General features: G+C 46.1%; 3 long non-coding RNA genes across 5 annotated transcripts; 2 read left to right on the top strand and 1 right to left on the bottom strand.

The window, feature by feature from the left end:
• Positions 1 to 15,112: 15,112 nt before the first annotated feature.
• LOC136305292 (uncharacterized) lies at positions 15,113 to 47,089 on the bottom strand. Of its 3 annotated transcripts, none has more exons than XR_010725226.1 (3): positions 46,803 to 47,086; positions 22,231 to 22,338; positions 15,113 to 15,466 (listed from the first exon to the last, which is right to left on the bottom strand). It is a non-coding gene; the product is annotated as an uncharacterized lncRNA (long non-coding RNA). The 3 variants fall into 3 exon arrangements; XR_010725225.1 differs by lacking the exon at positions 15,113 to 15,466 and adding an exon at positions 20,836 to 21,260 and having other exon boundaries at positions 46,803 to 47,089; XR_010725224.1 differs by lacking the exon at positions 15,113 to 15,466 and adding an exon at positions 20,836 to 21,195 and having other exon boundaries at positions 46,803 to 47,080.
• Positions 47,090 to 48,151: 1,062 nt separating this feature from the next.
• Positions 48,152 to 56,353, top strand: LOC136305293 (uncharacterized). The gene is made up of 3 exons (XR_010725227.1): positions 48,152 to 48,296; positions 55,341 to 55,563; positions 55,731 to 56,353. It is a non-coding gene; the product is annotated as an uncharacterized lncRNA (long non-coding RNA).
• A 1,698-nt stretch (positions 56,354 to 58,051) lies between these two features.
• Positions 58,052 to 59,389, top strand: LOC136305291 (uncharacterized). The gene is made up of 3 exons (XR_010725223.1): positions 58,052 to 58,195; positions 58,620 to 58,725; positions 59,258 to 59,389. It is a non-coding gene; the product is annotated as an uncharacterized lncRNA (long non-coding RNA).
• Positions 59,390 to 72,089: the final 12,700 nt, after the last annotated feature.

The following is a 72,089-nucleotide window of genomic DNA, read 5'->3' as shown; positions in this document are numbered from 1 at the left end:
CCAGATGCAAGCTGCCTTAATGTGGAAGCCTGGCTTCGAGTGGTCGGCCAAAGGCCTCCTACAAACTGACATCAGGTACCGGGGCAGCTGACTTTACTTTCCCGTGGAAGGAAGCAATCCTTTGTCCCCAACTCCCTCTGCCGGCCATTCGGCCTCGGCCACCCACAATCCCGAACGGAACAGGATTTCTTCCAGATGTAAGCTGCCACAAGCTGGAAGACTACTTTCCCTTGGAGGGCCAAAGGCCTCCTACATACTGACATCAGGCACCTGTGCAGCTGACTTTACTTACCCTAGGAAACAGGCAATCCTTTGTGCCCAACTCCCTCGGCCAGGCACCCGGCCTCGAGCACCTACAATCCCGAACGGAACAGGATTTCTTCCAGATGCAAGCTGCTTCAAACAGGAAGCCCGGCTTCCCTTGTAGAGCCAAAGGCCTCCTACAAACTGACATTAGGCACCTGGGCAGCTGACTATACTTACCCCTGGAAAAAGGCGATCTTTTGTGCCCAACTCCGTGTGGCGGGAACCCTGCCTAGGAGACCTACAATCCCGAACGGAACAGCATTTCTTCCAGATGCAAGCTGCCACAAACTAGATAATTAGCTTCCCTTGGAGGGCCAAAGGCCTCCTACAAACTGACATCAGGTACTTGGGCAGCTGACTTTACTTAACCCTGGAAACAGGCCATCCTTTGGGCCCAACTCCCTCTGCCGGGCACCCGGCCTCGGCCACCTACTATCCCGAACGGAACAGGATTTCTTCCAGATGCAAGCTGCCACAAGCTGGAAGGCTGGCTTCTCTTGGAAGACCAAAGCCTCCTCCAAACTGACATCAGGCACCTGGGTATGTTACTTTACTTACCCTTGGAAGCAGGCAATCCTTTGTGCCCAACTTCCTCTGCCGGGCACCCGGCCTCGGCCACTTACAATCCTAAAATGAAAACGATTTCTTCCAGATGCAAGCTGCCAAATGCTCGAAGGCTGCATTCCCGTGGAGGGCCAAAAGCCTCCTACAAACTGACATAATGTATCGGGCTAGGTGACTTTACTTACCCCTGGAAGCAGGCAATCCTTTGTGCCCAACACCCTCTGCTGGGCACCCGGTCTCGGCCACGTACAATCCCGAACGGAACAGGATTTCTTCCAGATGCAAGCTGCCACAAGCTGGAAGCCTGGCTTCGAGTTGTCGGCCAAAGGCCTCCTACAAACTGACTTCAGGCGCCTGGGCATGTGACTTTACTTACCCCTGGAAGCAAGCAATCCTTTGTGCCTTACCCCCTCTGCCGGGCACCAGGCCTCGGCCACCTACAATCCCAAACGGAACAGGATTTCTTCCAGATGCAAGCTGCCACAAACTGGAAGGCTGGCGTCCCTTGGAGGGTCAAAGGCCTCCTACAAACTGACACCAGGCACCTGGGCAGCTGACTTTACTTAGCCCTGGAAAAAGGCCATCCTTTGTTCCCAACTCCGTGTGGCAGGAACCCAGCCTAGGACACCTACAATCCCGATCGGAACAGCATTTCTTCCAGATGCAAGCTGCCACAAACTGGAAGACTAGCTTCCGTTGGAGGGACAAAGGCCTCCTACAAACTGACACCAGGCACCTGGGCAGCTGACTTTACTTACCCCTGGAAACAGGCCATCCTTTGTTCCCAACTCCCTCTGCCGGGCACCAGGCCTCGGCCACCTACAATCCCGAACGGAACAGCATTTCTTCCAGATGCAAGCTGCCACAAACTGGAAGACTAGCTTCCCTAGGAGGGCCAAAGGCCTCCTACAAACTGACATCAGGCACCTGGGCAGCTGACTTTACTTACCCCTGGAAACACACCATCCTTTGTACCCAACTCCCTCTGCCGGGCACCTGGCCTCGGCCACCTACAATCCCGAACGAAGCAGGATTTCTTCCAGATGCAAGCTGCCACAAGCTGGAAGCCTGGCTTCCCATGGAGGACCAATAGCCACCTGCTAAAAACTGACATCAGGCACCAGGGCAGCTGACTTTACTTACCCCTGGAAACAGGCCATCCTTTGTGTCCAACTCCCTCTGCCGGGCACCCAGCTTCGGCCACCTACAATCTAGAACGGAACAGGATTGCTTCCTGATGCCAGCTGCCAAAATCTGGAAGCCTGGCTTCCCTTTGGAGGGCCAAAAGCTTCATAGAAACTGACATCAGGCACCTGAGAAGGTGACTTTACTTCTCGCTAGAAAAAGACCATCCTTTGTGCTGAACGCCCTGTGCCGGGCACTCGGCCTCGGCCACCTACAATCCCGAACAGAACAGGATTACTTCCAGATGCAAGCTGCCACAACCTGGAAGCCTGGCTTCCCTTGGAGGGCCAAAGGCCTCCTACAGTTGGACATCAGGCACCTCGGCAGCTGACTTTACTTACCTTTGGAAACAGGCCATCCTTTGGGCCCAACTCCCTCTGCCGGGCACCTGGTTCTGGCCACCTACAATCCCGAACGGAACAGGATTTCTTCCAGATGCAAGCAGTCTGGATCAGGAAGACTAGCTTCCTCTTAAAGGGCCAAAGGCCTCTTACAAACTGACATCACGCATCTGGGCAGCTGACTTTACTAACCCTTGGAAACAGGCCATCCTTTGTGCCCAACTCCCTCTGCCGGGCGCCCGGGCTCGGCCACCAACAATCCCGAACGAATAAGGATTTCTTCCAGATGCAAGCTGCAACAAGCTGGGTACCTGGCTTAACTTGGAGGGCCAAAAGCCTCCTACAAACTGACATCAGGCACCTGGGCAGCTGACTTTACTTACTTAGGGAATCAGACCATCCTTTGTGCCCAACTCCCTCTGCTGGGCACTCTGCCTCGGCCACCTACAATCCCGAACGAATCAAGATTTCTTCCAGATGCAAGCTGCCACAAGCTGGAAGCCTGGCTTCACTTGGAGGGCAAAAGGCCTCCTACAAACTGACATCAGGCACCTGGGCAGCTGACTTTACTCACCCCTAGAAACAGGCCATCCTTTGTGCCCAACTCCCTCTGCTGGGCCACCGGCCTCGGCCACCTACAACCCCGAAAGGAACAGGATTTCTTCCAGATACAAGCTGCGACAAGCTGGAAGCTTGGCTTCCCTGGGAGGGCAAAAGGCCTCCTACAAACTGACATCACGCACCTGGGCAGGTGACTTTACTTAACCCTGGAAACAGGCCATCCTTTGGGCCCAACTCCCTCTGCCGGGCACCAGGCCTCGGCCACCTACTATCCCGAACGGAACAGGATTTCTTCCAGATGCAAGCTGCCACAAGCTGGAAGGCTGGCTTCTCTTGGAAGACCAAAGGCCTCCTCCAAACTGAAATCAGGCACCTGGGTATGTTACTTTACTTACCCTTGGAAGCAGGCAATCCTTTGTGCCCAACTCCCTCTGCCGGGCACCCGGCCTCGGCCACTTACAATCCTAAAATGAAAACGATTTCTTCCAGATGCAACCTGCCAAATGCTCGAAGGCTGCATTCCCGTGGAGGGCCAAAAGCCTCCTACAAACTGACATAATGTATCTGGCTAGGTGACTTTACTTACCTCTGGAAGCAGGCAATCCTTTGTGCCCAACACCCTCTGCCGGGCACCCGGCCTCGGCCACCTACAATCCCGAACGGAACAGGATTTCTTCCAGATGCAAGCTGCCACAAGCTGGAAGCCTGGCTTCGAGTGGTCAGGCAAAGGCCTCCTACAAACTGACTTCAGGCACCTGGGCATGTGACTTTACTTACCCCTGGAAGCAAGCAATCCTTTGTGCCTTACCCCCTCTGCCGGGCACCAGGCCTCGGCCACCTACAATCCCAAACGGAACAGGATTTCTTCCAGATGCAAGCTGCCACAAACTGGAAGGCTGGCGTCCCTTGGAGGGTCAAAGGCCTCCTACAAACTGACACCAGGCACCTGGGCAGCTGACTTTACTTAGCCCTGGAAAAAGGCCATCCTTTGTTCCCAACTCCGTGTGGCAGGAACCCAGCCTAGGACACCTACAATCCCGATCGGAACAGCATTTCTTCCAGATGCAAGCTGCCACAAACTGGAAGACTAGCTTCCGTTGGAGGGACAAAGGCCTCCTACAAACTGACACCAGGCACCTGGGCAGCTGACTTTACTTACCCCTGGAAACAGGCCATCCTTTGTGCCCAACTCCCTCTGCCGGGCACCAGGCCTCGGCCACCTACAATCCCGAACGGAACAGCATTTCTTCCAGATGCAAGCTGCCACAAACTGGAAGACTAGCTTCCCTAGGAGGGCCAAAGGCCTCCTACAAACTGACATCAGGCACCTGGGCAGCTGACTTTACTTACCCCTGGAAACACACCATCCTTTGTACCCAACTCCCTCTGCCGGGCACCTGGCCTCGGCCACCTACAATCCCGAACGAAGCAGGATTTCTTCCAGATGCAAGCTGCCACAAGCTGGAAGCCTGGCATCCCATGGAGGAACAATAGCCACCTGCTAAAAACTGACGTCAGGCACCAGGGCAGCTGACTTTACTTACCCCTGGAAACAGGCCATCCTTTGTGTCCAACTCCCTCTGCCGGGCACCCAGCTTCGGCCACCTACAATCTAGAACGGAACAGGATTGCTTCCTGATGCCAGCTGCCAAAATCTGGAAGCCTGGCTTCCCTTTGGAGGGCCAAAAGCTTCATAGAAACTGACATCAGGCACCTGAGAAGGTGACTTTACTTCTCGCTAGAAAAAGGCCATCCTTTGTGCTGAACGCCCTGTGCCGGGCACTCGGCCTCGGCCACCTACAATCCCGAACAGAACAGGATTACTTCCAGATGCAAGCTGCCACAACCTGGAAGCCTGGCTTCCCTTGGAGGGCCAAAGGCCTCCTACAGTTGGACATCAGGCACCTCGGCAGCTGACTTTACTTACCTTTGGAAACAGGCCATCCTTTGGGCCCAACTCCCTCTGCCGGGCACCTGGTTCTGGCCACCTACAATCCCGAACGGAACAGGATTTCTTCCAGATGCAAGCAGTCTGGATCAGGAAGACTAGCTTCCTCTTAAAGGGCCAAAGGCCTCTTACAAACTGACATCACGCATCTGGGCAGCTGACTTTACTAACCCTTGGAAACAGGCCATCCTTTTGCCCAACTCCCTCTGCCGGGCGCCCGGGCTCGGCCACCAACAATCCCGAACGAATAAGGATTTCTTCCAGATGCAAGCTGCAACAAGCTGGGTACCTGGCTTAACTTGGAGGGCCAAAAGCCTCCTACAAACTGACATCAGGCACCTGGGCAGCTGACTTTACTTACTTAGGGAATCAGACCATCCTTTGTGCCCAACTCCCTCTGCTGGGCACTCTGCCTCGGCCACCTACAATCCCGAACGAATCAAGATTTCTTCCAGATGCAAGCTGCCACAAGCTGGAAGCCTGGCTTCCCTTGGAGGGCCAAAGGCCTCCTACAAACTGACATCAGGCACCTGGGCAGCTGACTTTACTCACCCCTAGAAACAGGCCATCCTTTGTGCCCAACTCCCTCTGCTGGGCCACCGGCCTCGGCCACCTACAACCCCGAAAGGAACAGGATTTCTTCCAGATACAAGCTGCGACAAGCTGGAAGCTTGGCTTCCCTGGGAGGGCAAAAGGCCTCCTACAAACTGACATCACGCACCTGGGCAGGTGACTTTACTTAACCCTGGAAACAGGCCATCCTTTGGGCCCAACTCCCTCTGCCGGGCACCAGGCCTCGGCCACCTACTATCCCGAACGGAACAGGATTTCTTCCAGATGCAAGCTGCCACAAGCTGGAAGGCTGGCTTCTCTTGGAAGACCAAAGGCCTCCTCCAAACTGAAATCAGGCACCTGGGTATGTTACTTTACTTACCCTTGGAAGCAGGCAATCCTTTGTGCCCAACTCCCTCTGCCGGGCACCCGGCCTCGGCCACTTACAATCCTAAAATGAAAACGATTTCTTCCAGATGCAAGCTGCCAAATGCTCGAAGGCTGCATTCCCGTGGAGGGCCAAAAGCCTCCTACAAACTGACATAATGTATCTGGCTAGGTGACTTTACTTACCCCTGGAAGCAGGCAATCCTTTGTGCCCAACACCCTCTGCCGGGCACCCGGCCTCGGCCACCTACAATCCCGAACGGAACAGGATTTCTTCCAGATGCAAGCTGCCACAAGCTGGAAGCCTGGCTTCGAGTGGTCAGGCAAAGGCCTCCTACAAACTGACTTCAGGCGCCTGGGCATGTGACTTTACTTACCCCTGGAAGCAAGCAATCCTTTGTGCCTTACCCCCTCTGCCGGGCACCAGGCCTCGGCCACCTACAATCCCAAACGGAACAGGATTTCTTCCAGATGCAAGCTGCCACAAACTGGAAGGCTGGCGTCCCTTGGAGGGTCAAAGGCCTCCTACAAACTGACATCAGGCACCTGGGCAGCTGACTTTACTTAGCCCTGGAAAAAGGCCATCCTTTGTGCCCAACTCCGTGTGGCAGGAACCCAGCCTAGGACACCTACAATCCCGAACGGAACAGCATTTCTTCCAGATGCAAGCTGCCACAAACTGGAAGACTAGCTTCCGTTTGAGGGCCAAAGGCCTCCTACAAACTGACACCAGGCACCTGGGCAGCTGACTTTACTTACCCCTGGAAACAGGCCATCCTTTGTGCCCAACTCCCTCTGCCGGGCACCAGGCCTCGGCCACCTACAATCCCGAACGGAACAGCATTTCTTCCAGATGCAAGCTGCCACAAACTGGAAGACTAGCTTCCCTTGGAGGGCCAAAGGCCTCCTACAAACTGACATCACGCACCTGGGCAGCTGACTTTACTTACCCCTGGAAACACACCATCCTTTGTACCCAACTCCCTCTGCCGGGCACCTAGGCTCGGACACCTACAATCCCGAACGAATCAGGATTTCTTCCAGATGCAAGCTGCCACAAGCTGGAAGCCTGGCTTCCCATGGAGGACCAATAGCCACCTGCTAAAAACTGACATCAGGCACCAGGGCAGCTGACTTTACTTACCCCTGGAAACAGGCCATCCTTTGTGCCCAACTCCCTCTGCCGGGCACCCAGCTTCGGCCACCTACAATCTAGAACGGAACAGGATTGCTTCCTGATGCCAGCTGCCAAAATCTGGAAGCCTGCCTTCCCCTTGGAGGGCCAAAAGCTTCATAGAACCTGACATCAGGCACCTGAGAAGGTGACTTTACTTCTCGTTAGAAAAAGGCCATCCTTTGTGCTGAACGCCCTGTGCCGGGCACTCGGCCTCGGCCACCTACAATCCCGAACAGAACAGGATTACTTCCAGATGCAAGCTGCAACAAGCTGGAAGCCTGGCTTCCCTTGGAGGGCCAAAGGCCTCCTACAATTGGACATCAGGCACCTCGGCAGCTGACTTTACTTACCTTTGGAAACAGGCCATCCTTTGGGCCCAACTCCCTCTGCCGGGCACCTGGTTCTGGCCACCTACAATCCCGAACGGAACAGGATTCCTTCCAGATGCAAGGAGTCTGGATCAGGAAGACTAGCTTCCTCTTAAAGGGCCAAAGGCGTCTTACAAACTGACATCACGCACTTGGGCAGCTGACTTTACTAACCCTTGGAAACAGGCCATCCTTTGTGCCCAACTCCCTCTGCCGGGCGCCCGGGCTCGGCCACCAACAATCCCGAACAGAACAGCATTTCTTCCAGATGCAAGCTGCCGCAAGCTGGAAGCCTGGCTTCCCTTGGAGGGCCAAAGGCCTCCTACAAACTGACATCAGGCACCTGGGCAGCTGACTTTACTTACCCTTGGAAACAGGCCATCCTTTGTGCCCAACTCCCTCTGCTGGGCCACCGGCCTCGGCAACCTACAACCCAAAAAGGAACAGGATTTCTTCCAGATACAAGCTGCCACAAGCTGGAGGCTTGGCTTCCCTGGGAGGGCAAAAGGCCTCCCACAAACTGACATCATGCACCTGGGCAGGTGACTTTACTTACCCCCGGAAACAGACTATCGTTTTTGCCGAACTCCCTCTGCCGGGCACCCGGCCTCGGCCACCTACAATCTCGAACGAATCAAGATTACATCCAGATGCAAGCAGCCACAAACTGGAAGCCTGGCTTCCTTTGGAGGGCCAAAGGCCTCCTACAAACTGACATCAGGCACCTGGGCAGCTGACATTACTTTCATCTGGAAACAGGCCATCCTTTGTGCCCAACTTCCTCTGCCGGGCACCCGGCTTCGGCCACGTATAATCCCTAACAGAACAGCATTTTTTCCAGATGCAAGCAGTCTGGATCAGGAAGACTAGCTTCCTCTTAAAGGGCCAAAGGCGTCTTACAAACTGACATCACGCACCTGGGCAGCTGACTTTACTAACCCTTGGAAACAGGCCATCCTTTGTGCCCAACTCCCTCTGCCGGGCGCCCGGGCTCGGCCACCAACAATCCCGAACGAATAAGGATTTCTTCCAGATGCAAGCTGCAACAAGCTGGGTACCTGGCTTCCCATGGAGGGCCAAAAGCCTCCTACAAACTGACATCAGGCACCTGGGCAGCTGACTTTACTTACTCCGGGAATCAGACCATCCTTTGTGCCCAACTCCCTCTGCCGGGCACTCTGCCTCGGCCACCTACAATCCCGAACGGATCAGGATTTCTTCCAGATGCAAGCTGCCACAAGCCGGAAGCCTGGCTTCCGTTGGAGGGCCAAAGGCCTCCTACAAACTGGCATCAGGCACCTGGGCAGCTGACTTTACTCACCCCTAGAAACAGGCCATCCTTTGTGCCCAACTCCCTCTGCTGGGCCACCGGCCTCGGCCACCTACAACCCCGAAAGGAACAGGATTTCTTCCAGATACAAGCTGCCACAAGCTGGAAGCTTGGCTTCCCTGGGAGGGCAAAAGGCCTCCTACAAACTGACATCACGCACCTGGGCAGGTGACTTTACTTACCCCCGGAAACAGGCTATCGTTTTTGCCGAACTCCCTCTGCCGGGCACCCGGCCTCGGCCACCTACAATCTCGAACGAATCAAGATTACATCCAGATGCAAGCAGCCACAAACTGGAAGCCTGGCTTCCCTTGGACGGCCAAAGGCCTCCTACAAACTGACATCAGGCACCTGGGCAGCTGACATTACTTTCATCTGGAAACAGGCCATCCTTTGTGCCCAACTTCCTCTGCCGGGCACCCGGCTTCGGCCACGTATAATCCCTAACAGAACAGCATTTCTTCCAGATGCAAGCAGTCTGGATCAGGAAGACTAGCTTCCTATTAAAGCGCCAAAGGCGTCTTACAAACTGACATCACGCACCTGGGCAGCTGACTTTACTAACCCTTGGAAACAGGCCATCCTTTGTGCCCAACACCTTAGGCCGGGCACCCGGCCTCGGCCACCTACAATCCCCAACGGAACAGGATTTCTTCTAGATTCAAGCTCCCACGAACTGGAAGCCTGGCTTCCCTTGGAGGGCCAAAGCCCTCCTACAGTCTGACACCAGGCACCTGGGCAGCTGACTTTACTTTCATCTGGAACAGGCCATCATTTGTGCCCAACTCCCTCTGCTGGGCACCCGGCTTCGGCCACCTACAATCCCGAACGGAACAGGATTTCTTCCAGATGCAAGCTGCCACAAGCTGGAAGCCTGGCTTCCCTTGGAGGGCCAAAGGCCTCCTACAAACTGACATCAGGCACCTGGGCAGCTGAATTTACTTAAACCCCTGGAAACAGGCCATCCTTTGTGCCCAACTCCTTCTGCCGGGCACCCGGCCTCGGCCACCTACAATCCCGAACAGAACAGGATTACTTCCAGATGCAAGCTGCAACAAGCTGGAAGCTTGGCTTCCCTTGGAGGGCCAAAGGCCTCCTACAATTGGACATCAGGCACCTCGGCAGCTGACTTTACTTACCTTTGGAAACAGGCCATCCTTTGGGCCCAACTCCCTCTGCCGGGCACCTGGTTCTGGCCACCTACAATCCCGAACGGAACAGGATTTCTTCCAGATGCAAGGAGTCTGGATCAGGAAGACTAGCTTCCTCTTAAAGGGCCAAAGGCGTCTTACAAACTGACATCACGCACTTGGGCAGCTGACTTTACTAACCCTTGGAAACAGGCCATCCTTTGTGCCCAACTCCCTCTGCCGGGCGCCCGGGCTCGGCCACCAACAATCCCGAACAGAACAGCATTTCTTCCAGATGCAAGCTGCCACAAGCTGGAAGCCTGGCTTCCCTTGGAGGGCCAAAGGCCTCCTACAAACTGACATCATGCACCTGGGCAGGTGACTTTACTTACCCCCGGAAACAGACTATCGTTTTTGCCGAACTCCCTCTGCCGGGCACCCGGCCTCGGCCACCTACAATCTCGAACGAATCAAGATTACATCCAGATGCAAGCTGCCACAAACTGGAAGCCTGGCTTCCTTTGGAGGGCCAAAGGCCTCCTACAAACTGACATCAGGCACCTGGGCAGCTGACATTACTTTCATCTGGAAACAGGCCATCCTTTGTGCCCAACTTCCTCTGCCGGGCACCCGGCTTCGGCCACGTATAATCCCTAACAGAACAGCATTTTTTCCAGATGCAAGCAGTCTGGATCAGGAAGACTAGCTTCCTCTTAAAGGGCCAAAGGCGTCTTACAAACTGACATCACGCACCTGGGCAGCTGACTTTACTAACCCTTGGAAACAGGCCATCCTTTGTGCCCAACTCCCTCTGCCGGGCGCCCGGGCTCGGCCACCAACAATCCCGAACGAATAAGGATTTCTTCCAGATGCAAGCTGCAACAAGCTGGGTACCTGGCTTCCCATGGAGGGCCAAAAGCCTCCTACAAACTGACATCAGGCACCTGGGCAGCTGACTTTACTTACTCCGGGAATCAGACCATCCTTTGTGCCCAACTCCCTCTGCCGGGCACTCTGCCTCGGCCACCTACAATCCCGAACGGATCAGGATTTCTTCCAGATGCAAGCTGCCACAAGCCGGAAGCCTGGCTTTCGTTGGAGGGCCAAAGGCCTCCTACAAACTGGCATCAGGCACCTGGGCAGCTGACTTTACTCACCCCTAGAAACAGGCCATCCTTTGTGCCCAACTCCCTCTGCTGGGCCACCGGCCTCGGCCACCTACAACCCCGAAAGGAACAGGATTTCTTCCAGATACAAGCTGCCACAAGCTGGAAGCTTGGCTTCCCTGGGAGGGCAAAAGGCCTCCTACAAACTGACATCACGCACCTGGGCAGGTGACTTTACTTACCCCCGGAAACAGGCTATCGTTTTTGCCGAACTCCCTCTGCCGGGCACCCGGCCTCGGCCACCTACAATCTCGAACGAATCAAGATTACATCCAGATGCAAGCAGCCACAAACTGGAAGCCTGGCTTCCCTTGGACGGCCAAAGGCCTCCTACAAACTGACATCAGGCACCTGGGCAGCTGACATTACTTTCATCTGGAAACAGGCCATCCTTTGTGCCCAACTTCCTCTGCCGGGCACCCGGCTTCGGCCACGTATAATCCCTAACAGAACAGCATTTCTTCCAGATGCAAGCAGTCTGGATCAGGAAGACTAGCTTCCTCTTAAAGCGCCAAAGGCGTCTTACAAACTGACATCACGCACCTGGGCAGCTGACTTTACTAACCCTTGGAAACAGGCCATCCTTTGTGCCCAACACCTTAGGCCGGGCACCCGGCCTCGGCCACCTACAATCCCCAACGGAACAGGATTTCTTCTAGATTCAAGCTCCCACGAACTGGAAGCCTGGCTTCCCTTGGAGGGCCAAAGCCCTCCTACAGTCTGACACCAGGCACCTGGGCAGCTGACTTTACTTTCATCTGGAACAGGCCATCATTTGTGCCCAACTCCCTCTGCTGGGCACCCGGCTTCGGCCACCTACAATCCCGAACGGAACAGGATTTCTTCCAGATGCAAGCTGCCACAAGCTGGAAGCCTGGCTTCCCTTGGAGGGCAAAAGGCCTCCTACAAACTGACATCAGGCACCTGGGCAGCTGAATTTACTTAAACCCCTGGAAACTGGCCATCCTTTGTGCCCAACTCCTTCTGCCGGGCACCCGGCCTCGGCCACCTACAATCCCGAACGGAACAGGATTTCTTCCAGATGCAAGCTGCCACAAGCAGGAAGACTGGCTTCCCTGGGAGGGCCAAAGGCCTCCTACAAACTGACATCAGGCATCTGGGTAGGTGACTTTACTTACCCCTGGAAACAGGCCATCCTTTGTGCCCAACTCTTTGTGCCGGCATCGTGGTTCTGCCACCTACAATCCTGAACGAATCAGGATTTCTTCCAGATGCAAGCTGCCACAAGCTGGAAGCCTGGCTTCCCATGGAGGGTCAAAGGCCGGCTACAAACTGACATCAGGCACCTGGGGAGCTGACTATACTTACCTCTGGAAACAGGCCATCCTTTGTGCCCAACTCCCTGTGCCGGGCACTCGGCCTCGGCCCCCTACAATCCCGAACGAATCAGGATTTCTTGCAGATGCAAGCAGCCAAAAGCTGGAAGACTGGCTTCCCTGGGAGGGCCAAATGCCTCCTACAAACTGACATCACGCACCTGGGTAGTTGACTTTACTTACCCCTGGAAACAGGCCATCCTTTGTGCCCAACTCCCTCTGCCGGGCACTTGGCTTCGGCCATCTATATTCCTGAACGAATCAGGATTTCTTCCAGAGGCAAGCCGCCACAAACTGTCTCTCCTGGCTTCCCTTGGAGGGACAAAGGCCTCTTGCAAACTGGCATCAGGCACCTGGGCAGCTGACTTCATTTTCTTTTTCTAAGGGCCATCCTTTGTGCCCAACTCCCTGTGCCTGGCACCTGGCCTCTGCCACCTACAATCCTGAACGGAACAGGATTTCTTCCAGATGCAAGCTGCCTCGAACAGGAAGACTAGCTTCCCTTGGAGGGCCAAAGGCCTCCTACAAACTGACATCAAGCACCTGGGCAGCTGACTTTACTTACCCCTGGAAACAGGCCATCCTTTTTGCCCAACTCTTTGTGCCGGCATCGTGGTTCTGCCACCTACAATCCTGAACGGAACAGGATTTCTTCCAGATGCAAGCTTCCTAGAACAGGAAGACTAGCTTCCCTTGGAGGGCCAAAGGCCTCCTACAAACTGACATCAGGCACCTGGGCAGCTGACTTTACTTACCCTTGGAAACAGGCCATCCTTTGTGCCCAAATCCCTTTGCCGGGCACTCGGCCTAGGCCACCTACAACCCCGAATGAATCAGGATTCCTTTCAGATGCAAGCTGCCACAAGCTGGAAGCCTGGCTTCCCTTTGAGGGCCAAAGACCTCCTACAAACTGACATAAGGCACCTAGGCAGGTGAGTTCAGTTTCCCTTTTCTAAGGGCCATTCCTTTGTGCCCAACTCCCTCTGCCTGGCATCGTGCTTCTTTTTTTAATTCAGAGTTAGATAAACCAGAAAATGAAATGAGAAAAGCAAAACACAAGTTGTCAGAGTAGCTGTCCATCAAATTAGAATCAATTGAGTGATTATAAATTATGAAACAATATGTCTGTAATTGCTCATAGGGGTCTTTTACTCTTGACTGTGGCTCAATCAAGATCAGCCGAACACTTACTAATGCTCTGCTTCTTCAGCTCTAACTCTGCACCCACCTGTACTCATTTATCCTTAAACTAGATACACTGCCATGGAAAAGTGTGACTGATCACAAGTTTAAGTCATTAGTACCAGCTGTATAAATAGCTTGTGTATATGCTTTTAATGATCAGAAGAAAATATCACTCAGTTTCAAAGATATAGCACATAATGATCGGCATTTCTGGATTCTGTCTACAAACAAATTATTTGTTTGGTGCTCTAAGCAATTACTTCTTGTTCCTGGAAATGTTATTCTACATGGGGGAATTCTTCGTCCTAATATTTTCACCCCTTTGATGGGAGGCTTCTATTCATAGGTTTTTGGGGGTTTTTTTGTAAACGTACATGGAGTTCGCTTGTTTGGATAGGTTTTGTTATTTTTGTGTACTTAAGAGCAATTTTAAAACATTCCCATCCAAAGAAGTGTCATACAACAAAATAGGATTTGAAAGGTTACAAGATCCTCTGTTCTATTACTTTCTGAAACTATTCCAGTAGTTCTTTCACTTGAATACTTCCTTAGTACTGATAGTGTTCTTGTGGCTATTAAAACAAAGCACCCAGGATACAATGTCTTCCCATCATTCTTGATGTTCAGTCATGCTCTAAACACTCCTGCCCATTCACAAGGCTCTCACGAGCCACAGGGACATTTCCCACTGCTCCTTACTTACCCCTGATGCCTTCATGTCTTCTAAACGCTCCCAACATTTAATGGTTTTTACAGCACTTCTGTCAACATCCAAGTTCCATATTTGTATTTAAAGTCATTTTCAGCTTCCTTAATATGGAGTTTTCCAACTGACACGTCTGTAAGTGCGCACTCTCCTGTTTAACTACAGGTCACCACAAATATTTAAAGGAATTCAGGCACGCTTTCTTCAGCAATCCCTTGAAAAGAAGAAACCTGGATTATCAGACAAAGGCTACAAAATGGCACTGATGATCTGGCTCAGCACTGTGCCCTGAAGGCTGTTGCAGGCAGAGTAGTTCAGCCGCAAGATCATCGCCCCTTTCTACATTATCTGGAAATATTTCTTTAGCTCAACAGGGAGACAAGCTACACCAAAAATCCACACCTTATTGCCTATTTTCATTGTTTGTCTAACAGTTCTTTTGGTGGCTCTTCCCCAGCGTAACACCTAAATTCCACAAATACGGGAATTCTATTTCAAACTGCACCCACTTCTCATACCACATTGCTCCATATTCAGTAAAGCAAATGAAGTTCTGATGTATTTGAAACAAGACCACTGCCTGCAGGAGCTGTACTAGGGTACTACTGGTGCCTAAGAGAATCCAAAACTCCCTCAGAATAATGTCACTACCCAAAAATACCTAGATTCCACTCAAACCTTCCCTAACACGTTACCAAGCCCTACAAGATCAGATGCTACTTAGATGTGAACGTTCCAGGGTGTTGCTCATTGCTCAAATTGTGACTGAACTTCAATCACAATTGAATGGGAGTGTTTTCAAGCCTCAATTTCCTCACTCGTATTTCCATAGAGAAATTTAATTTCTGCTGGAATCTACTACATTTTTTCCAAAGGCAGATAGAATACTGGTTCCAACCAACTTGGAGCTGCAGTAAAGAAAAACACTGGAAATACTTTAAGCAACTGCAGATGGCCATCAGGACTTGTGTACAAATACTCCTGGATCATTCAAGGAAGTATATTAATTCAAGACCACTGGAAAAAGGTACCAGTTAAAATGTCTGCCATCTCTCCTTGCAGTCACCAGGTGTATGTTTGGTGGCTGCGTGCTTCACTTCAGCACAAGGAAGACTTGGCATTTTTAATTTACAAGCTGCAGGTAAACTTTGAAGATGTTACTGGTTGTTGGCAGTATTGGCTGTTCAATTTGCTCTCTTCATACCCGCTTCTTTCTTCTCCACCTTGCCCCACACAGGAAAAAAAAAAACCTACGTAAGTGCTCTTCAGAGAGGAGAGACTAAATCACAAACACTTCAGGGCAGGAAGCTTCAACAGTTGAAGCTCTTATTTGCAAGTTCTGTAAATGCTATTTCATACAACTCGATATATTCGCCACCCCACCTTTTCCACAGGCAAACACTGTATCCATCCCTCCACCCCTGAAGCCCACCAGGGGCACTCTGGTATCTCTGCCACCATCTTGAGGAGCAACAGACTCTGAAACATTATTTTTAAGGAAATTGACAATTATACACACAGCATACGCTGTTTGCCTCTGCAAGTCACAGCCAACATTTCTATTCTTTCCTCCAACAATAAATTTAAAGTGTGTACTACATTTATATAAGAAGAATATATAACCCAAGAGCACCAGCTGCAGCCCCACAAAGCCACCAAAAGTTTATTTTGTCTCGCAAAAGAAGGCAAGCACCTTTCAGAGGCATCACCATTTCCTTCTCTCCTGGATACAGATCCCTTCAGTCAGATTTGGCACACTCGCTTGCATTAAGAGGACAAGATGGAGCAATTCTGTCAGTGCAGCAGATTAAAAAAACCTGCCACCAAGAGGCTTTATTCCAAAGGCAATTCTCCTCTGATTCACAAAAGGTCTGCCTACCATACAGCCAAGCAGAGGCTCCCAGATGGTGCTGGCAAAGCAATCTCCACTTTCTCCCAACAGCACAGCAGCATGTTGATGTCTAGAAAAAATATTTCCAGTCCTGATCCCTTTGCTGTCAGTTCTGTAACATGCACTGCCCTGATTAAATAAATAAAAGCCTATCAACCACCAGCAGTTTCAAGACTTACATGAAGCTCTCCTACTCTTAGGGAAAAACCCCATGAAGTCAGCATTTAAAACCAAGAGAAAGTGCTTGGAATTATATCTCTTTCTTAATGACAGTCTCACTATTCCCTAAAGTTTGGGGAAGTTCTTTAAAGCCGCAACATTTTTGGCCAGGTGATCAATAGTTTGCTTCAGTACGAGACAGGACTAACACTGGACAGGTACCTCTAAAGTCACCAGAAACCAGCAGATTGCAGTTGGCTTCTCTCACAGACACACCTCTAAGCGATCTTGGCTCCCAGTTCCAGTCTCCTCCACCCTGGCATCCACACATGAACAAATGGACTAAGCAGCATTGCTCAAATCCTGCTGCACTTGCTTAACCTCCATAAGATTTCCCAGGAGAACTTTACTTTGTGGCACTTCTGCTCTCCTTCAATCCTGCAGCTCTTCTGCAAGTTTCTGCTCAAGACTTAGCACAGACTACTCAAGAAATCAGAACACAGGAACTCAGAAATATTTCAACAATTAAGCTTTCTTCTGGAGTAGAACCAACCATGTAAATCATACAACTAGAATATTTCCCTGATTTTTATTTTAAGCTTTAAAAAAAATCCACACTAATTAAAGGACCTTAATACATTGATAAAGTATTTACCAGGCCAATGAATAAAAAGGTTGAAGTTTCTCTCAAAGAAAAAAAACAAAAACAAACAACCAAAAAAACACAACCAAACAAGTCTAGGTGGGAGATAACAGGCACAGCACCCTGTGTCACATTTTTCTGTCTTGAAGAAAAAATAATGGGGATGTTTGGACAAGTATTTATCAGAACAAAGCCTACAGTGGCCCCTGAGGATAAAGTCAAATTTTTTCAATGCCAGCTAGTCAGTAGCTCATCGTGACTGTTAAAAAACTGAACTCAAGGACACTGGCAAAAGCAAGATTTGAGAACTGTAGATATACTATCAAATTTCTACCATGTGAAACCTATTTTGATGGCCACAACAAGCAAGACACATTCCCTAATGCACACATTTGTCATACTCAGGTTTGTTACACCGAGTGATTTAAAGTGACCCTGCAGAAAAACTGGTTTGCAAAGACAGCAGACAAGAAAAACTTAGAGGCCACAAAGAGTAGAAGAGGAAAAACTGAACCACCACTTGCTAATGATAGTTCAGTTCATGCACTTGTGTATGCAGACCCAGCCAAGCCAACAGAAGGTGAATGAAAAATCTGAAAGCACAATTGAGCAAACCTTCAAAAAATATCTATCACTTAAGAGGCCAATTTCATATGCACATGATGCTGAAAATTTAGAAGAATCAAAATAATTGAATACTGAAGCAGGAGAATAAGAGTCCATACCATTGACACACGATCATTTTTTCCTCTTAAAACAATGGGAGAAATGTCTTGTATTAAAACAATTGCTTTCTTTAGGACTTCTAAATTGCACTAAATATTAACCTTCCTAAAACTGCACAATGGCAAACCCAAATTAAAAAAAAAAAAAACTTGGGACAAGAAGAAACAGTGATATATATGAACACAGTTCAACAGATCTCCATAGACACTCTCACATTTCAGAATTGAGTTCATATTGACTATCATACACATTAATTTGAAATCCCAGCTTTAGTCTTTCATACAAGTTCTACTTCTCAGTATTTTTTAATGAGGAACTAAGATCTTAATAAAGCCATTCATTTCATTGTATCCGAAAGTCCTTTGCCTGCTGTACATTTTCTCTGCAGCTGTAGGCATGCATGAGTATGCCTAGCATGTGCATCTGCGTATTTCTATTTACACTAGGAGTGCTTAAATATTCATCTGCAGTTATGTATTTATGTACACAGCTAAAACCACACAGCTATGTTAGATCTGATGTATTTTAATGGGGGTCAAATCTTCAATCCATGCTGGGATTTTCTGCTATTTAAGAGAAACAGGCTGTGGAGCATTTGATCTTTTTCTCCAAGAGCAAGATAAAATGTCCCAGATGTGCCCAATTCTCAAATGCATTGTTTGTATCTCTTGTAAGAACAAGTCTCCAGGCACCTGAGCAAAGATAACCCACGTTACATGGATACCTCACAGACTGGCAGCAAAGTGCTGTCATCTTACCAACCAATATTAAAAGCAGGCTACTGCATGAGGCTGCCAGAGAGGCTTAGGCAGTGCTGTTACAGCTCACATTTCGCACTTGGTTTGCTACAAGAAGCAACAAAAAATAGTATTTTTAGCTCACCAATAACAATAGGAAAAGAGCAAGTGCTTTCCATAAAGAAAGATTCTCACCTGACACCAGGAGCCCCCTGGAATCTTGGATACAATCAAGCTCTATGAAATACACTGCTGATATACCTTGCAGATAAGACAGAATTTTACACCAATCTCAGTTTCCCATCTTAATATATTCTCTTTGCTGTGACAGGTAATTATGCAGAGCAGGACAGCCCTCTGAATCGCTGTCTTGTAAAACAAACATCGCTTTAATTAACATAACCAGTACAACAAAACATTTTCTAAATTTGCACTCAAGAGAAAAGATTCCCTTCACTAAGACAGCAGCTTGAGGGCATTGAGAGGATTTTTTGGACTTGGGGGACAGGGACAGAGCAACATTACTTGTTTGTTTTCAGTTTTGTGCAGCTCCTCATCTGATTCACCGGCTATTGAGAACTGACAGAAATGCCACCTATCTTATCTAAACAGTTCTTATCTGACCTTTTTTGGCTTCTCTTGAGACAGACAGCAGGACTCTGGTACTGCTAAAGGAAAAAGTACTGCCTGGTATCTCTAAAAACACAGATTTTCAGAAAGAAAAGAACAGTCGAATGCATCAAACAAGAACACTTTATTCCTTCAATAATGCTTACGTATTTTCACTATTTCAAAGTCTCCAAATAAAGCTTAGAAATTAAACACGTTAATGCTACATTCAAATATTTCTCTCTTCTAACCTAAGCCAGGAAAAAAAAGAAAACCAAATCAGGAAAAGAAATCCTTATTTTTACTACAAAAAGTCTCAGTTTTCCACATGAGAAGCCACATTCTCAACAAATCGATGCCAGAAGAGTCAACATTATTGAAGAGGGTTAAAGTGAGCTGTCAAATTACCTTCCATCCTCTGAGGATGTGCACTACACTACCAGCATGTTTCCAGCTCTCACATTCAGAGTAGGAGAGCCAGGACTAAAACATCTGCTGGGCCTAACAAGGTCCATGTCACATCTCTGTGATAACACATTGCTCATGTCTATCACGTAACACAGGCAGAACATATTCTCCTGGTTTTAGCCCCTTAGATTCCTCGGTCCAAGCAAGAAATTGGCAGCCTGCCAGGCTTCCTATGGACCATTCTGGGGTGGGACCACCAGGTAAATCTCCCCGAGTCAGGTCATGATATCCTAAAGAGAGACACTGCCCTACTTCCCCATGGATAAATGGGATGATGAGCAGTGCAGCAGGAGCAGGAAGCTCTGCTAAGTTTCCACCACTGCCATGCATTTTCTCTTCACTAAACATCGATTTACTTGCAGGAAGAAAGGCTCCCCTAATAGAACCTGTTCTTTTTATTGCAACCAAGAGGGAAATGGCGAAAAAATAGCTTGAAACTATACCAGTTTCAAGCTATTATTAACTAGCAGGCATACACTGACAGTAGGAGAGATGCGGTGGCAAGAGGACTTTCAATAGCCAAAGAGCCCTTTCATCATCTGACCAGCTTCATCTATTGTATTCAAATAAATGTTAAAATACAGAGAAATCACACATATCTAGAGCCTTTACAAGGAGTATCCAGTTGCAGATTTCTTTCTGCACATGACTAAATTTAATGCATCCTTGCCGTATACAAAAAAAAAAAAAAAAATGCCTTGTGAAATGAGAGGTGCTAACATTTTCTAACAAATGCGATGACATTACAGAACAGGATCCTTTTTGTTACTCATGAAAACAACATGCACTTGGTGCAATTGATTTCACACATAAACGGCAACAGTTTCAAAGCCCAATATTGCTTTTTTTGGCCAGTTAGTAGAAACCCATTTCTAAAGCTGATAGCAACTCTGACAATTAATTACAAGCTCAAGATCAAGCATGTCAAATCCTTGTGAAATCCCTAGACATCAATCAGAATGACTCCTGAGGGCCTCCATAGAGTTCAGAGCAAGTATTCCCTCTTTTTGCAGATCATCTTTCAGTGCCTCTGAGCTGCACAGATTATCAGCAGGAATATTTTATGGAATAAGATCAAGGTAAATAGGACCAGGAGGTGTACAGTTTCCTGAGTTTAGGTACAACAGACTTGCCACAGGTAAATAACTGCTCACTTAGGCACTTATACATATTACAGCCTGGTGAGGGGTGGGGAAACACTCACAAAGGAGACTAAAACACACTGCAGGGCAAACTGCAATTCCACCAATCCACACCTGCAAAACTCATTTACCACAACCGTGCTCAGCACTCCATAAAGACTCCTAATGAATTTATGCAGCACCAGTATAAGTTGACAAATACATGAAAAACATTTTAAAAAAAATAACTATAATGTCATGATGTTCCTCATGCTGATCTGAGTCAGGGTAAGAGCTGAAGGGCATTTCCTTGTGAGCTGAGAGGCCCACAGAAATAACCCAGCCATGATTGTCCCCAAGGACAACAAATGGGGCAGACCCCACACTTCCAACAGGCTGAGCTAATCAACAGATCTGCACATCTACTGCAGAATCTGCATAAGAAATCGATTGAAACCATGTGTTGTTATGGATTCATTTTGCCAAAAAATTAACTGTGACGGGTTGGCACGGTAATGACTTGAACTTTTCCACAATACCATGAAGTACTGATGCTTCTGGAACAACAAAGTAGATTCTGATGTACCATTTAGCCTTCCTAGAAAGAAACCACGCCAACAAGATAAGGTAATCTTGAAATTGCCATCTCCAAGCTTCCTAAAACTGGAGAGAAGGTTTGAAATCTATTCGGACTCTGATTAAACTCAGCAATCAACACGGTAAAAAATATATTAAATAGAGCTTTTAAATAGACAAACTGCAACAGTATTTACTTATTTTCTTCTATTTCTCCTCCCTGGAATCAAGTACTCAGGAAAACTTCTTACTTCTACAACAGCATATTGACTTTTTGACACTATGATCATTAAAGTCAACGTGGAAAATACATGCCCAAATAGAAAATCTAGATGCTGAAAGGAATATCAACCAAGTCAAATCCAACTTTTAAAAACAGAATCCTCAAGAAATGAGTCACCCACCCCCAAAACAAATGCAGCAGGAGAGGCAACTTATTCATCTCACAGAGATCATTCTCCTATCTCTCCATGCTCTGCTCCAAAGTGTGTTCAAATCAAAGGTTCTCATTTTTTTTCCTCTTCCCCTCAAATGTATTTAATTAGGTTTTTTTTTTCTTTGAAGTCAAGGAAAAGAGGCCTATTTATTTCAAGGAATATTTAGCCTGGCTTTTTCCTTCCAGTGTTCTACCTCACTGCATCTTCAAACCCATTGTTCCATAGGGACAGGGAGGCATCCAAATAAAGATTAATAAAAAGGCAATTACTGTGGTATTATTAATTGAAGGAACAGGATCACTTTTTCCAGTGTCAATGAACTTCAATACACTAATAAAATTAACAAATATCAAAGTGGTTTGGGTCTGAAATAGAAACATTTCCATTAAATCTGAGTAGCTTTTCCAAATACTGGGCAAATAGTTTGATACACTTTGAAATACTAAAATATCTCCAGTGCTCCAAGATGAAGCTGAGCAAATTTCACTGTATGAAATGAGAGTAGACATTGTTTGCACCTTCTAAGCATGCATTATATTTTCATCTTGGTGCTTAAAACAAGGCCACTGCAAGGAGAATTTCCACTATCCCAGCTGTCAGTAACTGGTTTTGTGACTTACCTGCTGGGGAATTACTCACTTCCCATTGCAAATCTGAAATCACTGTTCATTTGGACAGACTGCTCCTGACTGCACCCTGATGATGTGTCCTCAGTCCAGCTCATGGCACTGGCAAGATAAATGTGTAGAATGAGATTAGGGGCAAAACACTAACAAATTTTGCTTAGATCAATGAGATGCACTCACACCCTGTCAGTACTACCTGACATCTTCCTGACAATATTATGAGGCAATTAATGTCTGTATGTCTTGGCTGATGGAGGTGAATTATGGTAAGTTCTAGGAGGCAACTGTCTAAAGCAGGGGAAGCTGATTAATTACCCAGCAATAATTCATTATTGAGACATTTAGGTTGACTTGTGCACCACAAAGTCAGAGAGAGCAGGAAACAATCAAACCTATGAATACTATTCAGACTAAACTCTTTGCAGCTATAGCCATAGAGGCACATATACATAGAAAATAACACCATCTCAGAGAAATAAGGTGCTTGGAAGCAAATCCTCAAACCAAGTGGGCAGTCTCCATCCCATACAACGGATGTATCAGCACATGCAGCAGGAGCGCCTGTGCTGGAATTCTCACTATTTCTCAGGTCTGCCTGTTTCCTGTATCAAACAATGATCACACACCCAGGGGCACAAATGAGGAGCCAGTCTGCAAAGCCTTGGGCTTTGATCTCACACTGCTACACTGAAGCAAATGGACAGGAAAATAGAAGAAGCCTGTAAACACCTCTGCTGATAAAGATCTGTATGTTAATACCATTAACATTGACTACATCTAATTTAAAGCTGATATCTGCCTGCATATCACATACAAGTCTCTTTTCAGGTGTACAAAAAATGTGTCTATTTCACAGCATTTCTTCCTTTACTTCTCCACCTGGATCATACAGAAAATACATTTCTTGGCCACCAGCAAATCATTACCCCTCATGGGGACTGTTCCCTAAAGAGTTTAAGTACCAGAACAATGGACTACTGCACAGCACCAAATTTCAATTGTGACTTAACTATTCCACAAAGGGGATTTACTGTAGTGACACCTCTCAGGAATACACCATTATTTTAAATTTCACTGATATTTTCCACTAACAAAACAGCACTTCCACTTTAGCAGTGATTCGAAGATGGAAACTTTCCATAAAGCCTTTTCTTTCCTCTGGGTGTCAGAGTTGTCCTCAAAGTCCTTCTGTGTTAAAAATTAATTGTCTGGTTTGGTCTAACACACCCAATGTATTAGTTAAGGAGTACATGCACAGTAATATTTCAGAAAGATTACAACCCTCCTCCCCAGAATCTTGGATGGCAGTTTTGGGTTACTCTGAACCTCTCTCCAGCTTTGGCTTCTGAACTTTTCATTAGTTTTCCTCTTTTTGTAACCTGCTGTCCAAATACCAGAACAACCACTTGACCATTTCCATAAACAAAACATCCTCTGCAAAAGTCTTCAGTCAGAATCTTATTATTAAAGCAAGTTTTTCCAAACAGTTTCTGCTGCAGAGTCAAAGGGCCCTCTGCTCAGAATCCTTTTCCTTAAAAGGATGGGGATATGGATGATTTCTGTGCCTTGTAAAGGTCCAGTGCCATTCACCTCTGGATACCAAACTGTTCTTACATCTGACTGGGGATGTAGTCACGGAAGATGAGAGGATTTCTCTCTAGCAATGATATCCTGCCCCTTGGCAGATATCAGGCAGTTCAAATCAAATTTCAGGTTTAGCTCACAACACTCAGGATGCTGACAGATGATGGAAGCACTGTCACAGCAGCTCTAGCTTGACTTTCCGCCTACACTACTGCACATTTTAAATCACTTCCAAACAGGATCACTAGAAATGGGCAGCGATCCTTAAATCATCCATGAAAACACAATGGCATCCAACAGGTGTTTGCTTGAGTTATCCCCCTAAGGGAAGGCAGTACTTAAACAGGCATATAGAGGAAAAAAGGAATAATTCTGTTCCTAAGAGCTGCCTCCTTCCCCTGTCTCCTCATTTCACATCAACATCTAAGAGGTCAACATTCAAGAGCTTTTCTTACAGTCTCTTCTTGAACTCCTCGGACTTGTTCTCATCTCAGTATATCCAGGTAACTCCATTTAGAGTTAGTATATCCAGGTAACTCCATTTAGAGTTACTGGAGATTTGTTCATCACGTTTATTATCTTCCAAGCTACTAGGCAAACCAAGTGGGTTATCCTGTCTTAAAAATTCCAGGTCTGCCTGACCAATATATGATAGACATTCAATTTAGGAAATACTGCCAAGAAGAAGACATTTCTCTGATCTTCTGAGTATAGTGGACACCACATAAAAGTACTAGAGCAGAGCCATGAAAACCAGAGCAAGGGGAACAATGCCTGGCCCAGAATTGTCTCTCTCACACAGAAAAAAAAGTCAGAACAATTAGGAGGAAGTCCAAGATTATTTAGATGATAACCATGTGTCCACCAAAACACTGCACTGGGGAAATGGATGGAGTCTAGAGAATTAGAGCAGCTGCCAACATGAGACTTAAGTTTGTAAACACACTTTTCATTGTAACTCTCCACAAAAAACCTTGGGACCTTTCACTACTCTCCCCAGAGGTTTTGGCCTTGTTATTAGTTTGCTTGGTGCCAGTTTGAGTGCCACTGAACCCACCTTATAATTTATCTTCAGAATATTTAATTAGATGAATTTTGTGCTCTATTAACATGCTTGGGTTTAACTTTTTGCCTTATTTAACATTATAAAGTAGATAAAGGATAGGGCCTATAATTGTTTACATCGCATTAGGCACAATTTCTGCATTCTGTGAATGCTTCCTCATTAGTTTTTCTCTGCTTGCTTAATTTATCCACTCCAAAAGACTGAATTCATTAACTACAATTACCATGGTTATTGTCTTTGGAATATTTTTATGTACTTATAATTAACGTATTTTAAACATACAGTCAAAGGTCATACATTTGAAATCATGTGTAGCCTTCCGTACTGATATCAAGATTTAGTTCAAGAATATGATTGATAATTTAAATATTTTCCTTTCTCAAGTCATGGAGCATAATAGAATAATTATCAAAAAAAAATACTGCCATATCATCCTATCATCATGCCTATTCTATTATTCCTGTGGATTATTTGAGTAATCCATAATAATAAAAGTTCTAACGAACAATAATTAAGAGAAAAGATACAGGATAGTTCCTCCCAGTTTTGATACCATGAGCCCTGTAAGGTTAACTCCGAAGGCCTCCAACGGGCGTTCAGAATAATTCATTTTGTGTATGATATTCCTTATTTATAGCCAAAGCAGGGAATATACTTCAGCTTCTAAACATTTACAATCTCTAATCCATTTTTTTTTCAACATGAGTAATTTACATATCCAAGTCCAAACTGAATGAAAACTACGTTTTGATTTACTAAAATCTCATTATTCTTCTAATTGCAATAGGCACGAGATTGTACAGTAGCAAATCCCTCCAATTTCCACTAACTTCACTGAATACCACACCTTAACTTTATACAGGATAAAGATATTTAAGGAATTCTATATTGTTTGACAGTTCTAAGATACAGTTTTGCTTTTGCAAACTGTATTCCAACTGCTGTTTTCAACATCACCTCATGCTACACAAAAATCACAATGCAACCTTTTCATTTCCACTGGATACATGCAATATTATTATTAGTTACTAAAATTAATTGTGGGACACTGTCATGATCTTTAGAAAGGTTAAAAAATCCTTCGTTGCCCTTTAACTGAAGTCGTTTCAAGTGCAAAAACGCCAGAATCAAAGCACAGCAATAGAGAAAAGGAGAGGAAACAGAACTAATCTTATTAAGGAATGAAAAATAGATCCTTTACCATAATGAGAATGGTTCCTACAAATGGTGTTTATTGTGTGCTTAACAAAATAAATATTAATAGAACTTAGCAAAGTAATGCCTTAGATCCAAGCTTATAGCATCATATCCTTTCAATAGTTATGCTTGTTGGTTTTGTCCTTTTCTTCATTCCTGTCATTGATTATCCTTTGACCTAGTCCTCCCTCCACCTCTGACCATCATTCATCACACATGGTCTTATACTGCAAATCATCTACCCAAAAGAGAAACCAGTGCATTCTTCAGCCAGTGATCAAATTCCAAGTACTCAATGAAACAAGTCTAAAATACAAAAGATTTTTCAGTTCATTTTATAACTTGCCTGCTGTCATTACCCCAGCATCCCAGAATTAACATTTTTCATTCCCACTTCTAGATTATTTATTTCCTAATGCCTTCCATTGCTCTCTTAAGACATGTTTTAGATCTGGTTATCCCACAGTTATTCCAAGTATTTTAGCTAGGCACGACATTGAGACTGAGGTTTACCTAAGTCATTAACTGAAAGCCAGGAGAAAAAAACAAAACCAAACAAAATAAAGACCAAAACCAAAAACCAAAAAACCCAACCAACCAAACAAAAAAAACCCCAAAATCAAGACAGCTTTTTTCTGTAACCAACAGCAAAGAAAGAAAAGCGTGTTTGCTTTCCTCACTCCCATCTTTACAGTCTCTCTGGTCTTAGCATCAAAATCAAGTTGTTCCTTTTGCTCTTCCCTTGCTATTTCTTCCCCCACCAAAAATCAAAACCTGATGTCATCTAGATCAACTTCGCAATGAGAACCACAGTGCTGGGAGAATGGCTACCTGAGCACAGAAACACAGAGCTCAAAGCCTTAAACCTGGGCTAATCCTTCAGGAGAACGGGTCCATTCTCTCAGAGGAAAAATGGCAACCTGAACTGCATTAAAAAATGCAGGTTTTTGATCCCTCTTCAAGTGCACAGCACACAATATTTTGCTCTGCACATAGCTGTTTAAGCAGTCCATCATCAAGGCTTTCTAGCCTTTACTAGAAAGTGTCATTAACACGGGGGTTGGGACATTAAATGTCAGCTTTTATCATTAACTCATTTTAAAGGCATGTTCTCTTTCCATTTAAATCTGCACTGCACCTTCAGTTTGATTTTGGCAAGCAAGACAGAGTCACAAGACAAGAAAGATCAACCCAAAACTTCCAAAAGTGAATGTGACCTCTGAAGATTGCATCCTGTTTTACCAGCTGCTTCATCAACATCTGTGCACCTTGGAGTAGCCTGAGACATAGCAAAGGACACACTTACTGCTAATTTTGATTCTTTTATAGTAAAAATTCTTTAAGAGATTTCAGGGAAGAAAAGAGCAAGTACCAAACAGTCTATAAAGGTTTCACTGGTATTATGATACAGCACATTAATAGCTTTAATGTGAAGAAAAAAAAAATTACATGTGGGCTAATAAAAAGCCTTCTTTTAATTCCCTCTGTAACACCTCCCCACGACTTGACCATCTGTACATTGATATATGAGTAAAAACACTCGAATGTGTGGTGCCAAGGGACTTGTAGATTCACAGAAGCTGACTACAACAGCACCACGTTGAGAACACCCCCTGCACAACCTTCAGCTCTGCACAAGAAGCCAAAATTAGCACTTCCCCCCTCAGCTGCTTCAGAGTCGTGCTGACTTCACCAGCCAAAGAGTAATTTCATAAAACATCTGTCTGACCTAAAACAAAACTTGCAAAGAAACAAGGATAGGTTGAAGGTAAGGCAACTTGGGAAGATCTTTCCTCTGTAAAGATGCTACTGCACATCCACTCAGCTCAAAATACACCAACTCTTTAAGCATTTTTCTTTCACTCCTCAGTATTTTACTTGAATAAGCTACATATACTCTTATGAAAATGGTGCAAAGATTATAGATGTGTACAGGATATATATACAACATTGTTTCTAGTACAAAATTCATAACTTCAGATTTTTTCTAAATTCAAATTCATGGCTTAGAAATTTGCTTTGTAGGGAAACCGTATCACATTCTTCTAGAAATCAAATTTCCTTGGGAAATAAAAGGAGAAAGAACTTGAAAAACTATTTAAGAATATCTTAAGTTGCTCTAAATCAGGAACTATAGTAATTTTTTTGGTCTTGACTCACAGCCAAATGATTTTAACTAGGAAAACAGTCTCTGCAAACTTGAACTGAGCGTTTCACCAATGCAAGTAATGAGAGATGGTTGCTGTGAAGTGAATATTTCACCTCGGGATGTGTTTTGCAATCCAGCAAACCATAAGCTGTCAGGAGCATCTCATCTCAGTGACTTCCCTGAATAGTCCTCACAGGATTTCTGACTCAGTCAGAATATGGTAAGGAGTATGGCCAAGCAGAGAAACCTCTTGATAACGTTTGTTTTTAAAGGAGGGGCAGAGTGGCATTTTTACATCTTTGCACAATAGTCCTATTTTTGCTGGGCCCAAGTTACCCTACATTGCACAGAATTTCTGATGTTAGGGTTGAAATTAGAACGGCAAATCCTAAACACCAAGGATGCAGTGTGTCCTTAAAGAGAAACATCAAAAGCTAGTACACTTTGTGCCAAGTTAAAGGTTTTGAGTACAAAGATGTAACAACAGAAAAGTTCATGCATGCTTATATGAAAAAATATGAAGTGTATCTGCAACCTAGGGCTTGGAAATTATTCATTAAAATAAGAAGGCCCAAGCCCTTAGATACTGTTTTGACTTTCTTCTTATTTTGATCTTAATGTGAAACAATTTACAACATCAAAATGTTGTTATATTTCAGAAGTTTTGTTTTAATTGTAATGCCGAATTATATAATAATTATAATTTGCTTTTCAAATCATCTTTGAGAAGAAAGGAATAATAAAATTATCCTAGTAAAACCACTAGGGGATTATTGTTGCACTGGAATATCAAAGAACTTCGGATGCATTGAAGATTTATTGTCGCACAAAACATCGAAGTGTTAATGATCTTAATCTGAAACTGGGTGTTCTTCCTTTGATTAGGCACTATACATCAGTATGACAGTCTTAATACTTTCTGGTTAGACTGATAAATGCAACAGATTTTGTTACGTTACTCAGTATGCCTGCAAGTTAATATAGAAATAAAACTATTTCCTTATAAATTTTAGATTATGCAGAGGTAAGCACAGTACAGCTGTTGCCTTATTTTGCAGTGCACACTGTATTATGAAATGGATTAAGCAACTTCCCACCCCCCAAACAGGAAAAATTATGGGAGTTTTTCCTCTGAGCTGATGTTCCTCCTAACAAATGCTTCAGTTCAAACTGATCAAGGCATTTAACATTTGAATGAGCTTACTAATTTAAGCAACAGTACTATGCTTACAGCCAGGAGCATACACACCTCACCTAACTGACTGAGCAAGGGGGACCTGCAAGTCCACAATTATTCTGGAATTTTCACTCTGTGGCTTACGAGTACCTCCATCTCATGTTTATTAGCAAGACTCAAACACAGCAAGAACAATCACATATTTCCTAAGATAATGAGCCCTTGTTAATTCTTCATTTATCCTTACTAAGAAAACCTAAGAAACCAAGCTTTATATTGCAAATGGATAACAGAAAAGAGCAAAAATTTTTCCTAAGAGTCATATGGGAATAAAATAACTACATCCATTTCAAATTATTTCATGCATACCAAACCTTGCAAAGCAGGCATGCAAACATTCATGCCTAGGCACAAAGTATTTCTGCTGAGAAATGCAATCTTTCACTTGCACATCGCTGTAAGTTAATATAAATCTTTCAAAAGATTCCTCAGTATTTTTCATTTTTCAAACCCGAATTTAAATAACATCCATCAAGAATTCACATAAGCAGAACAAGCACAGCAACAACAAATGAAAAAACGACTCTCTGAAGCAGACAGTTTAATGCCCAGCACGCAAGACAACACAAACAAAACTAAAAGCAATGGCTCAAAATAGGCACTGTTTTTTCTCTTTTCATCAAAAGCTGATTATAACCCCTCTAAGAAACCAGCATGATCTCCACAGGCTTCACTGTCCTATATGAGGAAGATACAGTGGCATTTATTTGTTGGATTCACACAGTGGGTGTGTGACCCGCTCGAGCAGGGTGTGGAGGGCAGAGCTGGGCACACATACAGCTCCTGCCCAAGGTGCACAACAAACAAACACTGCTGCTGTTGCAGGACCACCTTCCCTACACAATTTTTCCTACAGGTGATCTCATGCCGTGCAATTTGTAACAAGAAACTGAGAGAATCCAGGAATCAGGTGGCTCCAGAGAATGCTCGCTGATTTACAAGGTTAATTTCCCACAGCGGCATCCAGACAGGTTAGTGAACTATGAAGCATTTTCCTTTCAGTAATGGAATGGAATAACATGCTGACAGAACAGACTGAAAATACTTAATTTCTCCCTCTTACATAAGAATATTTAATGTGACTTCTAAATGACCCAGCTGAGAGAGGCATTCTTTCCTTAGATAAAATACATGACAGAGAAGAAAAAAAATATCTTTTGAAACAACTCTCCCTAAATTATATGGGCTTTGCAGGATATTCCATGACCAGAATGAAATCTAAGTAAACAAAGGAGGATGCCAAATTTCAGATTCCTAAGGTTCATGAAGTTGAATTCTACAGCTCATGATGACCACAGTGGTTTCAGAGAGAGGATGACAACGTTTGATGTTGGCCAAGAGTCCACAGGAGATGATGATGCTACTGAGTGATGAACAACACACACCTCTGAGTTTCCCTGTCATTCTGAACAGAATTCCTGACTGTACAATCATGCAGCAGAAAGACAGCCAGGAACCAAAGAAAATTCCCAAACAACCCCACAGAGAAGCCCCCCACCAGCTCTGCATTGCTTTCATCAAGAGGTATCAGACCACAGCTTTTTTAATGACATGCTCTTCACAACAGTACTCCATACATGAAATTTCATGTGAATAGCTGCACTGAACATGCTGGAATTACAGAAGAAATTTCCAGCTGCAGTAGAAAATTAGACATTTGATGGAACTGAGCAACTGAAAGTGTTTGTTATAAATATCTACAAGTATTTTTATAAGAGTCCAGCATCACTCTATCCTGCATCTAAGCAAACAAATATTTAGCATAACCTGCTCAACTCTGCAGCATAACACTAATGACAAGATTTCTTTTAAAGGTAATTTGTATTATTATCACTCTGATAATAACACATTACTGTCATTAACTGCAACTCATGAAAAATAAAAATACACTGCTTAACATGAATATTGCTTTCTGTTGGTTTAAAGGAGGAGGCTGACTGTCATTCTGCTCCAAGAGAAGCATACAAGGCTTGGCATGAAAACCCCTTTGGTTTATATTTTCGAGAAATCACCATTTCCCCCTGGCCTTGGTCAGAACTTCTTTTAGATTCCCTAAATGCCACCAAAAGCAGGAGACATTGGCTCTACAGTTGGCCTGTTCAGGAAGGTATGAGGGATTTTCCAGATAACACATTCAAATAGTCTCTGGTGAGTACACTAGGATTTATGACAACAATTAATACAAACTGAATCAAAAAGGAAGATAAAATGTTTTAAGTTTAGATATTATTGCAAATTCTGGTTTTTAAGATCAGAATTTTTCCAAGAATGCTCAGTCATTCTCCTGCAGCAACAGTCTTTTGAGCTGTCAGTGTGAATTGTCCACGGTTCATCCTGAAATTAAAGAAAATCCCTGGCAGCAAAAGTGAAGAGTCAGCCAAAACCTATCCATTTCACTCACTGCCAACTTGCTCTCAATCTCTCCATTACTCTCTGGAAGCTCCTCTACCAACTTTCCTTTCTTTTCCTATGTTAAGGGACAGAGGGATGGCTCTTCATACTTTTGGAGCATCTTCAGAGAAAATTTTAATAGAAGTACCCGTGTTTTATTATTTCCTCAATCTCATATTACATAAAACTATCTAAAACAGCCTCTCCTTTGGAATAAATTTGATGCCACCACTGATATGCCCATTGCACTTTACTACTATCTGAATAGGACCGAATGTTAAGTGATCTTGTTTTATTGTTCTAATATAATACCGAGAAGAAAGAAAAGTCAGTTAAAAAGCTTATTGCTGAAAAATGAATTTCTTATGAATTCTCTCTAAGTGAATAGAGAGACAGATTGCAGCTTCCTTATGAAGGAGGTTACTGGGGAACTGGCTTCTCTAATTCACACTCTCAAATAAATCCATTCTGACAAATGCTTTAAAACACATGTGAAAACCTTCTTTTAGTGTTAAAAGAAATAAAAAATACATTAGGAGAAAGGAAATTTCCCTACATGAAGACTCCACACAGTACTTCAAGAGACACTTCAAGTGCAGCCATATGCCTATGAAAACTGGATTTACACAATCTCCTGTCACTAGAATTCGTTTATTGACAGCACAAAGTACCCAGTAACTGCAGGGTCATCTTGCACTAGCATGCAGCTTCCCTCCCGCCTACAGAAAAGGTGTTTGTTTGCTGCTATTTCAGGAGTCCTGTTCACCCTGACCTACAGCGCCCTGTTTTTTATGGTAGATACAAAGCATACTGGAAGATGGAGGAAATCGAGTCCCCTCTACCAACAAGTAGACTAAAACCAAGCTTAACTCTGCCAGCTTTTCTGTTGGTAATTACACCAGGTTACAAAATTGCTGTTACAAAAAACATGATCAAACTTCAAGGAACCACACCAAAGATCTGAGGGATTCTAAAGTAAAGTTAAACAAATGTTTTCAGCCCACTACACAGACACTCATTTCTAATACAGTAAAAATACAGGACTGATGTGAATATTTTAAGAAATCATGGACTAAGCCAGCCTGAACTCTAATACAGGTAGAATCACCATTTTTTTCAGGACAATAAAGCTTGGAACTTGCATACACAACAAAATCCTTCTCCGCACGATTTACTGGCAGAAATCATCCACAAAGTTGGCCAAAAGAAAATTTTGAACCCTTTCACCTTACATATGCAGTACAAAACATTACCTGCTGCACTACAGAGAAGCAAGTCTTTTAAGAGAGTCACCTGTACCATGCAAAGTCACAGTAAAATATGACACATTTTTTCCAACTCAGTATTTATGCAGAGGGCAGAGTGTACAGGGAAGGGGAGAAAAGAATCATTATTTAATTGCAAAGCATTGCTAGAAGAAAAGCAGGTTAAGGCAGCAAAAAAGCCAAATGCCAGTAACTTTAGCTGAACAATAGTAACTAGAGACAATTGCCACAACAATTCCACATGGCTAGAATTAAGATTTGTGACAGCTCAGAGCTAAAGGAGGCACAACTTATGACTAGTTTCTTGCTATGATCAGAACAACTGCAAAAACAGAACCAGAGACACAGATTCTTGTAATGAAGACACTGAGAAACTACACTGATAATAAATCAGAGTTCCTCCCTGCAGTTATCAAATGGGATATCACTTCAGAAGCCTGATAACCTACACAACACAGTCTGGCTGCCAGGCTCACAAGAGATGATGCGAGCTTTGGGCTAGAAAATAAATATCCATTACCATGACCTTTCTACTGCACGTTACTAAGACTTGCTCCTATCTGGAATCCAAATATCTTGCAGATAAGTAACTTGCACTTTCATTGTAAGGTCCACAACTACCTGGAAAACCATTTACTGCATCTCTAGCGTAAATGTTATCTTTCTCACAACTGAAAGTTAATTACAAATTATGGATTCAGCCCAGAATGATTCACATTTCCCCTGGGGGTTAAGGAACAGAACCAGATCATTGCACACAATCACAGCCATAATGCAAAATAAATCTGTAAGTCTCTTAAACAATTGTTGCTTAAAACTCTTTAAATGAGTCTGTTCTGTGGCTCAGAAATTAAGAGGAAAATGACAAATGCAATCACTTGCAGTGCATCCGAGCCCTGAATGACCTCATGACACAAGTCAAGCCTGTCTAGGCCCAACACCATCTTCCGAGAACATTTCATTAAAGCTGAAAGAACACTTATTTCTACCTACAAGAACCCTAAAGAAATCATTTCAGGAAAAAAGCTGTCATTAGTACCAGAACATGTCTCAAATACCTGCTATGTCATTTAGAAACTGCATTGCACCATGACAGCAACTTATTTCTAGAACACTCTTTTTGACAGATACAATGCTATTGCACTAAAAATAACGTGGGTCAAACAATGAGGAAAGGAGGATATTCTAACACAGACATGGCTTACTGCATTTGTACAATGTTTCAGCAACATCTAGAAAGAAAAAAAACCTTGTTTTAAGGCCTGACTGCAAGTTAAAAGTTTTGCATTCTGGTTGGGTCACAGGGTACGAGTAACTCACCCACCATCACAGGCCTGGTGACAGAAGGGCTTTCCTGGTGGCAGAAGGGCTTCCCTGGCGCAGCTGATCCTCCAGAGCCTCCTGAGGCCTCCCCCTGCCCTCAGGCACGAGGCTGCTCTGCCCAGGGCCGTGCCCAGCACTGCACACTGACCCCAAACACACCAGGAGCCCACTGGGGCCACAGCAACCGCCTGGCGCCCCCAACACTCCATGGACAGCAGCCCATTATGACCACAGCAACAGCCTGGCACCCAAACATTCCCACCACTGCTGTCTCCTGGGAAACAGATGCAGAACCCAGGAATATGATTACCCCTATTAGCAGTACCACGACACAGGCTACCATTGCTACCAGTGATAAAAATTCAACCAAAATCCCATCCATTTCATTCTGCTGCCAACCCTCTCTGATTTAGCTAAGAGAATCATCTACATTTCCTCCAAAGATCTGATCTACTTCATAAACCATTTATTTCCAATTTCAATCCAAACAACTTGCATATAAATATTTTACCATTTCCCTAAATAATATCCACATTTACCTGGAAACCATTTACTGCATCTCTACTATAAATATTACGTTATTCAACTTCATTACAAATTTATCTCAAATTTAGAGTCCAATTTAGGTCAAAGTTTTCAGCCTTCCTAAAGTACAGTTCCATTTTTAACCTGTATTTCCATCTTCTATCAATACATAGTAAAAGCAAGTACACAATGCATTCAGTTCCCCTTAATTTTTTAAGCCAAAACTAAAAATAAGAACAAACCCAAACTTCAACCTGGTCACTGTCACAGATATGCTCTCAGACATACTTTCTCCATTTTTGGACCATTACCTCACTCTTCCTGATACTCTTCATATTGTTTTCAAAATCTTTGCACAGTGATTTGACCATTTAACTGAGACTTCAGCAGCACAGGAACCAGCTTTAGGCAACCCCTGGACAAAGAAGTTAATACTCATAAGCCTATTAAACCCGCCCATTTTTCCTAGAGTTCAAAAGCTCAGACTGTGGGGGGTTCTGCAACAAACGCAACCTGCACGCCCAGAACCTGACGGGCACGTTCAGTTCGAGTCGCCTGTGAGGACACCCACGGCCCTTTCTCCTTCATGAGGGAAGCACCGCACTAGAGGAGTAGAGGAGCGCCCCTCTCCATGACGCCCTTCCCGCCAGCGAACACCGCACGCCCTCATGCGACATCACACGGCTCGCCCCACCAGTCAGCACCCAGAAACACGGAAGCAGAGGATTGCTTTCTTCCAAAGTGATTTCTCATTTCCCGGGCTAGGAGACACACTTGTGCTGCTGTGGTAGCTTCTCTGCTTCTGCAGAGCACAGACAGCACACGCGGCTGCCGCGCCAAGCCACAAGAAAGAGCCGGCAAGAGCACTAGATCTGACGAAAAAGAGATTTCTCGCTTCCCGGGCTAGGAGATGCACTTGCGCTGCTGCAGGAGCTTCTCTGGTTGCGATATAAAGGAGAAAAGAACCTACACAGAAAAATGCAGTGTTTGATTTCATAATGTATGTCCTGAAGTCTCCACTGTGATCCAATCCCAAAACATTCCTGCAGTGTCAAGTCAACAGCTGGAGAGCAATTATTTGGGTTTTGGGTTTTTTTATTAGATTTAAGAGGGAAAATTTAAGGGAGATGCTCGATAAGCTTCTAAGACTCCAAACCACCCAAAGAAGGTAATAAGAACACGGCAAAAAACTGTCTGTTTTTCACTAAACAGGATTAAACTACTATGGGAGACTTTTTTAGGCAAGTCACTATTAGGCAAAGCGGCAGTACCATAAATTAACAGCCCTGTTGTTCAATTCACTTTTGGAAGAAATTCCAGTTCTGAGCTAATTGAGTCAGTTGGAAGTCATCAAAAACTGTGGATTGCTGCAGAGGAGAAGAGTTTTTCCTACCCCTTACCTAGTACCAAGGAAAGTAAGGTCTCCCCAACAAGATATTCAGAGATTACTGCTGTGAAATGAGTCTTCTTTGCAAGGAAGGAAGCTGCTGTTAGAGCTCCTAGGGTCATTCTAAAAACCTCAGACAAAAAACTCACAGTCAATTCTAAAGAAGCCACCAGTAGAAATACCAAACTCATTTGAAGCATCATGCAGTGCCTGGGTAAGTAGGAAAGAAAAATGGAGAAAGAGTAAATTATTACCCGTTGAAAACTAGACCAAGCAAGATGCACAAGTTGACCACACCTAAAAAAGGCACTGCTTCTAAATGGGGACAGATCTTAAAACAATAATCCTGAGTTTATGCACCTGAGAATTCCAAGATTTGAAGAACTGACTAAAGAAAACCAAACAAACAGCAATAACAACAAAAAGAAACAAGGATTAAAAACTTGCCTGTCAATAGAAATACCTGTTTTATAGGAGTTTTTAGTTTTGGTTTCAAAGATTTGACTTACTCCCAAATGAAGAGTCCACAGCAGCCTTCATCCAGAAAGAATCTCCAGGACTAGCCTTGCAAACATTTAACCAGAAGCAGGCTTCTGAAAGCCCAGCTACAGTAGCTCAAAACAGCAGCTAATTCACTCTAACCATTACCTTTTCCATCTTCCTGTACACAGATACAACATAAAGGCACAGCCTAAAGCCTTTTACTGCATCTTCCCCTTGCCAAAAGTTTCGGCTGCCCCAGCTTAGGACAAATTGAGAAAGAGACAAGAGAAAGCAGCTAAATCCTAAGGAAAGTGCACAGCCCTTCCCTGCTCTTAAACTCAGGCTCTTGATTGGCTTTAGCTGTAGACAAAGTCAAAATATGCCTTAAGTGCCTTAAGCAAAGAAGAGACTCTATTGGTTGACAGAAAAGCCCTCAAGTCCAGTTCAAAGTTCAGTAGCATTGCCTTTTAGAAAGTTAACTAATTCCTAGACATAATATAAACATAACAGAGCATTGCTAACATTGCTAGACACAATAGGTAGGCTGTAGGCCTAGGCCTCCTGTAAGAAATAACCCCATTGTCACACAACTGTCTTACACCAGGATAGGTGCAAAAAGACAGGAATTCACTTTCCTATTTATCTTCCAGATTATGTCTGTCCTGATTAACTGTTAGAAACATATAGAAAGAGGTGCAAGTACAAAACCTAGAATATTAGATGTATTTATACAGACTTCCACTGTCATTTCCAGAAACACCTTCTCTCAAGAACTTCACTCTCTTTTCCAATTTCTAGAATAAAAGAGACAGTATTCCTAGGACACTAATTAATTTTCAGCTGAATCTGATTAGTGCAGCTGCTGGACTGCAGAGCCTTGTCTTGCACAAGTTACAACTGAAAGCACAAAATACTGGATGGGAGAATAAAATGCCTCCTTTGGTTTTTCCTCCATTCAAAGGTATGGATGTGTCACCCAGAACACTTTGCCACTAGCTCACCTCTACTAACGTCTTGATACAGATCTACAACAATTTCTGCAGGCCAATGATACGTGAGCTAATTTATAAATAATGAATCAAATTAAAATACATTCAGGTAATAAACGTGCACATTTACATAGAAAACATTTGCTGAAAAACACTAAACACTAGCAACAAAATTGTATTTTCTCATTTTTTGACAGTATCTGGATCAAAGAAAATACACACCATGACTAAGCTCTTGAGTTTGAAGGCTAAAATGGATTTGACAGTAAGGGCCCATGACACCTGGCACTTGTTTAGTCTTGAAATCTCTAACCAGATGCAATCTCTGTTGGCTAACTTCTTCACTATTAGAAATTAGCAGAACTCCTGCACTGCCACAGTGACTGCAACATGTTCATGGTTTGTTGGGACCTAAAATCTCTCCACTTTTTTTTTCCTTCTCATTATATTCATGGCTTTTCCTCCCCAAATCTTCAATTTTTTTCCCCTCATTAGAAGAAAATTCCTTCTGTCCTAAAATCTGGGGGATGTTTTGAATGGTTAGATTCCAAGGGGGGGTGGAAATTTCTCTCCTACCAAAATTCAGAAAATAGTTTTCTGATTCTTTTGCACTGCCCGTAACTTCACTGTTATTGATTAGTCAGAATCCTCACAGCAAAGGTTAATTTAACAAGGATGCAGAGAGCAGAACTGCATTTTCACTGCCTAGACTAGAAAAGAACTGAATTTTCCTGGGTATCACAATTGGATACCGTTGACAGAGGCTGCCTTAAACTGGCTTTATTATCAAAACAGAAAGAGGGAGAATGACAGCAGGAAAACGGGAGAAAAATCAGAACATGCTGAACTCAATGGAAACAGAGAGTGCAGTTAAGATCAGCTCCCTGGCTAGAGGTACTGAGGGACAGATGTCTGTATTTGGCTGATCAGAATGAAAGAAATCAGCATAAGGGGCAAAATGTCTAAAAGTGGAATGGATGTAAGAGCAGAATTCTTTGCATTACAGGCATCCATTGAAGGCTATGAAGGCACTCTTTCTTTCTATCATTACTTCACCTTATAATCTCAGCTGATATAAAGCAAAGTGCTATAATTAAAAATGAATTCATTTATTCTGAACACATTCCTTCCTTCATCTTTGTCTTTAACTTTGCTCTTAAAAGCTTTAACACATTTTTTTCATTTGACATTAAGCTTCCATTTCTTCCCTCCAGAGTTATGGCACTTCCCCATGTGATGCAGAGGTATGTTCAAGTCAGTGCACGTTCTGAGACTGCAAATCACAGAATGCAATGCTCTGAGCAATGCTTTCCCTGAGACTTTGCTCTTGCATGTGCACCAGAAAGCTTCCAGGGGCCATTTTTGCCATTGAATACCAAAAAAGGTTACTACTATGATAGGGGGGAAAAAAAAGTCAATTATTACCCAACAGACAACATCAAATGCACAACACAGCATCACATCATGGAATGATGATCACAACTTGTGTGGGACAACTGTCAAAGCAAAGACTTGACCAAAAAATTCAGTACAGTTCGTACTGAATTTCAAACTTCAAGGAATATTTTGTTCTTTAAAAGACACATTAAAAAGGAAAGAATTCGGTAGCTACAAAGACAAAATTATAGAATTGTCACTGAATAATGACTTTCCTTGGGTATTTTCTTCTAGCTTTTAGATTTTTATCTTTTTTAAGAAATAGATTGAAATAAAATTTAAAACCTCCTCAAATACCGCTGAAATCCAGTACCTAAATATTTAGATATACCTGTGCCGTTCCACATAAAAAGTTGTTCAAATTCACTTGCTACTATAATTGAGTTACATCATGCTTCATCAAATGTTGCAGTCGCTTCAAAAACTTTTTTATTTCATTTTAGAAGCATTGAAACAGAATCCCTGTTGTACAAAAATTTGGGGTTCACTTTCATGCAGAGGATCCAATACGAAGATGGAAAAGTAGAAAATTAGCATATTAAATCAACTACTTTGCAGAGTGATTGCACAATGCACTAGAGGATCAAGTTCCTTTCAACAATTCATTTTCAATTTTGTGACAAATCATGATATACAATTCCTTTTCTATCACGTTTTGATTTCAATCTACCTACATGCACGGAGAAATATTCTTGCTAGGAGTATGTAGGAACAAGGTTTAGATCTTCATATCAGTATAGGAATAATTTGATGCCTGCCTTCACTAGAGGAGAAAATGCCTATGTTTGCGATAGTGATGGCAAACAATGTGCTTTTGTGGAAAATTCTTGCCGTCTGGAAAGGTGTTAAATGAACACTTTGTTAGGTTATTGGTTTGTTTTGCTGATAGCCAGAGCACTTCTTTTCTATCTTTGGCATTTATTGTTCTTTGCAAATTGCTTTCCTCAGCCGCTATAGCAATACAATTTAACACTACTTCAAGCATATCCTCACTTGGGACTGGAAAACACTGACAAAGAAATGCATCAATTAATCATCACAAATTTACTCAAAGTCATTAGGATGGAACTTACTCTCCTATATCAGGGTTCAGTTGTCTGCTAGGAATACAGCAAGTAAAATTTAGCACAAACAACTTTAAATGTTTATCTTTTGCTCAATAACCATCTTCAGGCCAGATGACACACTGTTAACATGCTAAGTCGGCCATTGTATTGACTACAAAAAAGAAGAATTAGATACACTTCTACAGATTTGACCTGTATTTGCACACACTAGTCAATGTTTTCTACTGAAAAGAAGAAACTCTAGGGGAAAAAAACCTATTAAGGTAAAATTAATAACTTAGATAAAAACCAAGTTAGGATAGATGGGACACATACCAAAGTTTTTCACATGGGCAGATCTATTACTCAGCACTTCAGACCTGAATGTGAGCTTTGACCCAGCACAGCTTGGAAGAACACCACGCCAAAATTGAGATCTCAAGCCGAAGAACAACCAGATAGATTTTCGTTCTTTATTTTCTGTACAGAGGGCAGAAAGTATGCTGCTTTACCATTTTCCCTCATGGAGAAGCACGGTTATTTAGCTCTTTGCACAGTGATACAACTTCAACAGCCACACCTTACCCAGGCACTTAATTTTAAGGACACCATTTATCTAATTGGAACCAAACAAATATCAGCACATTTCAGCTTCAATGGTTACATAAATCCTTTGTTACAAGCTGAGAGTTTCTGCAATGAAGTGGACAAGCAAGAAAGGAATAATGAATGGAAGTTTACAACTATTCCTCTGCAGATTTAGTCCAACAGAAGTTGCAAGAGCTGGATTTAGTTTTCCACCCCACCCGTCACATTTTTCACTCAATTATGCAAGGAATTCTCACGTCTTGAATCTTAGTGTAATAAATCAGATTTGCAGTTTGATTCCAGTAAGTGGTTTCAAATAGAATAAATTCTATCACAATTAACAGAATTCATGGAATTTGGTGTGTATTCCATCTAAATTTATCTGTCTGTGCATAGGTATTCTCATCTCAAGGGATTCACAAGAACATCAGACTCATGCTTCACATACAATTCTTTGTTTTATTGTTGCACTAAAAACACGTGCCATTTAGAGTTGCAGCTTCTGTACATTCAGGATTTAGAATAGATGATGTTCTCCTTCAATGACAAGTAATCTTTTTCTAGTCCTGTTTCCTACTCTAAAGTGAAAAAGCTCTAAAATACAGTTGGACCAATAAAACCCAATGATACAATACCTACTGCATGTTTCCAGCTGGAGTAGTATATGCAATTATCAGGAGTAAAAATATCTAGAATTCAACTATGTAATATTCTTATATGTATATCAGTATATAAATACAAGGTGTCTTACATATCTCTTTAAAATAAGACTAAAATTGTTGCATGTTCTAAAAAAATACTTCCAGACAGCCAAAATTTAAAAAGTTTTACAATTAAAAATGGGGTTTTATGAAATTATTTTACATCCTTTTTAATTATAGTCTGAAATGGTATAGCATTTACTTTGAGAAGAAGAACAATCTGCAAAGTAGCTAAAGTAATTTTTTATCTGTCACTAAATAGAAGATGAACCATTCCAATCTCCCTGGAAAAAAAGCATACCTTCTGGCAAAGTTCTCACTCTGCTCTATTCCTCTTTGTGCTGTGAAATACATGAGGAAGTAGAACAGGACAAGAAATTAAAAAACAAACCACACTACTTTGTATTTTCAATTTCTTGCTCACTCTTGTATCTGTATAATCCATACCGTGATTTTATCAAAAACCTAAACTCAAAATACTTGTAACAAAGATGAAGCAAAAAAAAAAAATCATCAACTACTTCCCTGAAATAAATTCTGAAATAGTTTGGGAGAGATTAATAGTTCTTAAAAAAACCATATTCACTAGCATGACTTTGAGGAGCTAAATAACAGGCCTATAAACAGTCTGCAATTTTTCAATACAAAATATCGTTATATCTTTCAAAAAAAATCTAATGTGCCAAGTCTTATTAGTATTAGAAACATATTGCTCATAAAATAAGAATTGCTCTTTTGATTATGAATTTTTTGGCACCAAGATAATAAACACTGATTAACCAATTCTACCTGAGATATTCGATTTTTTTCCCCTAAAGCAATTTCTCGCTTCCCAGGCTAGGAGACCCTCTTGCAATGCTGCAGTAGCTTCTCTGGTTGCGCAGAGCCCAGAAAGCACACGGGGCTGCTGTTCCAAGCAAAGCTACAAGAAACAGCCTCAGAGAGCACAGGATCTGCCGAAAAAGCGAATTCTTGCTTCCTGGACGAGGAGATGCAGTTGCCATGCTGCGGTAGCTTCCCTGCTTGTGGAGAGCCCAAAAACCGCGCGGGGCTCCTGGTCCAAGCAAAGCTACAGAAAGAACCTCCGAGAGCACTGAGATCCACCTAAAGCAGTTTCTTGCTTCCGGGCTAGGAGACTGTCTTGGTTTTGATAGACAGGTATTTGCCAGGGAAGATTGGAGTCTCTCTTAGAATGTGGAGATTCAATCCAACGTGGAATATGATGAAATACATTACAAAGACAAGAACCTTACACACGTTTATAGCAGCACATCAGCTACAGAGCACTACAAACATTTTGAAGGAAAGGAACTAAGGTCTCCCAGGGGCAGCAAGCACCATTTGTTTCCTTTACAACAGAAGGTGCTTCTAAACCAGGACTACAACAAAAACCCCACACATTCAAGGACCTTCCCGAGCTCTGTTCATTTGCCCAAGCAAGCATGAGTTAGAATCGTGCAACTCCCTAATGCCCTATTATCAAGGGTCAGCAAGGGAGAAGAACCCAGTTCAGGCTCCCCCAGCCCATCTCCAGGTTTCTCTATAAGCCCTCCAAGGGGCTACCTGCTCCCACTGCAGAACAGAACCAGCACCCAGCCAGCAGCTCCTCAGTCCTGGCAGGTCAGCGGCACTTCCAGGAGCACACCAGGCTGGCAGCAAACTGCCCAAAGGGCACTCAGCCCTAGACCCTTCAAACCCTCCAAAGTAGCTTGGCCAGGGGGCAGGGTCAGCACCAAAGACACAGACACCAACCTCAGGAGCTCAGGGTCTTTGGAGACAGCTCAGAGCAGCCAAGAACCTCCCAAGGAGAAGCTCAGCAATGCTCCCCAGCACTGCTACCCAAGGTGACCTACAGGGACTGAGATCCAGCACCAGGGACCCTGAGCCTTACCCCCAGCAGCTGGGAATCCCCTGTCACAACCCAGCCCTGGAGAGCCCCCCCAGAACTGGCAATTCCCGCGGGTGCGTCCGCCCGCAGGCCAAGAGGCTCCGGCTGTGCCGGGACAGGGCCCAGGTCGGGCAAATGCTGCAATAAACAGGCGCACACAACTCCCACGGTGGGAACAGCTGGGCTCAGCCTCCTCCTGCGTCGCCCCAAAGCCTGGCCAGGGCTTCAGGAGCAATGCAGGAGCTGCCTTTGGCCCCGCTCCTCCCAACAAGGCCACAGGACTCATCTCAGGGCCCTGTCCGGCCTCTGAACACAGAAAGGTCAAGCCATGTTTCACTAATGAGCACGGACCTAGCCCAGAACACTAACGATCCTGGCTACCGCACTACCGACAGGATACAAACACAACATCTGAGTTGAAGGCTCACCCAGAGGTCAGCTTTGCCTCAAGACTCTGCTTCAGGCCTCAGGCCTTCAGGAAGTCCCAAGCTGCTTGAACCTCTGCGCAAAGCCTGCTCCCATCTCCTGTGGAACCTCACAGATCAGGCAGCACTTCCTCGGCCCACTCCTGAGGCTATTTAGCCTGCCAGAAAAGAGCAGGGGCTGACCTGGGAATGACAGAAGGCAGGGAGGGGAAAGGACCCTTTTGCTTCCATCCAGAAAGCCAAAGGCCGTCAAAAAACCCTCTGGTGAACACCTGAGCAGCACCAGGAGATGAAAGGCCTGGCACTCCTGACTCCCAGAGCTCCCAGGCCTGCCTTGCCCCTCACCTTCAGCCCCCGTCTTGGACAGCAAGGCAATCCCAGGGACAGAAATCCAGGCTCCTGCTGCTCCTGGACGGAGGCACCCAACAGCTCTGTGCTGGCTCAACATGGCAGCAAAATCAGGATGCTGCTCTTCCTTGGGCAAAACTCCAGCCACTAAAAAGCTGGAACGCAGGACAACCCTGCCTCTCCACCGGGGCACTTGGATCCAGCCCTACTGACACATGGACATTTGAGACAGGAATCCATAACCCTCCGTGAAATCACAGCACAGCCTCCAGGTGTTTTCCTGTTCGTGTCCTCACTTACCTGGCATAGGCTTCTTCCAAGGCTTTGCAGACACTTTGCCTCTAGCCAAAAAGATTAACATCGCCTTCTTTCCAGCTTTCAAGAAGTCACAGCAAGTCATCCTGGTCCAATGTTCCACATCAGATTCTCCCATAAGAAGATAGATATTTTTCCATTCAGATCCTTTCTCAAGCTATCAAGAAAACCAGGACCCCACATGCACTCCCAGAAATTCTCTCAGCACCATTTGCTGCTTCTCTCTCTGCCAGGGCACCAACAAGTCCTGGGTTGCTTCTTGTTCCATGCTGGCCAGTGACCTTGAGCGATAAAAGAAGGCACCAGTATTGCTGCTAATTTTACAGCCACAGGCTTTCAGCTTCGCACAGGTTAAAAGCAGAAGCAGACACTCCTCCCCCTGCTGGAGCTGATGGGTCCATTCCCCGCTCTGCTCTCACAAACCCTTCAGTCCCGCTGCCAAACCCAGCACTGCTGCAGATCTGCAACACAACAGCACTTTATCCACGGGGGGCTGCCCCAAACACACATTTCCCATCACGGGTCCAGAGCAGCCCCAGCGCTTATTTTACATCTCCCCAAGCACGGCCAAGGTCCCCCCCAGGTGCACAGGAACATCAAATCCTCACGGTGTACCAAGAGCACCAACAGGTTCAACCCATTCAGGCAACAACTGCTCCAGTTCACTGCCGGGCACTGGCACTGCTCGGTGTGGGAGGATCCACTGAGCTCCTGGGTATACTGAAGGACAAAACATTTCCCATCATGTATCCAGACCAGTTTATTCACGGGGCTGCTCCAAACACACATTTCCCATCAAGTAACCGGAGTAATCCAAGTGCTGATTCTACCTCTCCCCAAGCGCGCCTAAAACCCCATGCACACAGGAACACCACATTCCCACAGGGTGGCAAAAGAAACTGGAATAGACTTCATCCATTATTCCTCAGACAACAATTAATCCAATTAACCACCGTGCACTTGCAGTGCTTGGTTTGAAGGGTCAATACACCTTCTGTACATGCTGAGCTACAGAGCATAAACACAAAAATGAATCTTGCTCTGTAAATAAAACCAAACAGAAAGAATAACCATAAGAAAATTCCATAGACAAGGAAACTCTTGCATGCCTTTAAGCATATCTCCTGAGAACTCAAATAGCCATTTACAACAGGAAGTATTCCCAAGCCAGACAAAAGCCCCAAACACTGGACCTAGTACACAAAGTTTCCAGTACAAAACCTTCATGCTTCATGACAAAGCTAAGACAAGGAAAAAAGCTCCTCCAGACAAAACAAGTTAAACACTCTCTACCCCCACGATAAAAGTCCCCAAAACATACCCCCAAACCAAAAGCAAACAAAGCAACCCAAACAAACCCCAGCTGCCCTGAGTGCCATTTATCATTCAGCCCCTTCCCAGACTGGGGACACCTAAGGGAGGTCTCACACACCTTTTCCAACTCTTCTGCCCCTGCTTCCCTGCCCCTCAGGCACCACTGCCCTGCCCAGGGCTGAGGCAACCTAAATATTATGGAACAAAAAACTTAAACTAGCAGAAATAACTCACACTACTCAAAAGCTGTCTCTGCTTCCAATAAGTAGCCCTTTGAAACATGATAGCACTTTCCACAGAAATTCTATAATTGAAGTCACTCCATAAACCAGCCAAGAAAGCAAACCTCACAAGGTTGTTTCTTCCTACCATGTTCTTCCTAGTGAAAGGCTAATTAAAACCTTCACTACCAGACACCAGCCAGGCCCACATGTCACGGGAGATTAAAGGGGGAAAAAAAAGACAGGAAAACTTTGGTACCTTCCCTAAACAACACACCCCAAGAGTACACGTCCTCCCCCCCCCCCCCCCCCCAACACCTGCAAACACATCAAGGCTTAGCATAGCTTTGATTTATAGGAGAACTTACCAAGAAAATTCTATAGCACAGCACAAAACTCCCCACATTCCCTCTACCTCAACCATAGGAAAGCTCAAGCAAGAGAAAACACTGAGACAGAATGCACAAAAAAATCCCTAATTTAGCACCAAAAAAGGCCAAAAACAAGCTAAATTAAAACAACGTCTGCCTCCTAACCACACATAACAGAATATCTTGGAATTCAGAGAGAAACTCTGACAAACACACAGAACAACAGCCCCTCAGCCCTACCTACCATCACCCACTACATAATAAACACAATCCCACACAGCACAGCTTATACAGAAACAAATGAACAAATTCTCACCGCACTAAAACAGCCTGGAGAAACTCCATACCCACACAGACAGACCTCAGCATTCCACACCGAACCACAGATCCCCACAGCCCCTTCCGGGGCCCTTTTGACCCCCACCCGGCTCGCGATTCGTGGGCTCTCTGAGGCATCGGAAGCGCTGATTGGACAGCGGGCCCTGGGAACCCACCCGGCCCCGGCCCTGCCCAGCCTGCGCTGAGGGCCCGGGGGCTCCGCCCCGCCCTCAGAACCGGCACCAGCCCCCCGGCCCCGATCCCCCGATAACCCTTGGCACCGGCCTGGGCTCTACCCCCGTACCGGCCCCGGCCTCAATCGCCCCCGGTCCTACTCCCTCGTCCCTGCCCCGGCCCCGCCTTGGCCCCGCCCTGTGCTCTGCCCCAGACTCTGCCCCGGCCCCGCTCTGAGGGCCCGTGGCTCCGCCCTCTCCCTCGATCCTCCCTGGCCCCTCCACCCCGGCCCCGGCCCCGGCCCTGCTCTGAGGGCCCGGGGTTCTGCCAGATCCCCCGGCCCTGATCCCCCCCGGCCCCGTTCACCCCCGGCCCCAGCCCCGCTCCCCCGCTGCAAGCCCAGGCTCCGCCCCGGCTCTGACACCAGCCCAGCCCCGGCCCGCCCCATCCCCCCCGTGGCAGGTTTGCGTTCGGTTTGTGTCTGAGAAGTAGGATCTCTGCCAGAATGGTGCTGTTGGGAAGAAAGTAAATCTGCCCCAGGGATCTGCGATAAGGGATAAAGTTGCAAGGAAGGGGAGTATTTATAAATGGTCTCCGTAGTTCCTCGTAATTCTGGGTGTTTGGATTTAGCCTGGGATTGTCAGCTAAGTCATAAAAAAGCCAACCAGGCTTCTGAACTCTCAATGAATGTTTGAAACACTTCCACAGAAAGACAAGTTAACAATGATTCCAAGGCAAAATTCTAAATGGAGGGTAATGACTTCTGGGGGATTTCCTAAGGAATTGTGGATCTCAGGCATATGGACTTTTGGAGGTGGAATCCCAGTTTCAGCCTTGGGCACCTGCAGAAGAGGGACCCTTACCCATAGCAAGGAAAGCCCGCTGCCCCAGCGTGTCAGGTGCAGACATTGAACTCTCTGGGGAATAAGCAGCAAGTCCGCTCTGCCCCTGCCCTCACACTCGGAGTGGCAGCAGCCGCAAGGTGAGAGCTGTCACAGAATGATTGAGGGGACAGACTAGCCCCAGGTATGAGCTGTAAACGGTGAGGGGAGAACAGAGCAGCCACAGGTGTGACCTGTCAGGATAATGAGGGAGCAGACCAGCTGCAGGTGTGAGATGTTACAATGATGATGGGGCGGTTCCTGCCAGGGGCGGTTTAACAGAGGAGCCTCGGTTCACTTTTCCATTGAGCTGTAGAGGTTGAGGAACTCATGTTGAGTTTCTATGTGGGGTTGCTGCAGTGGTGGGAAAGCCTCTTATAGTGCCTGCAGGAGTACATGGATGTGGAGTGTTTCTTTGTGGCAGACAGCAGCAGCAGGTAAGCCAGTGTGGAGTTGTAGGGGGGATTTTTCTCTTTTTCAGCTTTGTTTTGCTAATCTCTTTTAAGTGCTCCCAGAAGAAAAAGGGCTTACGAAGGCAAAAAGAGTTCAAAATGAATAATGAAACTCCTCTTCTGTTTTTGTTTGTGTTTAAAGTAAGAGGGATTTCTCTCCACCTGGGATTTTATAAATAGGGGTACTTATACGTGTGTTTTTTCACTGTTGCTTTCTTTGATGATATATAGTCTTTTGTTTGATTTTTTTGGCATTATTTATTACATGTAATTTGGTTTTTGAGTGAAGATAACTTTATGGGTGGGTTTGTATTTGACATATGTCTTGGTTTAGGAAGACAGGTATCTGCTAGGTAAAATTACAATCAGAGGCTCTTTGGCAAAGATTTGGGAAATAGGAATAGCAGTTCTTTACTAGTATGTAATACAAAGCAAACAAACACAAAAAAAAACTCCCCCCCCCACCAAACAACTACAGCATTAATGACAAACGACAACAGTACCAAGAACCTTGAGGGCTTTGTTTCACAAAACCCAGGGCAGTTTGGTTTCGGTGTCCCTGCAGGATCCTCAGAGCACCAAGATGGAACTGTGGAAAAGTCCCGGCAGGTAGCTGGGATGGCAGGGTGTCCCGGCAGGCAGGGGCAGGATGTCCCGGCAGGGCAGGGGGTGCAGGGTCACGCTGCAGCAAGAGGAGCAGCGCCGAAGAAAGCCGAAGGAGAGGCAGGGCCTGGACCAGCTCCCCGCGGGTGGCTGGGAAAACTCCGGATTCAGGCCAAACCGGTGATAGTAGATTTCCCAGGACTGGATCCCTTTGGCCACAGTCAAACTCCTCCAGCCAGCAACAGCCGTTCTCCCCTCCGCGTGCTTTTCGGCAGCTGAGCTCCTCCAGGAGCGGCAGACACGCGTCTCCCCGAACGCCGGAAGCAGAAAAGCACGCCGCTGCCTCAAGCTTTGTCTTTTACCTGCGTTATCTCCCCCTTCCACCTTTTGTCCACCTCTTTGTTTCAGTTAAGTACTCTCAAGTATCCAACACTTGATCTCCTTGGTAACTTGTGGGGAAAAAATTCTTTAGAGAAAGAAGGAACAAACCTAACCCCCAACAGCATACAATTAAGTAGCTTTTTTGATAAGCTTCTGATATGTGCTATTGGGGTTTTGATCATTGTGTGCAGGGATTCAGATTGGGTAGGGCCACCCTGGCTGGTTGAAGTTTAGGTGTATTGTTAGAGGCAGCTTTTTTTTTTTTTTCCAAATTTTTTTCTGTTTAATGGTTTTAAAGCGGCCTTTAATAACTTATTGTGTAGCTTTATTTTGCTTGGCAATAGTGTATGATGAGGAATGTGATCTATTTACTTTACATTAGGCTTCTTAGTTTACATGTGGGTTAGGTTGTTTTTGAACTGAGTTGTGTTGTTGGAGGTTTTTATTTTGGTGGGGTATTATGTTTTCCAAGGATTTGTTTCCTGAGGTTTACAGTGGTGTAATTGGTTGTAGTGTGAGGTATGGGGGCGGTTTTATTTATTTAGGGGTGGCTTTTATCATGGTGTGTAGTGTTTTTTTGGTGGGTTTGAGGTAAGGGGCAGTAGTTCATTTCTTGGAGTATAATAATATTTAAAATCAGATTATTGTTTTTTTGTGTTATAGGGATTTGTGTATTTAGCTTGTTTGGCTATAGTATGTGTTCTATAGTTATGGATAATTTGGGAGATACTGTTTATAGTTGAATGGATCTTTTAGTTTTAGGGTGGGGGGGTCCTGGGTATTTACTTTGGAGGTTTTTTCAGGAGACTAGACATAGGAGTTATTTTTATTGTATTTGGTAGCTGGATTAGGAGAAATAATAGTTGGCTTTTGTTTGGTGGATTTTTGTTTGTTTTTTCTTTTCTAAAACTCCTGTATTTGTGTGGTCAGGGTAGTGGTGTTTCTGGTGTAAATCTAAGCATCCATTACTGTTTGTGTGAATTAGGTGGTCCACAGGTAGTATACTGAGACCCTCCCACTGACCGGCACATAGATCTGCTGAGATCATGCATTGATGTTTGGTTTTCTGTATGGTACCTGACTAGATAGACAGCAGCTGGGTGACAGCAAAGAATTCCCAGAGGCAGAGGCAGCCTTCTTTAGCACACGGTATGGATTCTCATCTCTGAACATCCCAGAGATAATTGGAAAGCTCAGAGACACAGAGGGAATGAAAGCAGGGTGCCAGGGCAGGAGTCACTGGGAGGGGTTTTGAGACAGGTTTAGAGACAGGGATGTCCCGGATGTGACCCCTTAGGCTACGTGAAGAGAAAGTCTCATTTTGGATCAAAGTGCTGAGGTGTGCAGGGCAGAGCAGTCTTGGTGTGTATTGTGTCACTTGTCTGTTGTGCACTCTGTGTCTTTTGGGTGTCTCGTATGGTGTGTCTTTTGACTTAGGCCTTTGAACAACCTCTTGGAAATGCTAGGCATTGTTCTTAACAGATCCTATTCCTTGGTGAGGTGCTGATGCCATTAAACCTTATGCTTCGACACATAGTAGAATCCGTCTCTCTTCGCAAGCATGCAGGCTGATGCCTCTTCAAGTCTTGTTCTGAGCTGTATCACCAGCTGTGCACCGCCCTTATCCGTTCCGGTGGATTAGGTCTTGTAAGAATGCCAAGATAGGTAGAGGATTCTGACCGTAGGATTCTTGGGCATCTGTCTCTGCGTCTTCTGGGATAAGTCATCCCGTTGGCATCTTCTTCCTGCAGGGTTCTCTGAGCCTGGTCAGCTCGCCTTCAGTCTTACCTCGGTCATCTCGTTCTTAGTTCGCTGCTCCTTCAGGGTTATTCTTCTTGCCAGAGGATTTGTGTCCCTGTTGTGTCCCCTTGTTTGTCCTGTCCTGTCTCACGGGTGTTGGTGTGTGTTTGGCCCGGAGCTGCTCTGCCTTGCTGCTCAGTCTGGGTGTATGGGTAATAGTACAAGTCCTGGGGACTTGAAATTTGTGATGTAGGGTGTAGTAGGGCTGTAGAGGGTATTCCTAGATTGCCACCAGGTGTCTGGAGCTGTCCAGTTATCCTGCAGCCCTTTGACTTCTGTCCCAGCTTTGTTTCAGATGCAGAGGGATGAAATCCATGGCGGAATGCCCCATCCTGGGTGAGGGGGCTCCCCCGAGAAGGTCAGTCACTGTTTGTGTTTGCAGTGGAGGTGTAAATGGTGGCTATGTTACAGCGCTGTTCTTTGTCGTTTTTTTTAGGAGGTACGGCCGGATATCAGCGGGCAAGGTGAGCAGTGATGGGTAGGCAGTAGTAGTTACTATTGCTCAAGTCTTATTTGCTGGTGCAACTCTAAGCATTCACTGTTCTTTTTTTTTTTTTGATTTTCGGGTGTCCCCCTACCAGATGTGCTGGCCCCGGATGCCAGAGGCCAGATGGGTGCAGCATTAAGGTATATTTGTGGCGTGCTTCAGTCAGAGCTGGGAGGTGCTGTTTCACAGCAACTCGGCGTGATTTTTTGCTTTGAGGGTGCTGCTGCTGTCCTAGGCGTGCCAAGGAACAGAGGGAGCTGGTGAGTCGGCCTTTAGGCAGAGTGACCCACAGGTGTGCGCCGTGCTCAGCACGTACCTTTTCCTTTTGCTGGGTACGCTCCCGGCAGCCTCTGGAGCGGGATGAAGATCTGAGGGGGAGCCACGACAGCGGTGCTGAGGAGCCCCGGGGATTACTCTTCTGGAGGGGGATAGTCGCATTTTCTGTTTTGTGATCCTAGGTAGTGTGAGGAGGTGTGGAGCCAAAGTTTGGGTACAGCGGCCCTGAGGTGGACGCAGAGAACCTCTGGACGTCCACGGTGCTGAGATGTTCGTTTCTGTCGAGGATGCATTTCGCCTGCTGGTGTTCCAAAAGCTAAGTGTTGGGGCTGGCGGTCGGGAGAAGGGAGAAAACCTTTTCAGTCTTGGGTGGTGATTTAAAGTTACCTTACAGGAGAGGGCCCTAGTGGGATGGTCCCCTCAGGATTAAAGGGTGAGGGTTTCTCCTCAGCAGCACCAGAGCCTTGGCAGGGCAGTTCTGACCCATCTCCATGTTCTAGGGAGTTTGACATTGTTGGTCTCCTTTTAGAGTCCAAAGGGTTAGGGTGCAGCGGGGGATTCCTGGCCCAGCACACCCTGGGATCCCTTTCCCAGGAGCATCCTGTTATAGGGCAATGCTGATTGCGAGGTGTACGGTAGTAGGGTTCAGCAGGGGGGGGTTTACAGTGACACACAGAGGCTGAAGGAGGGCTTGAGAGGTAAAGGACTCGAGGGCTAGAGAGCACACAGTGAAAATCAGGGGTACAGGCTAGGATACAAGTCAGAGTACAGGTATACTGGCCCTCACAGCGCTGCTACCAGCACACTTTCCCTGAGAGCAGGTGCAGGCAGCAGCCCTAGTGCGGGAACGTACCAGACGCTCTGACATGTGCAGACACGGCCAGGCAGGAAGCGATAGTGGGGAGCAGGATCCAGCAGGGCTGGGGATAACGGGGGTTTTCCCGCCCCACCCACCCTGGGATTCCCCGTCTCTCCGCAGCCGGTGGAAGTGCTCCTGATTTCCCTCTCGGGGCGGCGGTTGGTAAGGCTTCGTGCCTTTGCCTGTGCAAAGAGTTTGGCTCTGTCAGCCTCTGCCCTGTCTCAGGGCCACGTTTTTTAGGGTAGGCAGGGAACAACTGTGGATGTACCTGCCCTGCTTGCAGGACAGCTCTTGGGACACTAACGGTGTAGAGCGTCCCCGCCTTGAAGGTGTAGGGCTCTAAAGAAGTAGGGTTCAGAAGGGGGGAGCTTATAGTGACACATACAGAGGCTGAGGCAGGGCTTGAGAGGTAAAGGAGTCAAGAACTAGAGAACACACAGTGAAAATCAGGGGTACAGCCTAGGATACAAGTCAGAGTACAGGTATACCAGCCCTCACAGCACTGCTGCCAACACTGTTTCCCTGAGAGAGGTGCAGGCAGCAATCCTAATGGCAAGGCAATGCCAGAAGTCCTGAGAGGTGCAGGCAGTACCCCTAAGCTAGGGCCAGACAGGAAGTTCCCATGGTGGGGCAGAGTCCACAGGGTTGAGGTTCACTGGGGATGTCCACCGTGCGTTCCTGTCCTGCCCCAACCGGGGATGCTCACACCCCTAATGGAGGCTGTGGTGGGTGGGCTCAGTGCCAGTAATGCCTCTAAGGCTTTGGCACTGTGAGTGTCAGCCTCTGGACGCAGCTGAGGCGTGCTGCCCGAGGACCCGGGCCTTCTTAGGAGATGGTGAGTAGCAGAATTGCTGGTTTTTGGCTGACGTGCTGCTAAGATTATGCTTTGATATTTGGTTTTCTTGATTGTAGCTGACTTAGGAGACAACCGCCCGGCAACAGCAGGAATTTCCCTGAGGGAGAGGCAGCCTTCTTTGGCACCTGGCGTGGATTTGCCTCCCTGGACATCTGAGAGAGAAGTGGAGGGCTTGGAGCCCCACAGAGGGGATGAAAGCGGGGTGCCAGGGCAGGGGTCAGTGGGAGGGATTTTTTGAGTCAGGTTTAGAGACAGGGATGTCCCAGATGTGACCCCTTAGGCTACATGAAGAGAAAGTCTCATTTTGGATCAAAGTGCTGAGGTGTGCAGGGCAGAGCAGTCCTGGTGTGTGTTGTGTCACTTGTCTGTTGTGCACTCTGTGTCTTTTGGGTGTCTTGTGCTTCATGTCTTGCCCCTTAGCCCTTCGAGGGGCCTATTAAAAATCCTGGCATCCGTTTAAGCATATCTGGTCTCTGCCTTCCTCGGCCAGGCGTCTTTGTTTCGTGTTCTCGGACACACGTGTTGGAATCCGTCTCTCTTCGCAAGCATGCAGGCTGATGCCTCTTCAAGTCTTGTTCTGAGCTGTATCACCAGCTGTGCACCGCCCTTATCCGTTCCGGTGGATTAGGTCTTGTAAGAATGCCAAGATAGGTAGAGGATTCTGACCGTAGGATTCTTGGGCATCTGTCTCTGCGTCTTCTGGGATAAGTCATCCCGTTGGCATCTTCTTCCTGCAGGGTTCTCTGAGCCTGGTCAGCTCGCCTTCAGTCTTACCTCGGTCATCTCGTTCTTAGTTCACTGCTCCTTCAGGGTCATTCTTCTTGCCAGAGGATTTGTGTCCCTGTTGTGTCCCCTTGTTTGTCCTGTCCTGTCTCACGGGTGTTGGTGTGTGTTTGGCCTGGAGCTGCTCTGCCTTGCTGCTCAGTCTGGGTGTATGGGTAATAGTACAAGTCCTGGGGACTTGAAATTTGTGATGTGGGGTGTAGTAGGGCTGTAGAGGGTATTCCTAGATTGCCACCAGGTGTCTGGAGCTGTCCAGTTATCCTGCAGCCCTTTGACTTTTGTCCTAGCTTTGTTTCAGATGCAGAGGGATGAAATCCATGGCGGAATGCCCCATCTAAGGTGATGTGGATTCCCTGAGAATATCAGTCACCGTTAAAGATGAGAGTCGCTTATGTCAAATTTATTGGCACTCCAGTGCAGGCCCCTTGCATTTACAGCTTCAAACAAGTGGGTCCCTTGGCAACCGTCCTGGGCAGCAGCTCGACCCTGCTCCGGGCTGGGCTGAGGGAGCAAACACTTGGGGCTGGCACTGCTCCATAGTGAGGGTACTTGTGAAAACACCTGGATTGTCCTGGATATTTTTTTGAGCTTTCTACAAGGTCTTAAGCATCAACTTTGTAAACATAAATGGCAAGGACTGAACACATGAGGCGCTGGAAAATTATACACACCAAAGACACCCTTTTTTTAAAAAATAACTCGGTGGCTTATATGTTAATTTTGAGACTCCTTTTTGGCCAGCTTTACTGTAAAAGAATCTCATTTAAATTTAGTTGCTTCAATGAATTTTTTGTACAAATATGCTCTAGTGTCAGGAGATTAAAGCAGTAACACCAACATGCCCCCTCTGGAAGAAATTTCTGCGTCTCTTCAGACCTGCTGGTTTGCAGTAGAGTTTGAGCACATTTTGCTGCAGCTTTGGTTCTTAATAAGTGTAAGTCGATGGATTGCTGGATGATTTCCGTAAGTTCTCCTATTTTGTAGGAGCTGCACGGTGAGGTCAGAATTCTGAGGGAGGCCCTGGCAAAGCTGCCAAGGGCGAAGAACATGGATGATCCAGGGGCTTCTCCCACCTGAGTTTCTCCTGGAGCGTGCTGTGTGTCATGCCAGATATTTAACCCGGGTTTGGGGTGTTCTCCTGCAGTCCCAGCTCTAACTGCTGCCCCTGAGCCCAGGCCTTGCTCTGTCTCAGCACTAAACCTGGCAGGTGGGTGTGCTTTTCCAGCCCTTTAATCCCACAGGCAATCCCAGATTCCCGGAGCTCCCCGAGGCACAGCATGGACTTGCTCCCTGGGAGCTGCACTTCAGTTTGCCTGAACCAAGGATGGCCTGCCTATGTTTGTAACTTTATTCCTGCTGTTTTTCCTTTTCCAGGTTGTTGGCAAGAAGGAGAGAGCCAGTAGGAAGTGAAGCCATTGGAAGGCCTTATCCCAGTCCAAGGTTCCCACTGGTCTCTCTGACTCCTGGATAATTGCCTGACCATAACCAGAGACTCTCAGTTTGATTTCCTGCCTTTTCCAATAAATCCTTGCTTTCAGCTGGAGTGTGTTCATGGTATCATCCTCCTCCTCTTCCATGGATTTGTAAATAAAATTTCTGGCTTTTGTTGAGTCAAATTTTTTTATTGCAGGAATTGTGGCTCTTTTGTTCCACTGAAACTTCCCAACTCTGCTCAGAGTTTCAGATATCAAATACAAGTAAGACTGGAGTTTCTTTGGGTTGTTACTCCCACAAAACACAGATAATTTTTGGATAGGAGTAACTAGACCTGTTCAATTCCCACTTCCCTTTAAACTCAGAGCAGAGGAGGCAGATTTTAAACCATTGTTCCATGAACTTCCACCAACTTGATGACTGTTCCAAAAGTTTTCAGTGTTAGAAATTCCTGAGCTTGTTTTCCAGGCAAGCTGGGATTTAGAGATTATTCCTTCCTTTTATTTGATGTTTTTTCTCTCTGCTTCTAGTAAGGGAATATTTATTTTTTCCAAATTTCCATCCTGATTAGAATTTTTGTACGTCTTAGAGCACATTTCCAAGGAAATCTACCAGATGCATGTTGGTAAATCAGAAGCTATTTCACACTATTCACCACCATGGTGCCATTTTTTTCCTTTCAACCCCCTAACACGGCTAATTCTACCCATGCACAGTATTACGAGCCGTAACTTGGTGTCAAGGTGTATTTCAGAGGTAGCAATAAAACAAAGTTGACATTATCTTTTGTAACTCTCTGCACCTCCTTGTTTACTAATAAAGAAATCCAGAACAAAACAAAGAGAAAAAAAAATCTGAAACAAAAGCCCCTACAACCACCCTCCCCAAGAAAGAGCACAGAAAGAGAAAGTATGCCAATATTATTTAAATAAAAATCAAATCTTTACCCCTTTAGAAAACCAGGCTCATTTATTATAAATAATGGTGGTTCTGATGTGTTAGGTAAATGAATTCATATCATTTAAAATATAAACAAATAAACACAAATTTAAAAAATAAATACAAAAATAGAAAAATATAAGGAACAAAAAATAGAAATAGAAAATACAAAAAATATCCATTATATAACTAATTACAATATTGCATGTGAGATATATTATAATATATATAGTAGGTGTAGATATGAATATAAAAGTTAAATGGTAATGATAAAATATAAAAAAAATAAATACAAAAATTTTATTTTTTGTGGAACAAAGCTTAAACTAAAGGCTTTTTTGGGTTGAATTTTGTTAGAGGCAGGATGTTTGAAGTTGTGGTTGAGGGTCTTTTTGGGCATTTATTTGAGAGGATTTTTGGCCACGTGCTTTTTTGCCTCTGTTCTCTGCCTGTCCCCTATGCGTGTCCCCGGCCGAACTGTGCGGCAGGGCTGTCACCGTGTGGACAGAGAGTGGTACTGCAGCGACCCCCCCCCCGACATCCCCGGGCCGAGCTGTGCGGCAGTGCTGCCGTCCTGTGGATAGGGAGGGGCACTGCAGCTGTCGCCCGTCCCCGAGGTCCGTGGCAGCCCCGGGCTGTGAGCTTGGGGACAGTGCTGCCGCCCGACCGTCCAAAGTTTGCGGGAAAATAGGCGGGAAAAATGCAGAAACCCCGGGTGCATGGCAGGCAACTGCCTGTGCGCGACCCCGACCACGGCGCCGCCTGGGCACAACTTTACACAGCATTTCCAGGTGTGCGGACGCAGGATGTGGGCTCGGCAGTGCTGTGGCTGTGTTCAGGCAGTCGAATTAGTCAGGTGCCTCTTTAAGGCGCCGGGGGGGCCTTAGGTATGCCATAAAAAAGATGGTGGGACGACCGTAAATGGCTTCACCCACAACCAAGACGGCAGCAAAGAAGGGCAGAGATCATGTGATGTCACTTCCAAGATGGCGGCTCGGCACGACGCGCTTGACCTTCCAAAGACGGCGGGAAAAAGGCAAGGACCCCGGGGGCGTCTACCTGACTTGCTTGTGCCCTGCCCCGACCACGGCGCCGCCCGGTCGCGATTTTCGGCGTCATTTCCAGGTGCGCGGCCACGGGCTGTGGGCTCACCGGCGCCACGGGTGGGCGGGAGCCGGGCCGGCGCTGACAGGCAGCGGCGGGGACGCCTCTCTCTGCCGAGGTCCTGCCACTGCCTGTGGCCTGGGCGTGGCCCTTGTGCCGGGCGCCCGTCCCGTTCCCCACGTTCCCGCCGCTCCCCGCCGTCCCCACACGCCCCTTCCTGCAGCCCTCCAGCCCCGGAGAAATGGAGGAAAACACAAAATCATTCTGGCAGAACCGTCGGCGGAGCTGCCCCGAGCCGTCCCCGTCCTGTAGCCAGCAGCAGGAGGCAGCTGCTCTCTGCTGCAAAGCTGAGCGAGGCCGAGGTAAGCAGAGGGGTTGTGGGGGGGACGCTCTGGTTGTCCGGGCAGGGCTTCCCGGGGACAGTTTCAGCTTCCCACAGCTCTGGCTGAGGGCTGCAGGGAGTCCGGGCTGAGCCAGCTGGGAGCGGGGTCTGCTGTTCACATCCCCCCGGGAGCTGCCGCTGCCCGAAGAGGGCTCGCTAGAGCCTCGTGTCCTCTGTGTGTGCAAGTTTTTGATCGGCTTTGTAGCAAATGTGGTGTTTCAGGCTGGGTGCGCTGGGTTCCCTGGGTGGGAAATACCTTGAAGTAGCCAGGCTGAGCAGTTGCTGAGAATTCCAAGCCTGGGATTCTTGAAACAATGTTTGAATAGCTTATCATTGACCTGAGGCAGTGAGTCAAGTCCGTTTGTTGGAGTGGCAGAAATGATGCCACCTTTTTCTCTTCACAGAGGAGCACATGTACATAAAGGTAAACAGATTTCTTCTGTCACATCAGTACTCGGACCTGAGGAAAGTACCAGTTTTTTCCAGCTTTTCTACAGTTTTGATTCTGAGGTAAGTGTACCGTTTTAGGTATCCAGTAATTCTTCAGAAATTTATGGAAAAAGGCCATAAAAATACATTGAAATCTCATTCTCCCCTCGGTGGTTATTTAGAAGCATCTTTCTTTTGTTTCATATTGGAATTTAAACTGCTATTCCTGTGGTGGCTTTGTTGTTTTCTTCATACTAACACACAGTGAGTTGTGCTGTGTATGCTCTGTGAGCGCAATAAACAGCATATTCTGCCCCAGCTAGCTTCCATTCATCTCTGAGTTTAGATTAGTAATGTTGAGTTCCACTGAAGTGTTTTAGGAATAGCAACTTCCCAATTTCCACTCCTTCCAAATTTAATCCCTAACATCCATCAGGAACAATCAGTCTGCAGCCCAAACATGCAGTGGAAATGGAATTGTAGAAGTTCAGAACAAGCTGTGGTAAGCCCTGAGCTGGCACTGGCAGGGAACCAGGTTTTATGCTCTTAGGGGCAGTTATTTTTTGGAAATGCCTAAATGTCTGATGGTGGTATTTTTCTTTGCGGCTTCCAGTACAAAGCACAGCGTGAGCAGATCCTTGGATGTCTTGGGGAAGGGCTGCGTGACAAACATTGCGGTGAGCTTCATGACTGCCAGAGGATTTTCCAGGTCATTCTCTGCTTTTTCAACAGTCCTTTGTGTGATGAGGGCTCCCAGGTAAGAATTTAAAAGGAAAGCACCGAAACACCCCAAAGCACAGAAGTTTGCATGGCTTTGAGATCTCAAGCACAAAGTAAAAAGGAGCAGCTGACTCTGCCTCCGTCTTCTTGAAAACCTGTTCCTTGTTGATTTTCTGGATGTGTGGAGGGGGAAAAAAATTGCTTATGTCTAAACTATGCAATATATCTAAGACATATTGCTTATGTCTAAACCAGTAAAACCCTTATCAACTGGAACAGGTTGCTGCCATCACAGAGCCTCACGTGGGCACCGTGCCTTTGTGCCTACAGTCAGGGCCTTTTCTTTTTGGGGGCTCTCCATTCCCCAGGCAGCACATTTGTTACCTGAACTGCGCTTCAGCAGGAGGGAAACTCATGTGCCAGTAGCTCTCAGGTTTGGGAGCATCCACCCTGAGTATTTCAGGTATCAAAATCTTGGACAAAAGGACAAAATCCTCTCGCTACCTGGAGACTTCTTGTAAGAGTAGCTTTGAACAGAGAATGTCTTTCCTTCCCTGGAGTTGCTGAGAGCAGGTGGTGTTCATTTCACCTTGAAGTTGATCCAGTTGCTAATTCCAAGTTAGATAATTAGATCTTGATGGTAAAAGAACAAGTTATATTTTCTGTTTCAGAGTTGTATGCTGGAGATATTCCAAAGTGTTGCCCATGCCAGCAGAGCTGCCTATGAGCTGATCCAGGATCACAGCCACCTCACATGGGTCCTGCACAGCTTAGAGAAAAGGTAAGCAGAGAAGTACAGGAGAAGTGGGAACAATTTGGCTGTCCACGGTAGAGTAATTGCATGACTGAGTATGAAAAGTGACAGGCAGGGAGCCAGACGCACCAAGGGCTGGACTGGCACAACTTGCTGAACTCTGAAGTGTCCCTTGTGGTTTTGAAAACAGAATCAAGATGCTTTCAGGTTGTGGTAGGAGGGATGATGGTGGAGGGGCTTCATGAATTGAAAACCACTTCCTTGAAAAACTGAGAAAGCAAAATGGCACTTTGGAATTTAAAAGGTAAAGACACTAATACGAACACCCTCAATTCACATCCTGTCACAGGACCTGCTGCACAGGAAGTGGCACAGTAATGGCTTTGAGCTGTCTAGAACATTCCTCCTCCCCTTGCCTCTCCCTCACATACATTTACATCCACCAAAAATCTCTTCTGCACAGAGCGCCCTGACAGTTTCAGGCAAGTGCACTAGGATATGGTCGCCTGTAGGTGATGGACCAGCTGCTGGTGAGGATCTGCCTTCCAAACGTGGTTTTCTCTTTTGTTTTGTTGTTGTTTGGTTAGTTTTGGGGTTTTTTTCAGGTTTCTGGAAAACAAAGTGATAAATAAAATGATTTCCTTACTCCATACTCTGGCGCTAACAAATTTAGATGAGAGAAAACAAGAATCAATCCCAGGTGAAGAGGAAATTTCTTCCTATTCAGCTTGTAAATGAACTTCTGTATGTTTTGGCCACATTAATCAAACGTATTTGATAAGTACTTTGTTTTAGTCGGTTTGCATTTCATCCTCTGTTTAGTTTGAATTCTATTAAGGCCAGGAGGATTTCTTTATCTCTGGTAGATGAATGGCTTTTTTCACCCTCAATTTGTGTCTTGAGTAGTGAATTTGGGTGTTATTTCTTTGAAAGGAGGATTTAGCTATTTGAATCCATGGGGAATAAAGTAAGCCTTCGGGAGCTTCTCTCACCTCCAGGCTGGGGGATCCAGTTTGGAATAGAGTTCCAGCCTGGAGTGTTGGGTTAACCGGAGCCGCAGGAGAAGAGCCTCATGCTATCATGGTCAGCAAATCTCGTTTATTTCAGGTAGCATACACACATTTATATCTTCTATAATCAGCTCATACATATTGCAAAAGTTAAGCTCAGGATTGGTGCTCAGACTAAAAGTCAGCTACGCCTCTTTCTACATTTCTTTGTGGTTACATAGTTTGAGTAAGTTTTAGTTTTACCGTGCTTCTCCCTCATATCTTTCAGCTACAAGGTCTTGTTATCATATAGCAGCTGTGCTCAAGGACATACGAAGCTTACTGCCTTGCTGGTTTTCATGAGAGTGCCTGTGTGCTCAGCAAAGCTCTCTCATGTCTGCGTGACCTTTTGCAGCTAGCCAGTTATCAATCACACTCTCCACACTTCCCCCGTTTTCTTTTACTGCTATCATTGTTATCTTAAAATTATCAAACATTGACAATACCATACGCTGCAAACATTGCAACACACAAGGCAAAACTAAAAGCAAAACAACAATTACAAGCAAAATCACAAGCACTACTTGTATCAAATGTTTTAACCAGCCTGTAATGTGCGCTGAAGTTGCATGAAAAGTTCACTCAGTCGGGGGTTGTTACCTTCTTTGAGACTTGCGTTATAATTCTGGAGACAACTCCCACTACATAAAGTGAGTCAGAAACTACATTAACAGGTTCTCGGAAGGTTTGAAAAGCCCATATAACTGCCAATAGTTCTAACGTCTGGAGATTGTCCTGTGGGCTTGCTGGAATCACATGATGATGCCACTGGCCTGCCTTGTTCCAAGTAGCTGCTGCTCGGCGGGAGCGCTTTCCTGCATCAGTAAAAGCTGTAATTGCATGTGGAATAGGTTGGTCTTCTCTCAAAGGTTTAGTAATTAATTGCCATTCTCCTAGCCAGTGCAATAATTTCAGTTTAAGAGGGCCTGTTGTAACAAAACTCGGTGCTTGTAGTAATGCCTCTGCCAATTCTGCGGAGTTGAGCAGAAACCAGTCCAGAGACACTTTTTCCATAGGTAGATGTATCACACTAGGTTCCTTGCCACTTAGCTCTATTGTGCGTAATCGGCCTTTCATAATTAACAAGGCAAGTTTTTCAATTTTTTGTGTAATTGTTTTTCTTTGCTGTAAGGGAGGGCTAATCCATTCCAGGACCCCCAAGTCCTCCATATTTCCTGGCCTCTCCCCCGTTTTCTTTTTCTGCGTAATAGCTCCTAGAAGGTGATCTTTGTTATTCCAAATAGTCAGTGAAACAGAAAGGGATGGATCGTACCTGGTGACAAAGCCATTGGCAACACACCACAAAATACTTTGAAGGGCACTGATTTGGTCTGCAGAAAGTATAACCGGAGCACAGGGGTCCGTGCCTTTTAAGAGGGGGCGCAACGCTTCTAGAAGGGTGTTAGGAATGCCAACTACAGGCTTAAGCCATTGGAGGTCTCCCAATAGTTTTTGTGCTTCATGCAAAGTGGACGGTGGAGCCTGGATGGTAAGTTTTTGCGGGCGTATTTGTCTCTGTGTAATTGTCCATCCCAAATACTTCCATGGTGCATGGGTTTGAATTTTTTCATCAGAAACCATAAGGCCATAATTTCTCAACATGGCAATGATGGATTGTACCTGTATGACTGTAAAAGGCGAGCTTTGGGCAAACAAAATATCATCCATGTAATAGTAAATAATTGTTTTAGGCATCGCTTGTCTAACAGGTTGCAGAGCTGTGTCAACATATAGCTGACACAAGGTAGGCGAGTTGCGCATTTCTTGTGGCAAAACTGTCCATTCAAAGCGCTTATCAGGTTCACCCCTATTAAGGGAAGGCAAGGTAAATGCAAACCTCTTAGTATCCTTTGGATGTAGGGGTATCGTAAAAAAGCAATCCTTCAAATCTATAACAAGAATAGGCCAATCCTGTGGTAGCATAGCTGGATTAGGGAGCCCTGGTTGTAGAGCTCCCATTGGCTCCATCTGCTGATTGACTGCTCGCAAGTCCTGTAGCAGACGATAACTTCCTGATTTTTTCTTTATAACAAAAATAGGCGTATTCCATGGGCTAGTTGATGGGCGAAGGTGTTTAAGCTGTAGTTGTTCCGCAACTAAGCGGTGTGCCTGCTCAAGATTTTCCCTTTTTAACGGCCACTGCTTAACTACCACGGGGTCATCAGAGGTCCAGGTCAATGGTAGAGGGAATGTCCAAGCAATGGCCATCACAATAAAGGGCGATCGGTAAGTACGTATCCCAATTGTGTCAGAACATCCCTTCCCAGGATGCAATCGACCTCCGATGGCAGGGGTGTCAGCGAAAACACTGCTTTAGCTTGTTTGCCGTCGATCTCTACAGCAAGAATGGGGGATCGTTGTGCAAGCTTAATGCTACCAATGCCAGAAACTGTGGTATTAGCTGGTAAAAGCAGCCACGTCTTTGGGTATTTGGCCGTATCAATAATACATGTATCCGCCCCTGTGTCCAACAATGCCTTATGCAAAATGATCGTTTGTCCTTGGTAACATAAACAGCAAATCCTTTTGGGTCTTGTAGATAAGTCTATGACAGGAAGAGTGATACCTCCTGAGGAGCCAAGGCATTTTTTTCCGCGCGGCTCATCAGATCGTGGTGGTATGCTCATAGTTAATTGCGGTAGAGGTATGAACTGGGTGATCCGTTGGCCTTTTGGAATGTTCACCGGCGGGAAAAGTGTATGAGCTATAACAAAAATCTCTCCTTCAGCATCAGCGTCGATAACTCTAGGTTCTACCATTAGGCCCAAAACAGACCCAGACGATCGACCTAAAATGAGTCCTCCTGTGGGTTGTCCATTAATGAGAATAGGTCCAAAAATTCCGGTAGAAATCACATGTGGACTGCTGTTATATAGGGTAACTTTTACTGCTGCTGCTAGGTCCAATCCGAGGCTGCCGGAGGTTGCTGGCAAGAGTTGCCCATCGATGGTGTGGCTGGAACTATTTGTGTCCCGGCGCGGCCCAGTTTCGCGCTGGTCTTGGAGTTTCCCGATCCAGATCGGCAAGCGGTGCTGTTGTGGGTATTGGATCGGCACTTGCCGCACCATACGCCCGTGGCGCCACATTCGCGGCGGATGTGTCCCGGCTTTCCGCAGCGGAAACACTTCATCCTCCCACCGGTATTGGGGCTTTGACGCGCTGTCGCCGCTTGGAGGGGTGCGAGGGCAGCTAAAACCTGAGTCTGAGCTGATACTGCTTGTTCTCTAAAAGCCTGAGCCTGCTGTTGTAACCCCTCACCTATCTTTTGCAGCGCTTCTACCACAAATACCTGAGTGCCGGAAGGCATGGCTGCCGCTTTATCTAACAAATCTTGAATATTCCAATTCCCAGGGGCTGAAGCTATGAGGGAACGAGTGTTAGCATTCCCATTCTGCAAGATACATTGTTTAACTAGGGCATCTTGCATGTGCTCAGCAATGCCTGCTTTACTTAAAGCATCAATGATCTTGTCCACAAAGGGGCCAAGAGGCTCCTCCCTCCCCTGTTTTATCCCCATATAAAGAGGAACACCTCCTGGAGCTCTAATTTTCTCCATAGCTCTTTTAGCTACCGCCATGGCCTCTCTCAATTTATCAGGACCTAGGGTAGCTTGAGCCTCTACTCTATGAAGCGGTCCTTGACCCATAAGCTCGTCAACGGTAATGCCGAGTAAGGGGTCTCCTTGGGGTCGAGGGAGTGCGGCACTTGCAGCCGCCTCTTCCCTCCATCGGGCTTCAAACAGTAACCTTTGATGTGGGGTATAAATTAAACGAGAAAGACCTCTAACATCTGCGGGCAACAGGAGATTCATATTAAAAAGGAATTCTAACATTTGTTTAGCGGGTTCGCTTGTGACCCCATAGCTCGCTACGGTAGATCGTAGTTGTGACAAAAGTTTCCAGTCTAAATTAGTAACCTCCGCCCGTTGCCCTCCCTGTGGGTTGTTGTGAAAGATAACTGGGAGGGCGAGGGGGGACGACATCTGCTCCTGAGCTGCCGTGGCCAGATCCGTATCTCCCTCCCGCCAGCCCTGATTTGCCAGTGCCGCCCATACCTCCCGTCTTTCTCGTGCCATAGCCTCCGCGAGGTCCGATAAGGCTCCGGGGAACGGCTCCGTGGCAACAGGACAGGGAGGGGCATTCCTAGCCTCTGCATTCATGGGGGTAGGGGGTGAAGGCATTAGTGGAGCAGAGGGCTGTGGCGAGGGCTGAACGGTGGGTGTACTGGCCGGCTCTACAGAGTCAGATGATGGGAGGTCAACGGTTGCAAAGACTGGAGGGTTTGGAGCGGAAGGGTCATCCCCATAAGCCCTATTCCTAGTGTGCATTTCACGAGCATTATCGACAGCTTTCTTCTCCGCCTGACACATAAGCAATTCATTATGCACAGTTCTCCACAACTTGCTCATCTTTTTTGCTGGCTTATCATCATCTAGCACTAATTCCCAAAGCTTATCCCCATACCTGCGCCATTCGGCTAATTCATGAACAGTATGGGGGTTAGCAAAAGAGCCATAAGAGGTAGCATGGCTCAAAAGAGGGGGGAGCTCCTTATCTAAGTCAAGCCCCTTAAATCCCCGCTTTCTAAGAAAAGCAGTAAAGAGATCATACGCTGCTTGCCTTTCCATACTCACCGGTACCGTTGCAAACCCCCAGGCGTCGGCAGCGCGTAGCGGCAGGGCGCACCGATGTGACCACCCCGGGCGTAAATCCGCCGTCCAAAGGGACCCGACCCCAATGCAGCTCTAGAGAGGGTAGGGGAGAAGCCTGTTCGGGCGCCAGATGTTGGGTTAACCGGAGCCGCAGGAGAAGAGCCTCATGCTATCATGGTCAGCAAATCTCGTTTATTTCAGGTAGCATACACACATTTATATCTTCTATAATCAGCTCATACATATTGCAAAAGTTAAGCTCAGGATTGGTGCTCAGACTAAAAGTCAGCTACGCCTCTTTCTACATTTCTTTGTGGTTACATAGTTTGAGTAAGTTTTAGTTTTACCGTGCTTCTCCCTCATATCTTTCAGCTACAAGGTCTTGTTATCGTATAGCAGCTGTGCTCAAGGACATACGAAGCTTACTGCCTTGCTGGTTTTCATGAGAGTGCCTGTGTGCTCAGCAAAGCTCTCTCATGTCTGCGTGACCTTTTGCAGCTAGCCAGTTATCAATCACACTCTCCACACTGGAGTCCCTGGGAGCTCCCGGAGCCCATTGGAACGGCGCAGACTCCATCTGGCTGCTTAACGAGGCTGGTGCCTACCATGGTAAAAACTGAATCAACACAGGAGAGCACCTTACTTGCACAAGTTTGTATCAGGAAAATCCTTTGGAGTATCTGATGTTTGTTTTGGTGGGGTTTTCTTCTTACAGAAAATACTAAAGACAAGAACAAATCTCAAGCCTCATCTCATCAGAAAAATCATCACTCTCAGAAAAAAAACGAGGAAGAAGGTGACACTGCTGCAGACGTGGAAGTGTCTGAGCTGAAGAAATGCAGCCCATTGGGCCCCTGTTTTCCCAGCACCACCCTCCACACAGGGAGGGGAGACCCTCAGAGCTGGTGAACCTGGGGGCGAGGCAGTGGTCGTCACCTGTGCGTCCACTCACGTGGTCACCGAGGGGCTGCTGAGGTCCCTGGCCAGGCAGAGCCTCCTCAGGGAGCAGGACGTGTCCCCAGCCCTGAGGTGGCTGCGGAACCACGTCCCACCATGCCTGCCGGCTGCGCACGTGATGCTCAGGGATGAGACACTGAGGAACGACCTCTTCAGGCTTTACACCCGGCTCAGCCAGGCCAGCAGCGCCTCAGCTGGGCTCTCCAGGGAGCTCGGAGTGCTCAGTTCCATCATGTTGCAGCTACTGGAGGAGCAGGCCCTGTCCAGCACCTTCCACAAGCCTGTGAAATCCCTGTGCCTGTCACCAGCGACGGAAGAGGATGCGGACCAGACAGGTGCCTTGTCTTGTTCTTATCACTCGTTACGAGGCAGTGGTGGGAGGAACTAGGAAATTCCATGGCTTTTTAAATCCAGTTTTTTTAAAACCAGTTTACCCATATCCACCCAGGCTCATGGCTTCCCACAGCAGAAGCAGTGTCTTTCTTGGGATGGGGGCAGGGGTGGGTAGCACGGAGCATGGTTACTCTATGAGGTTTTCTGACACTACAACACTCACACTCCTTCTAAGAAACTTCCCTTTCAAGGACTAAACTGGAACAAAAGGTATAAAAGAAATGTAATTCCAAGAGGGAAAACAGTCTGCAAAAAACAGGTCCGTGTGGGCATGGATGCTGATTCCTGTTGCTGGTCAATGATAGCAGCTGACGGGTCAGATTTCAAACTATTTTATTTAACAGGAAACTGGTTTGTTCCCACTTGTGAGCACGATCATTGGCTTGGCATGGGCAAAGCCACTCCAGATTTTCCATCTAGGAAAACTAGTTAGGGAACTATTTTAAAATGTAGTCCTGGAGGTAAACAGCTTGGCCGTTTTTTATTACTGTGTGGAAAGAGAAGAATATCTGTTCTGATTTTTCTCTCATCTTTCTTCCACAGCTGTTTTTGTATTCCTGACTTCCGTTTACAACGGAGACACGTGGCTTGGAGCCCAGGAGCCGGATATGTTACTTACTCATGTCAGATGGGTCTGCACTCGTGCAGGTTATGAATTACAGGATGACTCGGAAACTTAGAAACAAGGAAAAGAAGCTATTATGTCTCTCTGCAAAAAAAATTTGGCTACATCAGGGCATTAATTCAGGGAACTAACACTTCATCTTTAACGTTCTCTGCTCTGCCATCATCACTGTGTGCCATGGAAGCCTCCTGAGCTGCTGTCTTGGTTTGGGAAGACAGGTATCTGCTAGGTAAAATTACAATCAGAGGCTCTTTGGCAAAGATTTGGGAAATAGGAATAGCAGTTCTTTACTAGTATGTAATACAAAGCAAACAAACACAAAAAAAAAAAAAACTCCCCCCCCCCACCAAACAACTACAGCATTAATGACAAACGACAACAGTACCAAGAACCTTGAGGGCTTTGTTTCACAAAACCCAGAGCAGTTTGGTTTCGGTGTCCCTGCAGGATCCTCAGAGCACCAAGCTGGAACAGTGGAAAAGTCCCGGGCTGGTAGCTGGGATGGCAGGGTGTCCCGGCAGGCAGGGGCAGGATGTCCCGGCAGCGCAGGGAGTGCAGGGTCACGCTGCAGCAAGAGGAGCAGCGCCGAAGCAGCTCGAAGGCGAGGCAGAAAAGCGGCGGCTGAGATCCTCGAGGAGCGGCCGACACGCGTCTCCCGAACGCCGGAAGCAGAAAAGCACGCAGCTGCCTCAAGCTGTGTCTTTTACCTGCGTTATCTCCCCCTTCCACCTTTTGTCCATCTCTTTGTTTCAGCCAAGCACTCTCAAGTATCCAACACCCGGTCCCCTTGGCAACCCGTGGGGAAAAAATTCCCCAGAGAAAGAAGGAACAAACCCAACCCCCAACATTATCCACCCCGAATTTTTTTCCCATACAAACATATTACATTGAGTTTTAACTAGTAAAAATACATATATATATATGCAAATATGGATGCAGCCACATTGTCATGGGTAGTTCACCCCAAAACAAGGTCCCCTTGAGGTATGCATCGGGTCTCTCCATCCTTTTGCATCACCCACCAGGTGCAACCTGGTCCCTGAGCGAAGACAACCCCACGGATGGGATTGTCTTTGCTGGAGGCAGGATTAATCCAAACAGTTTTTCCCAGCATACCTCTCATGTGTACCACTGGAACCTTATCTCCGTCTGTCTTCTGCAAGGGCTCAGATTGGGCAGGACCTGCTCGGTTGGTGGAACCTCGAGTGTTCACCAACCAGGTGGCCTTTGCTAAATTAGTATCCCAATTCTTAAAGGTTCCCCCACCCAGTGCTTTCAAGGTAGTTTTAAGCAGGCCATTGCACCGTTCAACTTTCCCGGCCGCTGGTGCATGATAAGGAATATGGTACACCCACTCAATGCCATGTTCTCTAGCCCAGGTGCTTATAAGACTATTCTTGAAATGAGTCCCATTGTCCGACTCGATTCTCTCAGGGGTGCCATGTCTCCACAGGACTTGTTTTTCCAGGCCCAGGATGGTGTTCCGGGCAGTAGCATGAGGCACAGGGTAGGTCTCCAACCATCCAGTGGTGGCTTCCACTATGGTTAGCACATAACGCTTGCCCTGGCGGGTTTGGGGAAGGGTGATTTAGTCAATCTGCCAGGCTTCCCCATATTTATATTTGGACCACCGCCCACCATACCATAAGGGCTTCACCCGCTTGGCTTGCTTGATTGCAGCACATGTCTCACAGTCATGGATAACCTGAGAAATACTGTCCATGGTTAAATCCACCCCTCGGTCTCGGGCCCACTTATAGGTGGCATCTCTGCCCTGATGACCCGAGGCATCATGGGCCCATTGGGCTAGGAACAACTCTCCCTTGTGTTGCCAATCTAAATCTATCTTTGACACTTCTATCTTGGCAGCCTGATCTACCTGCTTGTTGTTTTGGTGTTCCTCATTAGCCCGACTCTTGGGAACATGGGCATCTACATGGCGGACTTTCACAGGCAGCTTCTCTACACGAGTGGCAACGTCCTTCCATTCATCAGCAGCCCAGATTGGTTTTCCTCTACGCTGCCAGTTGGCCTTTTTCCACCTTTCCAGCCAGCCCCACAGAGCATTGGCTACCATCCACGAATCAGTGTAGAGGTAGAGCTTTGGCCACTTCTCTCTTTCAGCAATGTCAAGGGCTAATTGAACAGCTTTGAGTTCAGCAAGCTGACTTGATCCCCCGTCTCCTTCAGTGGCTTCTGCAACCTGTCGTGTGGGGCTCCATACGGCTGCTTTCCACTTACGGTTCATTCCCACGATGCGACAGGAACCATCAGTGAAAAGGGCGTAGTGTGTTTCTTCTGCTGGCAGTTGGTTGTATGGAGGAGCTTCTTCAGCTCGTGTCACTTGCTCCTCTTCGTCCGTGAAACCGAAGTTTTCTCCTTCCGGCCAGTTTGTAATTATCTCCAAAATCCCAGGGCGATTTGGGTTTCCAATACGGGCACGCTGTGTGATGAGGGCAGTCCATTTGCTCCATGTGGCATCGGTGGCATGGTGCGTGGAGGGAGCCTTTCCTTTAAACATCCACCCCAGCACTGGTAGTCGGGGTGCCAAGAGGAGTTGTGCTTCTGTGCCAATCACTTCTGAGGCGGCTTGAACTCCTTCATAGGCGGCCAAGATCTCCTTCTCTGTGGGAGTGTAGTTGGCTTCAGATCCTCTGTAACTTCGACTCCAGAATCCCAGTGGTCGGCCTCGGGTCTCCCCTGGCACCTTCTGCCAAAGGCTCCAGGACAAACCGTTGTTCCCGGCTGCAGAATAAAGCACATTCTTCACATCTGGTCCCGTCCTGACTGGGCCAAGGGCTACTGCATGAGCAATCTCCTGCTTGATCTGGGCAAAGGCTTGTTGCTGTTCAGGGCCCCAGTGGAAATTGTTCTTCTTGCGGGTAACCAGGTAGAGAGGGCTCACGATCTGACTGTACTCAGGAATGTGCATCCTCCAAAAACCTATGGCTCCTAGGAAAGCTTGTGTTTCCTTTTTGCTGGTCGGTGGAGACATTGCTGTGATCTTATCAATGACCTCAGTGGGGATCTGCCGCCGTCCATCTTGCCACTTTACTCCCAGGAACTGGATCTCTCTGGCAGGTCCCTTGACTTTGCTCTTCTTGATGGCAAACCCGGCTTTCAGCAAAATCTGGATGATCCTCTCTCCTTTCTCGAATACTTCAGCTGCAGTCTTTCCCCACACAATGATGTCATCGATGTACTGTAGATGTTCTGGAGCCTCATCCTTCTCCAGTGCAGCCTGGATCAGCCCATGGCAGATGGTGGGGCTGTGTTTCCACCCCTGGGGCAGCCGGTTCCAGGTGTACTGCACGCCCCTCCAGGTGAAAGCAAACTGAGGCCTGCATTCTGCAGCCAGAGGAATGGAGAAAAATGCATTGGCAATGTCAATAGTGGCATACCACCTCGCTGCCTTGGACTCCAGCTCGTACTGAAGTTCCAGCATGTCCGGCACAGCAGCGCTCAGCGGTGGAGTCACTTCATTCAATGCACGATAGTCCACAGTCAGTCTCCATTCTCCATCAGACTTGCGCACAGGCCAGATGGGGCTGTTGAAGGGTGAGTGGGTTTTGCTGACCACCCCTTGGCTCTCCAGCTCACGGATCATCTTGTGGATGGGGATCACGGCGTCCCGATTTGTCCGATACTGCCGACGGTGCACTGTCGAGGTGGCAACAGGTACTTGTTGTTCTTCTACCTTCAGGAGTCCCACTGCAGATGGGTTCTCTGATAGTCCCGGCAAGGTGTTCAACTGCTTAATGTTCTCTGTCTCCACAGCAGCTATTCCAAAAGCCCATCTGAGTCCTTTAGGGTCTTTATAATATCCATTCCTGAGGAAGTCTATGCCCAGAATACATGGAGCCTCTGGGCCGGTCACAATCGGAAGTTTCTGCCACTCCTTCCCGGTCAGGCTCACCTCGGCTTCAACCAGAGTCAGTTCCTGTGATCCCCCCGTCACCCCGGCAATGGAAATCGGTTCTGCCCCCACATGTCCTGATGGCATTAGAGTACACTGCGACCCAGTATCTACTAAAGCTTCATATTTTTGTGGCTCTGATGTGCCAGGCCATCGAATCCACACAGTCCAAAAAACCCGATTTTCCCGTGCCTCTTCCTGGCTAGAGGCAGGGCCCCTCTAGCACTGGTTATTATTCCCTTCTTGGACATACATGGTAGAGGTTCCTTCGAGGGAATCTGACACAGCATTCCCACCTCCGTAATACCTGGCAGCTTGCTCATGGGAGGCTGAGGCTACCTTCATTCTAGTGGAACTCCCTCTGTTAGCGTTTCTCTCCT

This window comes from Chamaea fasciata, unplaced genomic scaffold (genome assembly GCF_029207755.1).
Source record: "Chamaea fasciata isolate MVZ Bird 193981 ecotype frontalis unplaced genomic scaffold, bChaFas1.0.hap1 SCAF_350, whole genome shotgun sequence".
Classification (NCBI taxonomy): domain Eukaryota; kingdom Metazoa; phylum Chordata; class Aves; order Passeriformes; family Sylviidae; genus Chamaea; species Chamaea fasciata.
This window is presented reverse-complemented; position numbering and strand designations above follow the sequence as displayed.